Raw genomic sequence first — 72,089 nt, 5'->3', positions numbered from 1 at the left:
TAAAGATTATCATGTGCCGATAAAGAACCAAAACTAACTAGATTTAAACTAAGAAAAAAACTAAATCTTTCATTTCTAAATAAACATGAATAACTAAATTTGTCCAATACATAAATAAAAATTATATTCTATCTAAATGACAGTATAATAGAAGTTTCTTCTAAATACAAATAAAATCCAATCCTTAACAACAAAAAAAACAAATATTTCTCTAAGTACCACATATGATAGTTAGCGCATCACTTCTTCTAGTTTCCTGGAACTTAACAAAAGAAACAAATATTTTCTTTCTTAACCTTTTGTTACTTATTTTGTTTAATTAGAACCACAATATCTTTTACTGTTTTCTTTTTCTTATTCTTCTTAGCCTTTGAAATCACAGCTAACTTAGCACTTTTTGTCTTATAAGACTTTAGCCTTTCCTCTTCCTCAACATAGTGTGAAATTAACTCATCGAGAGTCCATGATTTTTGCTGACCTCAATGTCTCCTTAAAATTATTATATTGTGGAGGAAGAGAGATCAAAACAATTTGCACAAACATTTTTTCTAATATATTCAAACTGAGTTTGTAATACCTCATACTTAATATGAGGTGCAATTCCTACTCGTGTCATTTTTATGCAGTGGGCCCACAAAATATACATATACACATCAAAATTTATCATATAACCTCGTATCTTATGTGATGTATACAATAATTATGTATACAGAACATGAAGTCAAAATTTAGAGTTTAACAAAACAAAATTAGAATTTCTCGAATATGCACAAAATATACAAAACAGGAACCCTTTTTACAGGTTCTATTCATCTGGCAGTGGTTCTGGCTCTTCTTTCTTATCTTAAAAATGTCAACGTGAAATTTAATGAGCTTTACCAACTCAATAAGTATTTTAATTCTCTTAACCCAGATAAGATTTAATACAAAAAATACAATATGAGACAACTACAATAGTGATATTTTAATACAAAATTCATTTATTTCTTTTTCAATTTCACTTGTTTATGATCAGATTTCGTAACTCTCTCGAATATCATATACAATTTTCAAATATATATCCACATACCCTTAAAAAAACACATATATACTCTCGAATGTCAATCATAGCCTCAAATATGACCACATAACCACATACACACGAAGGATCACATATACACTTGAAAGGTCATTTCTAAGGTTTTCATCACGTCATGTCGTTTGTGTCGTCATTGAGGAGAGGAGAAATGGATTCCCTCATCACATGGATAACACACACACATAAATCTCACAATGGCCACAACAGGTACATTTGCTAAGTGACTCACACTCACAAACATCTGTCTACGTTTGAACTAGGTTTCAAACTCTATCTATGTGTAGGTTCACCATGTCTGCTGAACTTCAACCACACACACACACTTCCTTTCTCGATTCAAACTAAATGAAAAAGGAATTTAAGGTTCATACCCTAATCACTCGCATCCTCTCATTTCTTATTTCTCATTTATTTTCCTCTCATTCTATTTTTTTTTTTTTTTTTGAAATCTTATTTGACTGATCATTTTACCACCATAATTAATCCATTTATTTTTATTTGTTTCTTTGTGTTATTTTATTTCTTTTTCAACTTTCCACTTAATTAATAATTTCCTTTCAGGTTTAAATCCATTTCTCATCACTGTCCAAGTATTCCTCAGTCTTTGGGTTTCTTTTCTGGTTTCATCTCTTCATAAATTTTCAATAGCTTAGGTTCACTGGTTATAGGTTCGGATTATATTCTTCATTGAAAATCAGGTCAGTATGTATTTAAATTTTAAAATACACATAAATTAATAAAATACATGCAATTTCAAAATTTTGAATCCAGGTTCAAAATTAAAAATACATACATTCTTACGCAACAGTCTTATTGAATCCACCTAAACGTCCTAATTCCCTGTACGCACACGACACAAATTAATTAATACAATTTTAAACACTAAAAAAAACTAATTTAATCGAATTTATGGGTTTCAATGGCATCCCAATGGAAAATCTCGAAAACATCGATATTCGTACCTGAGAAAGATCTTTTGGCTTCTCCTACGGTAAATAGACTTTCCGTACTTGAGATAGACTTTTCAGCTTTCTAAATGGTGAATCGAAATCTCAAAGGGTGAATCCAATCTCCATTCCCGAGGAAAACCCTTCGGCTTCAACGGATGGGTCAGTTTCCCCACTCTCGAGGAAAGCTCTTCGGTTCTTATACAGGTGGGTGACCCAGCCGAGCTTGCACGGTCAGCTTAACACTAGCCTCACTCCACCGATGCCCAATAGCCACAAAAAACACAAAAAAAAGCTTTACATTTCCGGTGTGGGGCAATTAAGCCTCAGTTTGGCTCCCGGTGATCTTCTAGCCACCCTGCGGCTCCCTAGCTTACTTAAGATTCGGATGATGATTTTTAAAGCTACAAAATGATTAATGAACAAAAATAAAAAAGGATTGAAAGAAATAGGGGAAAAAATGAAAAGGACGAACCTTTTACCTCACTTACCTTGGTCTTCATCGTCGCACGGTGTCTCAGCCCGATTCTCTTCCTTCTTCTTCCTTTTGGCTCAGCTTCCACCACTCTCCCTCCTTTGCCTCTCTCTTCTTCCCTTTTCTTCCCTCGCGGCGACCGTTCTCAGCTCCCCCTTCCCTTTTCTGCTCGGCCCCTCTTTTTTTCTCCTTCCTCTTCTTCTTCTCTAGCCTCCCTATTCCTTTCCTCTCCTTCTTTCTTCCTCTCAGCTTCCCCCATGCAATAATCTCCTGTCCTTCTCTCTCTTCGATTGGCTCCTCTCTCCTTTTCTCTCACTCTTTTTTGGCTACTCTAAAAAATGAAGAGAATCCCTAATTTTTTCCTTTTTATACTCGTCATCCCCAACCATTGGATCTCACAAGGCTTGATCTGGGACATTCATCTTCAATAAAACCTTAGCCGTTGGATCTTTAAGAACGTTCGATCGGGACCATATGTTTTTCTTTATTTTCTTTGCCCCCTTTCACTTCTATTTATTTATACTTTTGTCACTTTTTTCTTACATGTTTTTATTTAGATCCTTGAAATTAAATAAAAATCCTAAAATTTTAAAATCAATTTCATTTAAACTACAATATCAATTTATTTATTTATTTACTTACTCTTTTTATTTTATTTGGGGTTGGATGTTACAATTCTCTCCTCCTTACAAAAATTTGGTCCTCCAAATTTGATGTCTCTAAAGTAGGTGAGGAAATCGAGCTTGTATCGAGTCCTTAGTCTCCCAGGTAGCTTCCACTGGCGAATGATGTCGCCAGAGTACCTTGACCATCGTAATAGTCTTGTTCCTCAATATTCACTCATGTTTATCCAATATATCTATGGGCATCTCCTGATAGGACATATCTTTCTCACTATGAATATTTTCATACTTACATGCGAAGGATCATGATAGTATTTGCATAACATGGATACATGAAATACATCATGGACGTTAGCCAACTCTGGTGGCAAAGCTAATCAGTAAGTAGTAATTCTAATTTTGTCCACTATTTCAAATGGTAAAATGAAATGAGGGCTTAATTTGCCTTTCTTTCCAAATCTCATAAGACCCTTCATTGGTAACACCTTCAAGAACACATGATCCCTTGTCTCAAATTCCGAACCTCTTCTACAGTGGTCTGCATAACTCTTCTGTCCACTTTAGGCGGTTTATAGATTTTTCTTGAATAGGATAATCTTTGATGTAGTTTCTTCAACTAATTCAGGTTCAATTAATTTACTGTCTCCAATATCTTCCCAACATACAGAAGATTTACAGGGTCTGCCATAAAGTGATTCATATGGAACGACACTAATATTGGATTAATAGCTGTAGTTATAGGTAAATTTAATCAATGGTAGATGGTCATCCCAATTCCCTCCCATCTCTAGTGTACAAGTCCTAAGCATATCTTCTAATGTCTGGATGGTTCATTCTATTTGGTCATCCGTTTGTGAATGAAATGTTGTGCTAAAAGATAAGGTGTTGTCTAAGGTCTAGTGAAGACTTATCCAAAACCTATAGGTGAAACGAGCATCTCGATCTGAAACTACTGATATCGGAATTCCATAAGGTCTAACAACTTCCTTAATATATAACCTGGCAAATTTATTTAAGAAGTCTATAGCTTTTATTGGTAGAAAATAGGTTGACTTCGTTAATTAGTCCATTATCACCCAAATAGTATTATGGTTCAATATGGTTCTAGGCAAACCCATTATAAAGTCCATAATGATGTGTTCTCACTTCCATTCTGGGATAGGTAGAGGTCGGAGTAATCCCCCTGGCTTTTCATGTTTGGCTTTAATCCTCTTATTGGTAAGACATTTACTAATAAATTCATAAATGTTTGTCTTCATCTCATTCCACCAATACCGAGATCGCAAATTTCGATATATTTTAGTAAAACCTTGATGTATGGTAATTTTAGAATTATGTGTTTCCTCTAATATGAGTCTCTTCAAGTTAGGGTCATCAGGAACGCACAATCTTCCTCTGAATTGAAGCAACCAATCATTGTAAATTCTGAAGCCAGGTCTTAAACTCTATTCAGCTTCTTTCTTCAAGGTTCCTATAGCAAAGTCAATTTCTTGAGCATTTTTAATTTTCTTAATCAATACTTGCTCTATTCTCAAGCTGGCTATATATATTCCCCATTTGTGAACACTTCATTGTAATGTTTGTAATGTCTCTAGAGTACTCAATGTATCAGCCACCACATTTCATTTCCCTGGGTAATAGGATATCTTGCAATCGTAGTCCTTAAGAAGATCCATACATCTACGCTGGTGCATGTTCAGTATAGATCTCAAACATACCTCCATACAGATAATGATATCAGATTTTAAGGGCATGCACAATTGCAGCTAATTTTAAGTCATGAATTGGGTAATTTCGTTCACGATTCTTCAATTGTCTTGACCCGTAGGCAATGACTCTATGATTTTGTATTAATAAACATCCTAAAGTCTGACCTGACACATTAATATACACTGTATAAACCCCTTATCCATTTGGTAGGGTTAATACTGGAGCTGTCACAAGTTGATTTTTGAATTCTCTGAAGCTATTCTCACAGTCTGGGGTCCATTCAAACTTAGTATCCTTCTTAATAAGACGAATAAGAGAGGTTGCAGTCTTATAGAATTCTTTCACGAATCGGCGGTAATGGGACATTCCAATCCCATGATAGGCTTAACTTTTTCCGGATCCATAGCTACTCCATCCTTAGAAATCACATGACCTAAAAGGGCAATCTGTTCAAGCCAGAATGAACACTTACTCTATTTCACATATAACCTTTTTTTCCTAAGGGTTTATAGAACTCGTCTTAAGTGTTCTACATGTTCTTTTCGACTCTTTGAATAAATCAATATATTATCAATAAATACAATAACAAACTGATCTAACCAGGGCTCAAATATTAGATTCATCATATCCATAAATACTGTCGGGGTATTTGTCAACCCAAAAGGCAAGACCAAGAACTCGTAATGGTCATACTGATTTTAAAGGTGGTATTTGAAATATCTTCGGGTTTAATTTTCACTTGATGGTAACCGAATCGTAAATCAATCTGAAAAAAGGCTTGGGCCCCTTACAATTGATCAAAAAGATCATCAATGCTAGGGAAAGGATATTTGTTCTTGATGGTGACCCAATTGAGTTCTTTGTAATCTATACACATTCGTTTGGTTCCATCCTTCTTCTTGGTAAATGTCACATGAGCACCCCAAGGAAAGACACTAGGGCGAATGAATCATTTCTCTCGGAGTTCTATTAATTATTTTTTTAACTCTTCTATTTCAGCTCTTAGCAGTCTATAAGGAGCTACAGAGATAGATTGAGTGCCTAGTTATAGATCAATAAAGAATTCTATTTCACAGTTTGGGGGTAACCCTGGAAGTTCCTCAAAAAATACATCTAGGTACTCTCAAACCACCAACACATCATAAAAATCAATTTTCTCATCTTTATCACCTATCACGTCAACCTCTACATGTTAGGTTTAATAAGTTGTACAACTTAAATAACTATAATATATTGTAAATAACACCATTCAATTACGAAGTAAAAGTCTCTTCATTAGGAATATTAAATATAACTTTTTTGTTACAATAGTCTAAAGTCGCATAGTAAGCTGCTAGCCAATCCATTCATATAATTATATCAAAATCCCTCACATCTAAAAGTACCAAGTCTATCTTTAGTTCCCTACAAGTTATCTCTAATATACAATATTTATAGATAACATCAGAAGTAATACACCCGCACCTGGTGTGGATATCATCAAAATATGCTCCAACTAAATAGGTATAACACCCAATCATGGTGCAAAAATGTGTGAGACGAATGAGCATGTAGAACCAGAATCTATTAATACCTTAGCCAAGTTTTTTGAGACAGGATACATATCTTGCACGACGTCTGGGTTTGCTTCAGCATATGATATAGTAAGGGTGTACACTCGTCCCCAACTTAGAGCTTCTACCTGTTCCTTTATAAGTGGACAGTTGTGAATCAGATGTTGTTGGCTACCACACTTGAAACAGGATCGTGTAACACAATGACATGACTAATTACCATGACTCTTTTCACAAGTACGGTAGGTCGGTGCCTTACCAGGAATTGATGTTGGTTTAGGAGATATCTCTTTTACCATTCTACACCTCTTATCTTGTGAACCAAACATTGGAGTCGGCCTTTTTAGAGGCACAAGGAGTCTAGAACTGCATGCTCCTGAGGATGATATAGTAAGCTTTCTACTATTTCTGTCTTTTCTAAGACTTTATCATAAATATTCAGTTATAAAATGGTAAGAGAATCCCGAATCTCTAGGCGTAGCCCCAACTAAAATTTTCTTGCCCTCAGTCCTTCATCAGTCAGAATTGCCAGAGTAAAACGAGTCAATTCAGTGAATCTCTGAGCATACTCAACTACTGACAGGTTCCCCTGACTTAACTACATAAATTCTAACTCCTTCTTATGTCAAAGTCGTGGAGGAAAGTATTCGGCGTTGAACACCCCTAGAAAACTTTCCCAAGTGATGGGAACAGGTAAAATAGTCTGTCTGAATTCCCACCAACGATCATCTTCACCTATAAGTAGGTATGTATCCAGGATCACTTTCTGTTAAGAAGTCGCCCCCAAAACTAGGAGTATCTTTTCAACTACTTTCAACCATCCTTCAACTTCAATGAAATTCTTGGTACCAACAAAGGTAGGAGGATTAAGTTTCAAAAACTTATATGAAAATTTTGATCCATAACGATTGGTTTTGGATTATATGGAACCGGTACTCGGAGAAGACCATGTATCCCTTCCTTAGGCTGATTAACAAGCTCCTCTAACATGTAATAAAACCGATCAATGTGTTCCTGTATGGACATATAATTGGGATGTTGCGTCGGTGGAGGTTGTCCACATCTTATTTTACAACCCTACATCCAGAAAAGAATGAATTAGAACATTCTTACTCTTTAACATCCCAAAAGTTGCAAGAAATCACATTTAAACTCTAAAACATCATGCACAAGGGATGATTCTAAGAAAGTGGACTCTGATACCACCTGTAATACCTTACACTTAATATGAAGCGCAATTCCTGCTCATGCCATTTTCAAGCAATAGGCCCACAAAATATACATATACACATCAAAATTTATCATACAACTTAGCATCTTATGTGCTATATACAATAATTATGTATATAGAACATGAGATCAAAATTTAGAGTTTAACAACATAAAACGAAAATTTCTCGAATATGCACAAAATATACAAAACAGGAACCCTTTTTATAGGTTCTACCCGTCTGGCAGCGGTTCTGCCTCTTCTTTCTCATCTTAAAAATATTAGGGTAAAATTTAATAAGTTTCACCAACTCAATAAGTATTTCTGTTCTCGCAACTCAAATAAGATTTAATACAAAACATATAATATGAGACAAATACAATAGTGATGTTTCAATGCAAAATTCATTTATTATTTTCACAATTTCACCTTTTCTAATCAAATTTCTGAATTCTCTCGAATATCATATACAATCCTCAAATTTATATCCACATACTCTCGAAAGGACACATATATACTCTCGAATTTCAATCATAGTCTCAAAACATGACCACATAACCATATACACACGAAAGATCACATATATACTCGGAAAGTCATTTCTAAGGTTCGTGATACCATTTATGTCGTCATCGAGACGAGGCGAAATGGATCCCCCCATCGCATGGATAACACACACACATAAATCTCACAATGGTCATAGCAGATACATTTACTAGGTGACTCACACTCACAAACACTTGTCCACATCAGAACTAGGTTTCAAACTCTATCCATGTGTAGGTTCACCATGTCCACTGAACTTCAGCCACACACAAGCACTCCCTTCCTCGAATCAGACTAAACGAAAAAGGCATTAAAGGTCCATACCTTAATCACTCTCATCCTCTCATTTCTGATTTCTCATTTATTTTACTCTCATTCTATTTTCTCTGAAATCTTATTTAACTAATCGTTTCACCACCATAATTAATCCTTTTTATTTTTATTCTTTTCTTTATGTTATTTTATTTTCTTTTTCAACTTTTCACTTAATTAGTAATTTTCTTTTAGGTTTAAATTCATTTCTCATCACAGTCCATGTATTCCTCAATCTTTAGGTTTGTTTTATGGTTTTATCTCTTCATAAATTTCCAATAACATAGGTTCACTAGTTATAGGTTCGGATTTTGTTCTTTATTGAAAGATTATGTGTTCAAATTTCAAAAATTTGAATCCAGGTTCAGAATTAGACATATTTACACTCCTACTCAATAGTCATCTCGAATCAGCTTGAACGTCCTAATTCCCTGTACGCGCACGACACAAATTAATTAACATAATTTTAAATACTAAACAAAACTAATTTAATCGAATTTACGGATTTCAATGACAACCCGATGAAAAATCTCCAAAACATCGGGATCCGTACCCGAAGAAGACCTTTTGGCTTTCCGTTCAGCAGATCAGATTGCCGCACTCGATGAAGACTTTTCAGCTTCATGAATGTTAAATCGAAATCCTAGAAGGGTGAATCCGATCTCCATTCCCAAGGAAGACCTTTTAGCTTCCATGGGTGGGTCGATTTCCCCACTGTCAAGGAAAGCTCATCGGTTCCCATGTGGGTGGGTGATCAGATCGAGCTCACACAGCCAGCCCGACACCAGCCCTTCTCCACTACCGCTCAACAGCCACCAAAACACAAAAAAAAAGCTTTACCTTTCCAGCGTGGGGCGATTCAGCCTTGATTTGGTTCTTGGTGGTCTTCTTGGCCACCCCGTAGCTCCCTAGCTTACTTGAGATTTGGATGATAATTTTTAAACCTAAAAACTGATTAATGAACAAAAATAAAAAAGGATTGAAAGAAATAGGGGAAGAAAATGAAAAAGACGAACCTTTTACCTCGTTTGCCTTAGTCTCCGCCGTCACACGGTGTCTCAGCCTGATTCTCTTCCTTCTTCTTTATTTCGGCTCAGTTCCACTGCTCTCCTGCCTCCGCCTCTCTCTTTTTCCCTTTCCTTCCCTCGCGGCGGTCATTCTCGGCTCCCCCTTCCCTTTCCTGCTCGACCTTTTTTTTTTCTTCTTCCTCTTCTCCTTCTCTGGCCTCCCTTTTCTTTTCCTCTCCTTCTTTCTTCCTCTCGGCTTCCCAGTGCGACAATCTCCCCTCCTTCTCTCTCCCTGATTGGCTCCTATCTCCTTCTCCCTCTCTCTTTTTCAGCTACTTTCACAAACGAAGAGAAACCCTAATTTTTTCCTTTCTATACCTGTGCTCCCCAACCGTTGGATCTCACAAGACTTGATCTGGGCCATTCATCTTCAATAAAACCTCAGCCGTTGGATCGCTCAAGCGGTTCAATCAAGACTATCCGTTTTTTCTAATTTTTTTGCTCTCTTCCACTTTTATTTATTTATACTTTTACCCTTTTTTTCTTACTGGTTTTCATTTAGGTCACTTAAATCAAATAAAAACTCCAAAATTTTAAAATCCATTTCATTTAAACCCTAATCTCAATTTATTTATTTATTTACTTACTCTTTTTATTTTATTTGGGGTTGGATGTTATAGAGTTCCCCAAACTTAGCTTGAATATCAGATATCTCCTTTATGTACTCTTTTATATTTTCTTATCTGTTATATTTCAAGAAAACAAGAGTCGACAAAAGTGTATAAGAGTTTTTATCTTTTAATATTGGGATGAAATCAATATTCGTGGTAATACTTTTAGTAAAAAATGAAGCTAAATAGAGAACATACAAAAAATAAATTAATTAATACTCAAATAAAATTGTAAATTACAAAATTCAATAATGAATTTTAAATAAATATATATTCTCATCTCAAGATACCGAACACTTCATTAACACTCTATTTTTGGATAACATATTAACTTATAAGTGGTATCCTATAACAATAATTAACTACAGACAATAAAAACAAATCAAATCATAAACTTTCCTTTGTGCCAATTTAAAGTTCATATATTATACTGAATAACTGTTGTGTATTCATTACTATAAAAATTGAATGCAATAATATTAATGTATTTAACCTTTATTTGAACTGATTAATATTCGCATAAATTACATTCATACACCCGTTTATATTATGAAATAAATAAATTATCTATAAGAGATGTCACTTTGATGATATGTTGTGTAAATTAATTTATTTTAATATGTATATGCACATATTAATATTAAAGTTCAAAATTAAAAATAATTTTAAACTAAATTAGGAAGAAAATCAACTACAAAATGTCTTTAAAAAAATTCTATTTGTTTTTGTCAAATGGTTAGTATTGATCGGTCAAAGTCAATGTTGACCGTTGACCGATCAATTGTTGATCGTTGACTGGGTCGGGATCAACGGTCAACATTGGGTCCTGGATCAGGTTAGGTCCAGGACCAGGTTGGTCTAGGCCAGGTTGACTCAACCCAAACCCATATGGGCTTTGGCCCACCCGAATGGGTTTCCCTTTTTTTTCATTTCCTTATTTTCTTCTTGTGGACCAAGCCCACATAACTTAAATTTAAAACATAAAAGAAAACCCAGTATGCCCATAACTTTTTTTAAAAAAATGTCTTTCTCTTTCTTCTTTTTCATGCCCAAAGGGGCATTTAAGCTATTGTAACAGCTGAAAAAAACTTGCCATTACATACGAGATTTAACCTAGTTTCTGTTAATATATTTATCCGAAAATAAAACAAAAATCATGTATTTTTGAATTCGAAAAAAAATAAATTTTGAATCTCAAAGATCCAATACGAGAATTGCTCTGACACTAATTGTTAAAATAAAAATATTTTTCAAATTAGTATATCTATAAATCCAAACATGCAATTTCATACTAGATCAATGAGCAAAGATAAACAGAAGTATACTTGGATGTATCGCAGAAGATTCGATTGTGTTCTGCAATCGGTACTTCCGAGTCAACATGATGCCTCAAAAGCTAGTTTTTTCTGATGACAAAATTTTAAAAAGATAAAATGGTAATCTTATTATTCGGGAACCATAACCACTTTTTATATCGACAAACTTTATAATTCACATTTCGCCCATCATAAAACGAGAATATTACAAAAATAGTATCTGCACATTACAAGACCATACTTAAATCCGATACATTAAGGCTCAATACTGTTTAACTATATTTGATCACTTTTAAACGGGTCCATAAATTAATAGTCTGGTACGAATAACGAAACTCATATTAAGCCTACATGTCAAAAAAAATCCAACAATCCATTTTTCAAGAATCATAGTTGGCTTTATCTCTTATTAAATCTCATCTTGAATTAGTGTTTGTATCCAATTCAACAAATAGAGACTCAAAGGGAAAGTTCTTAATGTCGCTTCTCTCTTTAATTTTTACCTAAATTTTCTTTTATATTTTTTCTTAGATTTCTCCTTAATTTTCTTCCTGATTTTTGCCTAGATTTTCTCCTTCATTTTCTCCTAGATTGTCTCTAGTTTTCTCAAATATAAGGAGTTATGTAATACACGGGTCCACAATTTGGGCCATGATTAATTTTAAAATTTTAAAAAATATATAAATATATAATTTTAAAATTTATAAATTTTTATTTAATGTAAACTTAAGAAAAAATATAGGTTAAGTATGAAATTAAAAATAATTTTGGAAAAAATGAATGAAATTTTGGGTTTAGATAGTATTTTTTTAAAAAAAATCAGAAACTAGAAGTCAAAATACAATTAAAAAAATTGTACCCCGTAGCACCACCCAGTTAGTGGCCCCGACAAACCGGAGCGCACCGTGTGGCAAGGCATGCTAACTCGGTGCCACGCAGGAGGCCACGCTGGCAATCTGCAAGCCTGCGACCGGATGGCCCGAATGCATTCCCACTCGCGTGGACGGTCTGGATCTGTTCCCTCCTCAAGCGTGATCAGACGATCGCGATTAAACACGATCGTACGGTCGAGATCAAATTACGATGAACTGTTCAAATTCATTTCTTCCTTAAACGCGATTGGATGGTCGATATCAAATACGATGGATAGTCCAGATTTAAGAAATACGAGTATAAATATCTTGTATCACACCGTATCCAAACCCTAGCCGCCAGCTCCCCTCCCCTAGAGAAGAAAAATCTATCACCGGAGAAGGAAGCCGACCATCGTCTGCCGTCGTGCTGGAGCCACCTCCGACCGCCAAAAAAAGGTAAAAATTCTCCTATCCACTCAAAATTTGATTTCGAAACCCCCATGGCTAAATTGGAGCAAAAAGAATGACGGATGAGCCAAAAACTGGGGTAAAGCTTGGCGGCGGCGTTGTGGTCAAAACTAAAAATCTCCTCTGATGAGCTCCTTCCCGTTTCTCGTTTCGTGCAAATTTTTAACTATTGTATTTACCATTCTGTTTTCTACAGGTTGACAAAAAAAAAATGCCCACGCGAAGATGAGTCGACGAAGCTGCCACGCCGAAAAATTATGCCGCCGGTAAGTTTTTATTTTTCGACTTTTTTTTGCCACCCAAGGCCCCCTAACATGTTTTCTCGCAGGGATGAGTATAAAACAAGTCGAAACAGACCAAAACTATCTGAAAACGGCCAGTACAAGGCAAATCGCCGCCGACATCGCTGGAGCATGGTGGTGCCGCCATGCCAGAATTCTAAAATTGGCCATAAAAGATTTTTAACACCGATTTTGGATTTTTTGGGGTATTTTTATGTACATGAAGCATGTTTTAATCTCCAGAGAAAATGTTAGGAAATCCGAGGATCGTCAGTAAACGCAACTGAAAGTTTGGTGTTTTGAATACCGATTCGGGTAAAAATCTCTCACCTTATTCCCTGTTATGGAATTGAAGTTTAATTATCAATAGTACGGTATTTTACGTAATTTAAAAAATTTCAAGAATTAATTACAGGTTACTAATGGAGACAGAACTAATTATTTATTATTGTTTATAATATTTAACCGATTGTTTAATTTTATAGCTTTAAATGCATGATAATATATTGAAATTAGTAAAATGATTGAGTTCCTTGATGCATGTATTGTTTGTCTTGCTTGTCTTACATTGATTTACGGTTAAATTGTGAAACTGAAAATTAAATGTAAATAAAAAATTGATTGGTTAAGTGAATGAATGAATGGTAGCCTTACTGGATATCCTGGAAGATGGTGAACGAAACAGGTACATAGGGAATCCTATCGTGAACGTCGCTTCATATTGAACGAGATATCGAGGATTGGTATTTTTGGCATTCATACCGGACGGGATATGGAGACGGCCCATTTCACCTTCATATCAGACGAAGTATTGAGCAATAGTATTTTTGGTGCTCATACCGGACGGGGATGAGGACGGCCGGTTAGTTGACAAGGTTGGATATTGGTTCATGCGTAGTAGGACATCTCTATGGTCCCTCATGGATACCAATAGGTAAATAAAAAGGAAAAGTTGTTATTCTTACTTACTTGAATATGAGATAATGATGTTGTTGAACTAATGTCTCTATAGGTCAGTTTTGAAAATCTCACAACGGTAAGTATGCAATAAATAATTTTACTTATGATAAATGAATTTACTTAAATTAAGAACTCTATTAGTTGTTTTTATGATTTTTACTAACCTTCATTTTCTATATCGGTGAGTAATGTGATATTCTTACTGGGTTAGTGTAGCTCACCCCTTCATTAACTATTTCAGATCAAGAGGATCAAAACCCAGATCCTGATCAACAAGAGGGTTGTGAATAGTTCACCACCCGAACTCCTTCAAAAACTAGTGAAGGTCATCCTAAGATGCTCAGTTATTTACGTTTCGTTTATTTCTTTGATTTTCGTTTGTTCTTTTAGAAGAGACATTCTCGTAATCTTATTGGGTATTTTAAACTATTGTGTAAGGAATGTAAATCCTAAACTCTATTATTTCGCTTCTGCATTTAATTCATGACTTTATTTCTTTTTAAGTTCCGGGCTGTTACAAGTTATTGTCTACCTCAACTTGGTTACATCCTAAGTTACCTACAACTATTGAAGGATAAAGCCACCATTTTAAGAGAGAAGAGTATACGTTATCTTAAATTATGAGTCTATAATTTAATTTTTTTAGTAAAGTCCTAGATAAAATTTTAATAAGAGTTCTTTTAGGATTTAGTTACTTATTCTTATTGTAATTCGAATATATATGACTATGTAATGACCTTATTACTTTGGTTGTAATCAAATTCAAGTTCAAGTTTAATAAAATACAAAACTTTTTGCTTGACAACTTGTGAGGTTTCTCCAATCTTATTGTTGAGTGGGGAATTAATGTTTACTTGTCAAGATAACTTTTAACATTTTTATCAATAGGAATTGACGTTTTCATACTCTCCACATGCTCCCTTAGCATAAATCCTCACCTTATATGAGTTAATGGTATCGGTATATGTGGCCTTTAAACATAACATTATATGCCCTCTTCGTTGTTGCCTTTGCTTCCTCAATTAAACCATACCTTATAAATCCAAATGTCTATCCTTTTGCCTTCACCATTCTCCCTTATATGAAGATTTCTCTTGCATAGCTAAAGTTGGAAAAGTGTTTGTCTAAATCTGCATGTTTGGTGCTTCAATCTAGATTTCTAACATATACCGATACCATTAACTCTCTCCATCTTCTCACATTTTCAAAGATCATTTACTTATTCCTTCTAGCCTTCTCTGATCTTATAGACCTCCTTCCTGATAGATTGTAATATGTACATAACACGCAGCGGAAGATAAAAACAACAATTCAATATGATTTATTTGTGCTTAAAAATTATATTATAGGTCAAAAATCAAATCTAAAATATACCTGGCAGCAGGTTCTCAAATTAAAATTGCTCGAAAACACGAACACGGTATGCGTATCCACACCGAAACTAACATTTGTCATTCAACTCTTTGATTAACGGAACGTACAGATAAATTGAACAATATAAATATGTTAAAATTTTCTAACAAAATATTAACAGAGAATTCACCATCTTTCTTTTTGATGTGCAGCTAATTTTCTAATTCCCTTCTCTTACTTTTCAAAACTCCCACACACACACACATATATATATTATATATATATAGGTGGCATGGGTGAAGGAGTTCCTTTTGGACTCTCTCTGTAGACGTCCAAATTTATTTGGACTCATCCACATTTTTTTTTTCCTTTTAACTCCCAAACTATTTTCTTCCTTCATTCAACTGTCTTGGTCAAGTTCTTAATTTAGTCATTATAATAAATGGCAACATAGAGCTTAAATTTATTAGTGAAGTTGAAAGATTCTGTCTTGACCAATCATTAATTCTACAAGTATTTAATCACACTCAATATCCTTTCAACTATAGTTTTATGACTATAGGTATCCAGAATCAAAGTATACTAAATGATTTATCAATTACTATGATGATCTCATGTCTAAAGAAATTCTTACATCTCATCAAAATAAGAGAATACTCTATTGACAGTTTAAGGTAATATTAACCATTAGAAATTCGCAATTGGGTCGGTTCAATGATCATATCTCTATATGCATCATCTACGTCACATATATATTAGTCTTATTAGATTATTAATGTCTCATTTTGATGATCCAACAACTAAGAACATTCTAAATTAAATCATAAAATATTTTACTCTCATTATTAAAATCTCCATCTTGATGTAAAACCTATAAATTTAATTAAAGACTTTATCACATAAATTAAATGATACGATAATAAAATACTATTGTCATATATTAAAATAAATTGTCAAATAATAGTGTATTCAATATATTACACGAATAATTGAATCGTGGGGTATAACACTTATATCTCCAACACTTATGTGATAGGTTGTCCATTTACCAACTCTAATGTCATCTTTCTTCCTTTTTTTTGCTCTCTAATTTAATGCCTTTTTTTTTTCTAAGGAGAAGTAATAGATTGATATAAAAATTCTACATCAGGATCATTATTTTTCTAGCTGTATTATCAATGATTTTATTCTATGTTCTTCAGTGTAATGTATGTGTCATAATGTGGCTTCAATTCTACCACTTTTCTAGGTTCCAACTATTGGTATTTGACCTTGTATGTTTTTTTTTAAGATACGAATGAAGAAGGAAGAAGAAACAAAGAACAGAGAGATTAATGCCTGACTAGACAAACCCAAACAATATCACAGCGAACAAGTGCAAAAGGATGTGAAGATTACTGGAGCAGCCAACAGAAATGTGGCGGGCCCACTGGTCTAACCAATCAACATGCAAGTTATCCTAAACATGAATATGGAAAACTGAACATCCTAATCGAGGCTGAGGGTGTCTTTAATTTTGTTTCTCCACTTTAAAAGGTGAGGAATAATGGATAGCAAGACTATGAAGGAGTTATTTGACCAGGCTAAGAGTGTCTCTAATGGGTGTGCATATTTTGTAAATCTTTTGTAAGAATTTGTTGTATTCTGGTTTATTTCGTACTTTCTATTAAAAACAATAACTTTAACAGTAATTTTATCCTTTATATCAAGGATAGCCACATCAATTTATTGCATATACGACTGAGGATATTTATAAATCATGGTTAAAATTAATATATTTTTTTATTATGATCCCAGCCTAATCATATTGGTATTTTCATGTTAATAATTCTGAGCAAAATATGATAAAATTACATATAAGAATACCTTACATTAATTATGTTATGATTAAATAAAGTATAATTGGATTAAATCAGTATAAAACTGATTCTATTATATTTAATGTGACTGTCTTTTAAAAAATATTATTTTTAATAGGCTGATATATAAGTTATCGCTGACATCTAACTTAAATAAACGATGATATTTTATAATTTGAGTTCATTGTTTTATTTTTAACTTTCATATCTTGCATATATGTGTCATATATTATATTATATATAATAATTTAACATTATAAAACTGTCGAGAAATTAAAAAGAGAAAAGAAAATTAACAATTGCAATGTAAAACAAATTATAAACTGAAAAGGTTATTAACAAACTCATTAACATATTTAGAACTTTTGTCCTGCAAGTTGTTCCCGATAAGAAAAACAAATACATTGATCTTATATTTGTTTGCATTCTCTCCGGTAATTAACAGCAAAAACCAGCACAAGACACCTTTGAACACAACTACTTAAATTTTCTCACAACAAAATCATCAAAAGAGGAGGATATATATATATATGTATACATAAAATGTAATATTATGATCACAATAGTTAGACCCAATTAATTTAGTTAGGGCAATATGTTTGGCACAAACAATTTTCTTTTTGCCCTTCGCAGTTGCTTGACTCTTTTGATAGGGCTCTCGTTGCTTTTGTACTCGATAAATGTTAGCCAGAGAGGCGAGTATGAGAAAGTCTTCCATTTTCCAATCTTTGTGGCTAGTGTGGTGATGTTACTTTTGGCTCTTCTCGGTCTATTATGCTCCTTTTGCAACACTGATAAACTAGTCATCGTTTTTGTTGTTTTTATGTTTTTATGGACTGTTTGTCTCGTAGTTTGTGCATCACTTTATATTTTTCTTACCAATATAAATGGTAATGGGAAAGCATTTCGCCTCGAGGAAGCAAACTCGCTGCAGAAAGGTTTTTTTGGCCACAATAATTGGCAACGGTTAAAGGCACGTTTTATTAAAGCTGACATTTGCAATGCAACCAAAAATGTTGTTGTAGATCCCATTCGAAATCCCATGGAGGTAAAGTATTCATGAATTCATATACCATTAATTTAATTATATATATATATATATATGATTGATTGATATATAATTAATATTTAATAGTGGAATTGCTGTCAACCTCCATTATACTGTGGATACGAGAGAAAGAATAAAACATTCTGGGAAAAATCAGAAGAAGAGAAAGGCGGTGATTGCATGGTATGGAGTAATAGCAAAAACACACTATGCTTTGACTGCGACGCATGCAAAGCAAGACTTTTGTTCCTTCTTCACAAACACACTGAGCTCTTTATCATCTTAGCCTTCGTTGAAATTCTCTTCAATGTCTCTGTATTTTTCGCTGTATTCTACAATGTAAAAAACAATAAACAAGAAAGATATAGCAGATCGCAAGATCACTTTACTAAATCGTATATACCCCTTTGATTAATTTTTTGAATATAAAAAACCCATTTTATTAATTAATTAACAATATATACATAAATGTTTATGTTTCATATATAAGGTTATAGTTATACAGCTAATACACATATATAAGGAACCAGATCTGCAGAAGACAAAGTCAATAGGACCCAACAGTTCAACCGACCAGCAGAACCCACCCCTAGTCTGGCCAGGAAATCAGCTAAGAAATTCCTTTCTTTGTTAGTGTGCACTATCTTGACCTCTTAAATCTTTTCCAGACCGTTGAGCAGCTCAATGGTGATTAGATCTGGATATGAAGTAGATGTAAATATTTGATTATTAACTACATGCCGTCTTCTTCTTCTTCTCCTTTTTCACCTTACCTACATCTTTTTCTAATTTTCTCTAAAGATACAAGATGATTCTACTAGTGGTGTCAGGAGCCGCTCTTATGTATGTCAAATAAGAGACTAAAACATGAACATTTAACCATTATATGTAGATTTATGACATCAAAAGGTTAATTTTTATTCAACATATGTGTATGAAAACTTTTTGGACTTACAGGAACTATTAATTCCCTCAATACTTGCATATGTGTATGTAACCTTTTAATTATACATCTTTGTTTTTTTTTTTTTTCTCCTTGAAAAGAAAAGGTTTTATCATCTACTTGCATATGTAGAGGACTAATCTTCCATAGTCTACTAACATATACAATATCTAAGGTAGTGTAAAGCTAAAGCTATAGTACCAAGCACAGGCACAAAGGGGGCTACCCCGTTATCCGAGAAAGAGTTTGTTGTTTGGTGTCCCTCCATCAATCGTTATATACCTTAGTTAATTTAAAATTTACAATAATCGTAATTTATATTTTTAAATTTATTCTAACTAAAATATAATTTAAAAAAAATGATGTATCAGAATTTTGTAGGGGAAAATTACATTTTTATCTCTTAGTTAAAAGTTATTTGAATTATAATACATAAATTTATTATATTTAGAGAAGAACAAAGCATACTATTAGTTTTACAAACTACTAAAAAATTTTGTCAAGAACTTTAATCAATTTTGTTTCACCACCTAATATTTTACATTTATTAATATTCAAAATACTCCAGCAGCTAAGTTAATGACTAGTACATTTTTTTTAATAAAAGATAATAAATTTAAGTTAAAATGTCTTTTATAGTATTATAATGGGTATATATATATTATTTAATCGCTAAATGTACATATTTTTTATTTTAAAAAATTGTAAATTCTTGCAACATGGTATATTTAAAATCATGAAGTCACCAAGAGTGTTTTTTTTCTAATAAAAAATGGTTTAGAAATAAAAACAACAATCTTGTATGGTAATTGAAACAAGTACACTTAAAGCAGTGTTAGTACTCTAAGTTGCTTTTCAAGTATGTAAAGTTTTTATATAAAAATAAACTATTTTGTATTGAAATAGAGTGCTAGTTGCGCAAAAAAAGAAGTATCTATTTTTAAATAATATATATATATATCAAATGTGTTACAATTTACATTATTATGTTACAGTTAATGTTAGAAAATATCACTTAAGATTTTATGTTGAGTATATACAGAAAACGAATTGGAAAAAAAAGAATCAAACTTGAGAATTTGTGAGTAGGTATGTCCCTTCTTTAAATAAAAATTATGCAATTATAAGTTATTAAATCTTATGCTTTGAAGAAAATAAAAGAATGATTATATATTTTTACTACGAGTTATTTTCAATTTTTGTTCAAGTATTCGTTTTTCATATTCATAATAAGAAATGAATCTAAATTATCAAATGTATTGGTAAGTGAAAAAAAAAAAAAATTATTTACTCAGAAAAACACAGAGCCTGGGGTTTAAATAAAATTTGTCATAAACTTAAAAAAAGAAAAGAAAAAAAAACGAAATTCCGGCTCGAATTAATTAGCTGCTGGATCATCATTTGAAGTAACAAAAAATAAGAAGAAAACAAAAAAAGCCAGAGGGAAAAAGAAGAAGAAAACAAACACAATAAATTATAGAATTAATGGAACACAAAAGTCTAATTTATAAGCAAATATGAACTTAGTTTCCCCTTAAATTACCCTAAAAAATTATGGAAAAAAAAAAAAACCCAAAAAACAAGAATTTTGTCTCTGTGTCTCTCTAATGTAATGCCTGCTGTTCATGAATGACCAAGCTGCTATTGTAATTATCATTTAGTCTGAACTGAAATGAGTTTTTGGGTCTGGAAAACAAAAAAGTCTGTGTCTAGTAAACTGAATCATCAAGCGTCTACATGAGCACGTTGTTTCTTGAGCTGTAGCTGTGCTTCCGCCAGTCCCCGCCCCACCTCTTCGTCGCCCTGTGTCTGGCTCTGCAACATCTCATAGTCTTGTATTGAAGCCGCCCAATTCCTCAGCTACACAAATACATAGATATATATGTATTAAGTTCATAAATGAAGTGTACATGCAGGCATATATCCAAGTATAATAACGAGAAAGATGAGTGGGTAGTTACCTTGGCATTAAATTGGGCTCTTCTTAACCTAGCCTTAGTGTAGTTGGGACGGAGATTAAGAGCAAGATTACAATCCTCGAGAGCTTTGTCGAATTGTCCAAGTTTGGAGCGAGAAGTAGCTCGGTTGCATAACAAGACTGAGTTGTAAGGATCGTGCTGTAGACCCTCCGAGTATGCAAAGCAGGCTTCTGTAAATCTTGACTCCTTGAACAGATCATTCCCTTGACTTCTTGCCATTGCCACTGCCTTCGCCCTCCTCAACACTGCCTTCACTTCTCTGTTGTTCATGTCAAGTTTTGTTGCTCCTTCAACAGCCGCTAATGCATCATCAAATCTGCACAAGTATTCACCATATAATCATTGGGAGAGATTCACAAATCATGTTTAGGTTTCTTTTTTGTCAGCCATAGTAGCTTACTGAATTTAGGTTGTTATTAGTAGAAAATATATCAGTTAATTTATTATTTTATTTTATTTTGAATAGATAAATTATTAGAAATAATAATTAAGTCACACATACTTTAACTACCGAAATTCTATATTTATTTGAACCATTATGATAAATAAATTTTTTTTTAACTATTTTATTTAAAAATATGTTTTTAATTACTGAAATAAGTATCTCCTAATTTTTAGGAACAACTATATACTATAATACATAAATTTTCATTAATTAATGCTCTCAAAATTAGACGCATATATTTAACTTATTCATTCACCTATCAAGTAAAACAATTTCATAGTTATACCTATGTAACACGAAACTATATATAATGCTACAATGTGTATGTTTTAAGTAAAACAATTTCACATGTATACGTATGTGACGTGAAGCTATATATATTGCTACAATTTGTATGTTTTAGTCAAACAATGTCATATGTATAACTATGTGATATGAAACAATATATACTGCAACAATGTGCATCTTTAAATAAAATAATGTCATACATATATTTATATGACGGGAAGCAATATATATTGCTACAGTGTTTATGTTTAAGTAAAACAAGTTCGTATGTATAGCTATGTGACGTAAAACTATATAGATGTGAATGTTTGAGTAAAACAATTTCATATGTATATAAGTTCATATGTATAGCTATGTAAAGCTATATATATTGCTACAATGTCTATATTTAAGTAAAACAATTTCATATGTATTTCCTGACATGAAGCAATATATATTGCTGCAATGTATATGTTTATTATGTTAATATACTATTCAATTCTCCAGTAGAGAAAAATGCATCAAAGACGGTCCATACGTAAATAATTTTGGGGAAAGACAAAAGAAATTTAAGGAATTACCTGCCGGCAGCCATGTCAACCTGAGCTCGAACCACTAACAAATTGGCATTACCAACAGCGCCAAAGAACTTGGTACAGGAATCCACATCAAACTTAGGACCCTTGCACAGTGCCTCATCTGCATCTTGGTGTTTATGGAGTCTCAAAAAGGCCTCAGCTTGCAATGCATATATCTTTTTTTTCCACAAAACCCATTATCATATAATCACCACCATTAATTAATTAATTATCACTTAATAATAATAATAATAAATTAATTGGTGACCCACCTGCGGTGCTGAATCTGCACCACTAGACAAAGCGCTAGCAGCTTCTTTCACAAGCGTGTTCCAGTCACGTAGCCTCTTGGCTTCTGTGCACTTGTTGAGATGGAACTGGAGAGATTTGGCCTTGGCAATGTCGTCACCATCAGCTTCAGGTCCTGCATGTTTGTAGTGATAGATTGCATTCTCAACTTCCCCTAACCTATATACACAAACACACCCATGGAAAACAACATCATTATATCAACTATATAAAACAAGTATGGATACAAACAAAATACTAAAGAATAATGAAATTTGGTGACCTGAGATATAAGTTCGCAAGACGATGGTGAGCTCTGTGGTAATGAGGTTCTATTCTGATGGCCTCTCTGCACTCAAAAACTGCCTCAAGAATTCGACCAAGAGCTGTCAAGGCAGCGCTTTTGTTGCTGCGATATGAAGCTTTGTTGGGATCAATGGCAATGGCTGCCTCGTACAGCGCCAAGGCCTCAGCGAAATTCCCATTCTTGTAATCTTCATTACCCATCATCTTGAGAGTTTCAGGGTCCATTCTTGTCGATAGAGCTCTGCACAAAGATCCAGCTTGCTCAAGACTCGGTGGTTTCGTCTGTTCTTTGTTAATGGAGACTGGTTTGTAGGTGTTCTTCACCACATTTCCCATCACAGTATTCGGATATTTCCCGTTAGGCACCACTCGCTCTTCTCTAGCAGTCTTCGGTAGAGAATCAAGAACATTTTGGGTGTTCGTGTTTCCACCTCCTCCTCCTCCAGGTTGCCTCAAGTTACCCAAATTCCCAAACAGCATCACGTTACTAGACGAAGCTCGGACAAGCGTGTTGCTTCCTTTTGCTTTCTGGTGATCGGCGATCATGCTCTCCAGCTCGCCGGAGATGCCAATCGTTTCTTTTGGAACCCTCCTTCCTTGCTGGTTTTGTGTCGGAGCCACTGCTTTCGCGGTATCATGAGAAGGTTTTCTCGCATGAGAAGAAGAAGAAGAAGGCAGAGGAGCTGCCGTCGACACGTTGGTTCTGGCCACGGGCTTTTGTGCGGCGGCCACCGTGTCCAAAGGTTCTAGAAAAGAGGTCTCGTCGGAGCCGCCTCGCCGCCTTTTCGAGTTGAGGTTGCTCGGCGACTTGGTGAAATGAATATTGGTGTTGTTGTTGGTGTTGGTGTTGTTGTTGTTGTTGTTGTTGTTGTTGGTGGTGGTGGTGGTGGTGGTGGTGGTGTTGGTGGCGGTGCTGCCGTTGTTGCTGCTGCAATTATCGCCGATCGAACTCGGCTTCTTTGGCCAAAACCCACGTTTACCAAACACTGCGTTTAACAGCCCACATCCCGATCTCTTTTCTCCAGAATTCTCCTCCATTGTTGATCGTCTTTTTCTACAACAACAAGATCAGAGAATCCAGATAATTGCAGGATATGGCCGAAAACCTTAATCGCTACGAAATCTTAACCACATGTCTAGGCTCTGTTTGTTTCTAGAGAAAATTTCAGAAGACAAAAAAAATCTAAAAGCTGAGATTTTATGATGTCTAAGACGAAAAGGAATACGAAAAGAACAGAGAAGGGGGATTTAAACGGCCTAACCCCAGGAGATAACGTGTTTCACCTCCTGGAGAGGCTTCAAACAATAAAACTTTCTTTGTCTTCTCCTCTCTATTTTTGTTAAGGAGACAATGTTGGATAACATGTTTAGAGGAGTAAAAAGGAAAAAAAAAGATTGAGGAAAAAATCTGCAGAAAAGGAATAATTCTTCACTGTAACGTTTGTTTAAACCAAAAAAAAAAATTAAATTAAATTAAATTAAATTATTTTCTTAAAAAATATTAAGGTAATTGGTTTTGAGATTCAAAAGTTTTTTTTTTCAACTTTTTTTGTGTGGTAAGAAAAGGAAACCTATAAAATCGGGTCGTGGGTGAAATGGGGATCTCTAGAATTTTAGAAAGGGAAAATGGTTTTTTTTTTTTTTCCCTTTTGGAATTGACTCTATACATTTTTGGTTTGGGTATTTTGCTGTATCCAGCTGCATCCCAGGCTCGCACACTGTTATATATAGAGATTTATACTAGGATAAGAGGCAGGCACGTTGGTGTGTGCCTGGATCTTCCCATACTTGAATCCTTAGCAGCCTGGATCTTCCCCTATTATCGTGTCATCCCACATATACATATATATATCTATCTATGAACACCCTTCAACAGATAGAAAATTTAAAAAGTCAGCCAGGAAGATGAATATGATAAATCAAAAAGGAAAAGGAAATGGGAATGTTTCCTTGTTCATTATAGATTTCTTCTTATATCGGTTAATGCATCAATTAAACCCTGAGTTATAAATGTTTACCATGATTTATAAGTTCTATGAAAAATTATTTATTTGGAATAAAAAATATTTTATATTTTATTTATGCATGCGGAAACTTCTTAAAAGCAAACACGCTAAAATTTTTTACATTAAAAAAAATTATCGAATTATCTTTGATATACGAATTTATTTAGTATGTGATTTAGCTAAGAATAGAAAAAAGAATTATAAAAATTGTAAATTCGACGTACGAATTTATTTAGTATGTGATTTAGTTGAGAATAGAAAAAAATTGTAAAAGTTTTAGTTTCGGCATACGAATTTATTTGGTGAGTGATTTAGTTGAGAACAAAAAAAAAATTGCAAAAATTCGTGACAATTTATACATGATTAAGGAACAAGATTAAACATGAACATTTTTATGTTAAAATTTTTTTCCTACAAAATTTTTATGATATGTTTTCAAAAAATTAAATACAAAAATAAAAGAATACAAATATTTAAGAATCAAATAAGAATGTACATTTTTATTAGAATATTATATTTACGATTAATATATATACACTACATACTAAATGATATTTTAAATATTTGGGAAAGTAAAAATAATGGAATAACTTTATTTTACACGTTAATATTAGGTAGGTGTTTGATATTTTAGATAATTTATAAATATTTATGAAGAGAAAAGATTAGGGGTGGACTTTTGATTTTTAAAAAACAATAAGTTGCTTGGTCTTTAAGTTTTATTTCATACATCAACTTTCTAAATACAATCATATTGTTAAACCTCAAGGAACCAACCAACTAGAACACGATTTATTTTTATTTTAATTTAATTTATTTGTTATCAAAATTAAATTATTGTTATAATATGTGAGAAAAATATTTTAGTTTCAACATTTTTTTTTTCAGAAATATTATATAATTATGATATTATTGAATAAGTTGATGAAGATAAAGATGAAGATTGACTACAAAAAAATAAACAGAAGATTTTGCAACTTTTGCCGGGAAATTGTTGACTATATGGAGACAAGGTTCACGGTGGCTAATTAATCATTTGATATTAAGAGAAAACTTTAAATTAGTTACTTAATATTTATTTTTTAATTTTTATGTTCTTCAATATTAAAATAAAAGGTCTGGTAGGTTTTTTAATATAATTTCAATTTTTTTTAATAAACAAAGTAACAAGAACCATATTTTTAATTTTAAATTTTTATATACTTATAAAAATAATTTACCATTTAAAAATTTAAAATTGTGAGTGTCACTATTACTTTCGTCAAATTAGTAATTAAATACAATTTTTATTAAAATACATGATTTAGTAACAAAGTCCCATCATTCATCAAGTTGAAATCTTGATATCATCAATCAAGCTAAATTCACAAGTTTAAATTTTATTGAGGTATAAATTTTACGTTTAATAGGTAAACTACGAGTTAGCAACGATTGATCTATAGTAATTGATTTAATAAAACTAAAAATTTAATTTATTAATATATTAGTAGAGTTGTGATTGTTAAATTATATTAAATTTTAATAAATTTATTATATTTCTGAATGAAAATAATATTATGACTGTTAGATTTTTTAAATGAAATAATAATGATATATTAAAATTTTAACATAACTTCTTTGTCTTTGTAAGAAAAAAAAAATGTTAGATTCGCAATCATTCAAACTCACAAATATTTATTATTTATTTTAACTATTTAAATTAATAGTATTCCGTAAATTAAAATTTTAAGATCATCTAATAAAATTTAATTTTAAATTGTAAAAATTAATTTAGTGGCAAATAGTTGTGGAACCAGAGACATGTTTGGTTGCAGGGAGATTTCAGAAGTGTTTTCCTATCTTTTGATAAAGTTAGATTTTGTAAATACGGGCATTAGGGGATTTACTTTTCTATTTGCTTCTTTATTAATTGCTAATATATTAACATAATTTATTATAAAATACTTATAATGATATTAATAAAATATATATATATATAATTGATATGTTATATCTGGATGGGTACGAAAGATCAAATCTGAATTTATTTCAATTTTTTTTTTTCTTTTTCCAACAATTTTAATTTTAATAAAAAAATTATATTTAATATAAATTGAGTTAGAAAAATAAATAAAAATATGTAGTGATTATTAATTAATTTGATATAAAAATGAGCTTGTTTAAGAAGTATATTTGAACTCGTAGTGAAACCAAGAAGTTTCCTTTCTAATGGAATTCTCCTATCTTTATTCTCTGTCAGACCATATTTAGCCAAGTCTCATTTTCTTTCTTCAAATTAAAATTTTGTATACTCCTCTACTAGGCTATATCTAAGAAACTTTGTACCCAAAAAAGAAAAAAAAAAAAAAAAATTGTTTAGCCAGGATTCATTAATCATATATGTAAATTAAATTAATTAATTTTTCTATCCACATCAACTCTCACATTAATTTAATTAATTACAATATTTTTTATAGGTTCATTTAATGTATTTGTATCTCTTTTAATGAAAGGCGGCATCTCTGAATTATGAACATTTAAAAATAAATAAATAAATAAAATTTGTGAATCTCCTCCCCTGATTTGGTTTGGAGAACGTGCATATGACTTACCACACACGTTTTTAAAAAATAATTATAATAAATTCCGTATTCTTGACTTTTATATATATATATATATCAATTTTGATTAATTCTCTTGAATTATATAATTTTCTCCATTACATGCACTTATCAAAGAATCGATTTAATGATGCTTTTTTTAAAACCATAAACTATATACTTGTTTAACAGTAAAATATTAATCCAGAAAATATTACATTACTGCTCCTCCTTTAAAAACATGATATAATATTTTGAAATTTCATTTTTATCCGTTTAAGGTAGAGCACAATGATAGATTAAAAATATATACATTTTGGTTTCTAGATTATAAAGCTAACTTATTTACTAATAAATAAATTTTATTATTCATAAAATATATTGATCCATTTTAATTAATCTCAAAATATAATTAATTGAAAGTGTAAAGATAATCAATTATATACTAAATATATCTGAAATAATTTATTATATTATTTAATTTTTACTTTAACTTTTTGTAAATTCAACAAATATAACATGTTCATAGAAAAATCTAAAACTCATTTAAAACTAATTTTTATAATATGATTGTTACATAATAACAATTTCAAAAAAACTATTTATTTTAATAAATAAAATAACTAAATAATGATTTTTTTTTTATTTAGAAAATAAAGACAGTGTAGAGTACGGTACTTGAATTTATTATTATATTGGTAACATTTTTCAACCAATTTAAAATTAGAAAGAGCACATAAAAATCTGGAAAAGATTATCCAAAAAGAAGTTTAATTATTAATATATTAGCAAAAACACATTATTTTAACAAAATATTTCATAAATTCGTAATTAATTCCAAATAATATAAGAATTTATTTACAAACAAATGTTTATTAAGATTTATTTAATATGAAATAAACTTTATGTTATTCAAACACATTATATTGTACCATCAATACCCAATAAATAAGCATTGATGATAAGAAAGACAAAATGTTCGTTGTGCTAATAATTTACTCTCAAATTGGATACCGTCTCCGGATCCGAATCTCCACAACCAAACAACATCATCTGCGTATTGACTACAAGTAGGAACGTTCACTCACCACAACAATACTTACAGTACTAATACTCATCATTACCACCTTAATTAACTTATTAATCGGCCCGACCCGACAAAAATCCACCCATAATCAAGGCTCTCTCATTAAGAATCGGAGACCGATCCAACGGGTCCGGACTCCACAGGATCGCGGAGCCCCATAACATCGGACGGGCATTCATTACGAATAGCCGTGAGTTCAAACGGCGCCGCATCACGGGCGAGCCACTGCTCGACGGTGAACTGCTTCTGGGCACAGGGAGTGTGGACTCCAGTTGTGGTGACCTCGACGTAGTTGCAGTACCAGCCGTGGTGGGGCCCCGACCCGTCGGAGGTGAGATTCATGGCGCAGACGGGGGCTGTGAGGCAGGGGCCACGGCCGCTGAAAATGTCGAGATTGCCCCTCTCGAAGTAGTTGTAGCCGGGTCCCATCAACCCGCCCCACGCCTCCAGATTCGGGATCCGAACACCGTAGCCGTAGGCGTCGTAGAGTGTGAGGCTGATGATGGAGTCGGTTCCTCCCTTGATGATCGACCCGGTTCGGACGTACACCGTGTACACACAATCTACCTGATCCTGCTACCAATCATTAAAAAAAAAATCAACAGAAAGTCAAAAAGTCGAGGTTTATATTTGAAATAATGAGGGGAGAAACGTACAGAAAAGCCGATCGTGGAGAAGGAGACGATGAGGAGGAGAGAGAAGACGAGAGCGTTCGTGCGATCAGCCATTGTTGTTAAAATCCCGTGAGAGAGATTCGTGGTGGATTTAGTGTGTTACATATATAGGGAAAGAGGTGGGGTGTGATCCAGTGGAGCGCCATGTAGCAGCATCTGATTGGGAGTAAAGAAAAATAAATTAGTTGGGACCACGTGGGGAGAGATGGCCCACGTGTGTGAATGGCTATATATTGTAAGAACTGAAATATTAAAGCCGGCTCACAGATGAAACGTGGATAAGTGAGTGGGAAAAAATTATTAATTAAGTTGAAATAATTTTTAATTTCTTTAACCAAATGATTGAGTTGGAAACTAAAGATGATAACTTTTTTATTAGCTTTTAAAAGTTTAAACATATTTTTGGAGGAAATTATAACTTTGAGGTAGAACCAAAAAGTAATCTCTATTCTTTACAGTATATACTAAAGTGCAATCTACATTTCTAATTACATAAATGTGCATTTTAAACAGTAGCACAAGGGTATTTATGTCTTCATGCTCTTTTGAAGGAGAAACTTTTGAGGTCGAAATTATTTTCCTTTGTCTGGTTGCAAGGTCAAGGTTGAGACTTTTTAGTGAGTGAACCATAAACGAGTTGGGGAACGACGTGTTTCCAATGATGGTGGTCGTTTCTGGTGAGGATAAATTTGTAAATTGAGACGTCAAAATAATTCATGATTCTTTTCTACACAGAAAAAAAAAAAACGAGAGTCTTGAAATACCATTTATAGTGTTGTTTTTGGTTGTTGGATATAAAACCTCCCATTGACTTTGATTTTTACTAATTTCTGGAATTTGTTTGAAGAGAAAGACTACAATTTGGAGTTAAAAGAAATGACAATTTCTTCTAAAAATTTGTCAGTCATAGACACCATTTCTCTCCCGCGCAGTAGTTCGTGAAGCTTGTTAAAATCCTGCTCAAAGCTTCATCATCTCCTCCATATTGAAACCTATGGTATGTTTTCCATACTTATGTTCAATGCTTTCTGCCTTTTCTTTTTCTTTTTTGCTTTTAATGTTTTATCTTATTTCGCATTCAGGGTTTAATCCGGGGAACCGCCAGTCCTGATGAAAGGAATTTTCGAAGCGACCTGCGTTTTTTTCTCGTGTCGACCTGCAAAATCTTTACTCGGTTGATCTCTTCCCTTACATTAGGTAATCATAATCCCTTGTCTTCTGCAGCTCTCTCTCCCATGGTTTAAGAATTTTCTCCACAGTCATGCAGCTGCTGGAGCTTATTCTCATTTGGTTGAACTTGCTATTTCTTTGCAGAGACAGTGATCCTGGCACTCTGCATCCTAGTACTTGTTCGATTGTCTTTTCTATTTCATTCAAGTAATAGCTCATTCCTTGTTGAAATTGTTTTGTTCCCCTTATTATTAATTCATTCCACGCACCGACTGGAAAACATTTTGATACAATTTGCCATTGTTTGAAGGGTTGAATATTCCAACAATGTTAATAGAAGCACTGCAATTAGGATTGCTGGTGATACTTTTCGGGCCAACGCCAGAATTTCGTGCTTGGAATTACCTATTAAACAAAGCTTCTAAACGAAGGTAATTCCATAAGGCGGTACTGCCATTATCATATATCCAATTAGCGTACATTCCTTCTTCAGTTTTGCTGTTTCCAATTCGTTTGCCTACTTTTCCCTCTGTTTTCTTTAGGGGGAGATAAGGCACATTAGTTTGTTTGTTCGATATAGATAAACAGGCCTTTTGAATACATCTCATCTTTCCATTGTTACTAATTCATTGTCGATGCCTTATTTTTGTGCTATAAACACACTAAAGAGAGAAAAACAACGAGATGGAGACCAAATATATCGAGCATTTCAGTCACTTGCATCCATTGATTTTGCATCAGAAGAGGCATCGCAACGATGGTATACTGATTGTAGTTTGTTCTGGGTGCTCGGAAGTCGTTGAATCAGGTCCTTTCTATGCTTGCGTTGAGTGTAATTTTTTTCTTCATTGCAAATGTGCCAAGCTACCCCTCAGGATAAAGCATCCAATTCACCGCAGACACCATCTTGTTCTTTGTCACGGAAATGAGATATTCATATGTAGCCTGTGCAAGGAGCTGTGCCAGAACTTCTTTTATCATTGTGCTAGTTGTCACTTCATAATTGATGTAAGATGTGCTGACTTATATAACATCACTGTGGGTGAAAATCATCAGCACAAGTTTTCTCCCATTTGCAAGAGAATCCCAATTACTTGTGATGCCTGTGGTGAAAGTGGGGATTTTTATCCTTACATGTGTACTTTGTGTCACCTCACAGTCCACGGGAAATGTACTTCATTGCCATCCCAAATCAGAATAACACGGCATGGGAATCACAGCATCACACACACCTATTTCCCAACTGAAACTGAAAATGAATCTAGTTGGCACTGTGGAATTTGCTATGAAAAAGTGAGTGCAGATCATGGGTGCTACTGTTGCACAAAATGCAATTACATTGCCCATGCGAAATGCGCAACAAGAAATGATATCTGGGATGGTCGACTTTCGAACCTTGGTGATGGAAACAATAGCGCATTCATAAATTGGATAACTAGCTGGGAAACAGAACAAGGAGAGAATGTTATTGCCACGAAGATTGAAGTAACTGTCAACCACGAACACCCATTAACTTTATGTGAAAACGTAAAAGATGATATATTTTGTGATGGATGCACGCTTTGCATTTCAACTCCATTTTATAGCTGTGAAAGGTGCAACTCTTTTCTCCACAAGGCCTGTGCTGAATTACCTTGGACGAAGTTACACTCATCCCATCGTCATCTACTCGAGCTCAAAAAGTTCCCCAATGGTGTTGTAATCTGTTGTAGTGTTTGTTCAGTTTGGTTCCATGGATATGCTTACAGCTGTCAATCGTGCAATTTCAACCTTGATCCTCGATGTGCTTTGCTTGCAGATACTTTAAAGCACGGTAGTCATGATGAAGATAAACATGAGCTCCGGGCATTCTTCAATGAGAATGCAGTCCCTTGCAATGGGTGTGGTGGTCTGAGTACAAACTACTTCAAATGTGCAATTTGTGATTATGTCCTGGACTTCAAATGTGCTACATTACCACAAACAGTAAAGAGTGAGTTTGATGAAGATCTCATCCTAGTATATCGAGATGACTTGGATGATCATTACTGCTTTATTTGTGAGGAGGAAAGAGATCCAAAGTACTGGTTCTACTCCTCTAAGAATGGCTGTTCGGAATTTCATGTTGCTTGTGTTCTTGGGAAACTCCCTTATATCAGGCTTGGAACAAAAATCAGTATCACTGCTCACCCTGATCATTATGTCACTTTAGTCCAGAAGAATGAAAAGTACTCTTCATGCAACTCTTGCAGCAAGCTTTGCAAGGACTTGGCCCTTGAATGTGAAGAGTGCGATTTTATTATGCATTGGGAATGCTTTGAAAACAAGGTTCGGTTACTTTCAAGTGTTACATATAGTTTCAGGTTCCGTAGCTTTATGTCTTCTTTCTTTTCTGTTGGTTTGATTTATAGAGGAATGGGACTAGCTTCCACTTTTCTCTATGAGAGAAGTCAGTTTCAGGTCCCGTACCTTACTGTTTTTGTTGGTTTGATTTGTAAAGGGATAAGAGTAGCTTCAACTTGTCTCGACGGGAGTAGAAAATTTGGTAGCATTACTAAGTATCTTAATCACTGATTACAAATTATTTGCAGAGGGAGAGAGAGATGCATCAACATTCAGATCATGATCTGAGGTTTGCAAATCCGGATGACTTACTGATCCCTTTTGATGCATTTTCTTTATTCTGGAAATGATCCGATTTTCCTCTCAACCTGCGTTAATTTATGGAAAAGGTGGGAGTATATCATCAAGCTATGCCACCCACAAATGTGAGAGATTTGCGTTAGTGTTTAATGCAACTCTCTTTGTTAATCATATAGATTTTTGCTTAGCATTACGTATCATTTGGTTAGTCTTTCTCCAAAACCAATTTTGTTTATATTTTAGTTTTAGAAATAATAAAATTGTATATGGTGAATTTATATTCTCTTAAATCATGTATGAAATTTTTGTTTTTTGTTTCTTGATCGAGTTCAAAAAATTCGTTGCAATTAAAAGAAAATGTAGCTGTGCATTTTTTGGTGGTGTCCCATTTATTCTTCTTACGACAACCAAACATTCATAAAAATATCTCTACTTTTTTATTGCAAGAGCTGATGGTATTTTTTGCAATAAAAGCAAATTGAAATTGAAATTGCAGCGGCGCGGAAGGAATCTTTTTTTTTTTTTTTTTTTTTTTCTGTTTTATTCTATTAACATGCTTACACTTAAATAACTCTTTAAAAAAATAGACATGAACAATCCTTAAATAATAAGACCAACTTTTGACCCAAAACAAAATATAAAGTAACATTAGAAGTCACGTGTAAATTTTTATTTGCTGCCTTAGAAGCTCGAACCTGTAAGGTGGAAGTGGTTTTGTAAACAAATTAAAATGTTTAATTTTCCCATAAACCACCGAATTGTGAAAAATTGCAATTGCTGCTTAATTCTCAACAAAAAATGTCAGTGCTGTAATTTTGCTCCATATGTAGATTAGACAAATTTCTTGAGCCGTAAATCTTAGTTTATGCAATAAATTCTGCCTATATAATGGATTTGTAAGGGTCTTCACAGCTGCTGAAGAATACTTCATCCAAGTTCACAACTTATGGGTGCTTTAGAGAATAACCGCTCCCACTCTTCGCTCAAAAACAACAGCTTCCTTCATTCACCATATTTGCATCAATTTGTCGCAATATATTCCCGGTTAGTTCGCATTTAAAAAATAAAATAATACATTTAAGAAACATAGAGAGAGACTCACAAAAGTATTATTACAACACAGAGAGAGACGCGAGAGAAAAAACAAAGATTATGTTCCGTTCATGGTTGCCATTTCAATTGGAATTTACAGGTATTCATTCTTGCACTTCCTGCTTTACGACTGATTTAACTATTCTTTTGTTATTTCTTACGGTCTAATCCCTAATGGTAGCAATCATTTAAATTCAATTCCTAATTACCCAATCGAATCCCTAAATTGAAACCCTAGCTATTTTAAACATATCATAGCTCCTCTTTACAGTCCCTTGTCCTTGAGGGAAAATCCTGGAAAATTTGGGTTTACGTGACCTGCATCTTCCTAAGTAGGACTGTGACCGCCTGACCATTGGATTTGGAGCTTCACCGTAGGCTTGTTAATCTGTGATAAGGAAACTGGCAAGGATGCGTTTTAAGTTATGACGCATAGAATACGAGGTGACGCTTGCTACCCTGCGACAGTTGGAACATGTAAGCAACCTTGCCCACTTTATCGAGGATTAAGAAGGGACACTTTGTAAATGGAGTCAAGCTTTGAATTAGATCAAAGGGCTATGGTTTACTGTCAGTAAAGTTGAATCTTTAAGTAGACGTGGTCCCCCAATTGAAATTCCCTATCTGTGCGACGTTTGTCAATTTGTTGTTTCATCCTTTGTTGTCCCCTTGATAGATGGAATTTGAGAAGCTGTAGAGTAGCTTCCGTTTCTTGTAGAAATGTTTCCAAGCTGTGTGTAATAGAGTTGTCCGATACCTAAGGAACATGTACAGGTGGCAAATACCCGTATAGAGCTTCAAAAGGTGCAGTTTGTATAGAGGTTGAAAATTGGTATTGTACTAATATTATGCTATCAGGGGCCATTGGGACCAGTTGGAAGGCTGTTCATGTTACGTACACCTCAAATATGTTTTCAAGCATCGATTTACAACTTCTGTTTGGTCATCCATTTATGGATGGTGTGCAGTGGGAGTAGCAAGTTCCACTCCTTGAAGCTAGAACAACTCTTGCCAAAAAGTGCTGATGAAAATATTGTCTCGGTCACTGACTATCGTTTCTAGACACCCATGAGGCAAAAAATAGTGTCCATGAAGATCTTGGCCACTGTGTGAACTGAATAAAGGTGTGTGAGGGCTATGAAATTGGAATATTTGGTGAGTCCGTCAACAGCTACCTCGATGGAATTCTTCCCATGTGATTGAGGAAACCCCTCAATAAAGTCCATGGAAACTCCTGACTTGGGACTGCGAAGGATTTGTAATTGCTGTAACCGTAAAGGTTATGGCAGCAATTGTCTCATAACATTGACCAGTATCACATTGCAAATGCAGTTGTGCATGTTCTTTTCCATGCCCCTCCAATAAAAAGAGTAAAGATACTCTTTTAAAGGTAGCTTGAACCCCTGAGTGAGTAACCACTGGCTTCGTGTGAAACTAATTGATGATTTTGTTCAGAAGTGCCATATTAGAGCTGATTACCAGGCAGCCTTTCTTCCATAAAATTCCATCTTGCATAATGAATGAAGACTGGCCGGTTTGTTCTTGGTTCAGCTTGGTCAGGATTCTTTGTACTACCAAATCTTCTTGGCAACTTGGTTGAACCTCTTGAATTAATTTTGGTGTGAATAGGGAAATTTGTTTGCTTTATCTCCATGAAGAGTTTCCAAGAAAGTGCATCTGCCACCTTATTTTCTTTTCCCTTTTCTATGTAATTTCATAGTCAAAGCCCATAAATTTGGATAGCCACCGGAGCTGTGTTATAGTTGTCATTCTCTGGACTAGATATTTAAGGTTATAACGATTTGTTAGGACAAGGAATTTCCTACCCATCAAGTAATGTTGCCACTTGGAAACTGCAAAGACAAGAGCCATGAGTTCTTTTTTTATAAACAAATAATAAAAGTGTTCAACCTGAAAAGCTTAGCTGATAAAAGCTATGGTGTGGCCTTTTGCGTTAACAGTGCTCCCATGCCTTCTTAAGAGACATCTGTTTTGACCACAAACTGTTCATTAAAGTTGGGAAGCGTCAGAATTGGTACTATGGTAATTTTGTCCTTCAATTCTTCAAATGCTCGAACTGCTGCATCTTTCCATTTGAAGTGTCCTTCTTTGAGCATATTACTAAGGGGTTTAATGCTGCCATGATTTCTGATGAATCTTTTGCTACCCATGTAATAGTTTTTATGTTGTCCGTTTATTCCAGTCTCTCTTTCCCTGATTCTAGTACTCCTCACCATCTATTCAATAACATCTTTCTACTCTTTGGAGTGCTTGTAGGGCCTTATGTTTACTGTCTTGTTAGGATCTGTAAGTCAGATTTGATGGTCAGGGTTGCAATGTGGAAGTAGGATGGTTGAAGTATCAAAAACATCTTCAAACTGATCGAGGATCAGCTGTACTTGAGTTAAAAATGTTGTGGTTGACTATGGATTTCATAGGTGAGTCTGCCAGTGGTGAAATTGGTTTTAATGCTCCATAACTGAGCTAGTAGACCTCTTATTAATTTCATCATCTTTACTTCAAAGACCTGTTTGATTGTTGTTTCCTTTTCTCCTTCAAGCCTTTCCCACTGTTCTTCTTTCTTATGCATCATTGTTAGCTGCTTAGAGATACAAACTATATCATCCAGTTTGGTTAATCACTGATTTCTAACACAGCTTTGTCTCCTCCGAGTGGTACAATAAAAGAAGTTGCCTGATACTTCTCTCCTTGCATACTCTACTATAGGTCTTTCTTGTCTTGTCTGCATTGTATAATGTATCCACTGGCTACTTGAATTAACATTGGCTTGGTGGTGACCACATTATGTTAATTCCTTAGCAACTGCAACCTCAAGGAAATTGTTACTGCTGCCTGAATCAATTAACATGTGAATTTCCCTTCTCCCTATCCTTCCTTTAACTCGCATGGAGCTTATTGAATTTTCAGCCTGTAAATCCCCATTATGATATGCATGGAGGTGTATGGTTGCTTATCTTTTCTTTTTTTTTTTTCCCTCTTTTATCCCTTCTGGTTCTGATTGTTCCCTGATTCTTCTTCTTCTCTTCATGTACTGTTTCTACAGTTTTTAATTCTTGCATTTGTGGCCCACATAGTATTTCTCATCACATAAGTAGCCGACTCCTTTTAAGTTTTTTTTCCCCAATGCATGAGGGCTTAACTTCAAAGTTCTGGTATTTGGCGTGGTGGGTAATAATCCAGTTGTGCTTTTTGTGTTGGTTGAAAATTTTGGTTAGTTGTGGGTTGTTTTAAAGGCCTTTGTTTGAGTGGCAGTCGGTTTGGGTTGGGACTGATTTTTTTTTTTATAGGATAATGTTTATATGAGGGACCAGGTACTAAGTATCTTATAGGTGGAACTAGGTTGTCTCCACTTAACATGTTCTTTATATGATAGGTATCTGGTCATGGAGGCTTTAAGGCTTCAGTCCATTGCAACCAGAACTTCTTGCAATTTTCCAACCCTCTGTTCTTGTTGTAAGGTGCTAGGAGCTCTCACAAGCACTTTCAACTCTGTTTTTCTATCCTATGATGAAAAAGCTGATTTATTATCCGTTAATGAGGTCAACTCGGCTCACTAACATATTAAATTGCTTGAAGTATTTTTCTATAGATTCTTCTTGCCTCAACATGGTTAGCTCTAAATGGGGTCGTTGTATGCAGTTTCTCCAAATATGACTTCCAAGCTTTCAATATATTCTTTCCAACTAAGCCATGACCCCTTTATTTTTCCGTTAAGGTCTGATGCCACTCAAGTGCACCATCTTCCAAAAATAAAGAAACCAATTTTACCTTTAAATCTACACTGTTTTTATCAATTTCAAAGTATCTTTCCACCTTGTATCGCCAGCCTTTAAAATGTTCCCCATCAAATCATGAAAAATCCAGCTTTACTCTTAATCTCCTTGTTTAACTCATTCTACTTTTCTTGTTTGTTTTTTGTTGCTATGATCCAATCATCCTTCAGGTTCGGTTGTCCATTGTGTTACTAACATTGCCAATAATTTTTTCATGTCTCCTAATTCTTGTTTCATTCCTCGAAGTTTTTGCTTCAAATTTCCCATATCCTAATCCAACCTCCTGTCCATATCTTGTACTTGCTTCATCACTTCATTTTCTTGGATTCTTGGAATCGAGTACTGTCAAAAATTCCCATGGATCCCAACTAGCTCTAATACAAGTCATATGTTTAAGAAATATAGAGATGAGAACCACGAAAAAACTATCACAACACAAAAGGAGGCACAAGAGAGAAACGAAGATTGGATTTAGTTCATGGTTGACTTTCCAATCAAAATTTACAGGTATTTATTCTTGCACTTCCTGCTTTAGAATTGATTTAACTATTTCTCTGTTATTTGTTACCATTCAATCTTTAAGGACTCGTTTAGATGACTTACAAGGTGGTTCATTAATGTAGTGTTGTATGGTAATGGCAGAGTATGTGTAATACCCAGGCTTGAAGAACGACCTGAGATAAAGTTTTTATTTTTTAATTATTAATTTAATATAATTGATTAATTTATTTTATTTTTATTTACTTGAAATTTTGAGAAAAAATTAATTAAAAACGATATTAAAAACAATTTTAGGAAAAATTGGTAAAAACATGGGTTTAGAAATGTTTTTGAAAGAAAAATTAGAAACAGAGTGTCAAAGTGCAAATAGAAAAAGTTCGGTCACGTAGGACCGCCCAGTTAGTAGTCTCGACGAACCCGAACGCGCTACGTGGTAAGGCGCGCTGACGTCGGTGCTACGCGGGAGGTCACGTTGGTGATCTGTGTGCCTTGCAATTGGACGGTCCAAGAGCGATCACGCGCGTATGGACGGTCCGGATTCATTTTTTTGTGAGGCGCGATCAGACAATCGATATTAATCACGATGAACGGTTCAAATTCGTTTCCTCATTCGGCGCGATCGGATGAACGGGATCGATCGCGATGGACGATCCAAATCAACGCAGGATGGTTAAAAATATTTCGCATCACACGAGAATCTGAACTCTAACTGTCAGTCCCTGCCGGAGAAGAAGAACTAGATGTTAGAGAAGGAGGTCGACTGTAAATCTGCCGCACAGCCACTGCACCAGAGCCACTACGGACCGCCAAAAAAGATAAAAATTCTCCCTATCCGCTTGGAATTTGATTCCGAATACCCTTGTGGCTAAATTGGAGTAAGAGATATGGCGGGTGAGTTGGAAATCGTGGGCAAAACTTGGTGGAGCCGCGACGACTCAAACTTCAAAATCCCTCTGAGTTCCTTCTCGATTTTCATTTCATGTGATCTTTCAATCATTGTGTTCACCGTCTTTTTCGATGCAGGGTAGCCGAAGAAAGAATCTCAACTACGAAGGAGAATCGGTGGAGCCGCTGCACCCAGAGGTCCTCCATGCCGGTAGATTCGATTGTTTTGTGATTTTCTGGCCAATCGAGGCCCTTAACATATTTTTCTACAAGGATACAGCCAAAAATAGTCAGGCCGAAGCGAACCATCGCCGTGGGCGCCGGAACACGACGGTGGCGTCATGCCAGAACCCCAAAATTAGTCGGAATGAGTTTTGGACATCAATTTTTAATTTTTTGGAGTATTTTTATGTATCTGACGAGTGTTTTGAATTCTATTAAAAAAAATTTAAGGAACTCGGTACCCGTTAGGAAGCGTAATAGACAGCTTAATGTCTCGAAACACTGATGTAGGTAAGAATCTCTCATCTTTCTCTCTGTTACGGTAAATTGAGCTTTAATGATGTATAATTTTGTGTTTTTGTGAAAAATTAGAAAATTTTAAAAATAATTACAAGTTACTAATAGAGCTGGAACTGTTTAGTTCACAATTGCACATGTTTTGATTGATATTGGTGCTTCACATTCGTTTGTGTCACATACTTTTAGACAAAACTTAAATATATCACTGGAAAGATTTGATTTTATGTTGTTTGTATCTATTATTGGAAGTAGGACACTACTAGGAAATGTTATATATAAAGGTTATATCATAGATATAGCAGATGGAAAATTGAGTGTGGACTTGATAAAGATTAACACGGGGAACTTTGATGTAATCTTGGGAATGAACTGGTTAGTGGTGTACTACGCCATCGTAGATTGTTTTCATAAAAAAATTGTATTCAATTCTCCTAACGAATAACTATTTACAAGTTAATGAAAATTTTAAATTTTATTTTTTCATGGTAATTTCTTCATTATATAGTGCTTTAACTTTGTTGTCTTCTTTACATTAGACAAATCTAAGAAAGAAGTTTGCATTCAAGAGATTCCAATAGTTCGAGACTTCCTGAATGTATTTCTTGATGAGCTATCCGGACTGCCAGTACACAGGAAAGTTGAATTCACTATAGATCTTCAGTATAGCACTCAACTTATCTCTGTTGTCTCTTACAACATGAATCGTGTCGAGATGGAAGAACTGAGGAAACAGATCAATGAATTGCAAGACGGTGAGTTCATCCGACATAGTGTATATCCTTGGGGTGTTGGATTTGTAAGGAAAGAGAATGGGACATTACGATTGTGTAATTGACTACAGGGGATTGAACCAAGGTATGATCAAGAACAAGTACTTCTTCCTAGAATTGATGATTTTTTTGACCAGTTGCAGGGTGTCGAGGTTTTCTCCAAAATAGATTTGCATTTGGGTTACTATTAGGTAAAGAACAGGATAGAAGACATTCCCAAAATAACTTTTAGAATCAGGTACGGACATTATGAGTTTCTAGTCATGCCCTTTGGACTAATTAATACACCAACAATTTTTATAGATTTAATGAACAGGACTTTTAGACAATTATTGGATCAGTTTATTGATGATATCTTAGTCTATTTAAAGAGTAGAAAGGAACACACTCACCACCTGACTCAGGTTTTGTTGGTTCTCAAGGAGAAGAAACTGTATGTAAAGTTGAGTAAGTGTGGGTTCTGGCTCGAGTAGACTAGCTTTCTAAGATATATCATATCAAAGCATGGAGTATCAATGAACCCTGAAAAAGTTGAGACAGTACTTGAATGTGAGAAATTGACATCAGTTAAAGAGATTCGTAATTTTCTGGAAATGATAGGTTATTTACCGCATGTTTGTAGAAGGATTTTTTAGTCTAAGCGTTCCTTTGACCCGATTAACAAAAAAGAACGTTAAGTTTGAACGGAACATAGAATACGAAAAGAGCTTTACAAAACTTAAGAAGTGATTGACCACTGCACTCGTGTTGGCATTACCGTATGAGACATGTGGATATATAGTGTACAGTAATGCCTTCTACCTAGGGTTGGGTTGTGTTCTGATACAACATGGTAAAGTTATAGCTTATGGTCCAGGCAGTTAAAGAGTTATGAGAAAAATTATCCCATCCACGACTTAAAAGTTGCCACCATTATCCACACCTTGAAGATCTGGCACCACTACCTGTATAGAGAGATTTTTACTGACCATAAGAGCTTGAAACACATATTTACTCAGAATGATCTGAACATGTGTCAGAGGCGTTTGATAGAACTCTTCAAGAATTATGATTGTAATATCTTATATCACCCAGATAAGGGTAATGTAGTAGCTCACGCGCTCAGCAGAAAAAGTGCAGTTATGTTAGCTCATATAATGGTTTCTGAATGCAGGGTAATAAGGGCACAGCAGATACGACTACAGCACTTAAAAGAGAGTTGCATGTTTGGCCACCTTACTATCTAACTCGAATTGATCTAGAGAATAAGAGAAAGCTAATTAACCGATTCCATCATAGCCGCCCTCAAGAAAGATGCAAAACAGGGAGTCCATCCAGAATTTCGAGTCTCTGCTGATGGATTGCTCAAGTTTCAGGACAAAGTGTGTATTTCAGATGACAACGAACTAAAAAGGTACATTATGACAAAGGCTCTCCTAATTCGCAATACATTCCGGAAGTACTAAAATGTATCAAAGTATATGATCTCAATTTTGGTAGAGTGGGATGAAAAGAGAGGTAGACGATTTTGTTTCCAAGTGTCTAGCATGCCAACAGGTTAAGACAAATTATCAACGCCCGAGCGGGTTATTTCAGCCATTACCAATTTTAGACTGGAAGTGGGAACATATCACAATGGATTTCGTAATAGGGTTGCGTAAGGCACACTCAGGATATGATGCTGTTGGGTTAATTGTCGACCGACTCACTAAGTATTCTCACTTTTTGGCTAACAAGATAACCGACTCATTGAATAAGGTAACAAGAATATATGTCCGAGAGATAGTCAAGTTACATGGAGTTTTAATGTCAGTGGCATTCGACAGAGACCTCAGGTTCACTTTTCGATTTTAGTCTAGTTTTCAGCAAGGTATGAGAACGAAACTATCCCTTAACATTGCATTCCACCCTCAAACCGATGGACAGTCAGATAGTACGATTCGCACATTAGAGGATATACTCCAAGGTTGTGTTCTAGATTTTAGAGGTCATTGGGATGATCACCTATCTCTAATAGAGTTTGTCTACAATAACAGTTATCAGACAAGTATCGGTATGGCTCCTTACAAGGTATTGTATAGCCGCCCATGCAAATCATCGATTTGTTGAGAAGATGTGGGTGATAGAAAATTATTCAGTCCAAATTTTGTGGAGGAGACTATAATCAAGATAATTAAGATTAAGAAGAATATCCACACAGCTCAGAGTAAACAGAAAAGTTATGCAGACCTCCGGAGGAGGGATTTGAAATTTGAGAAATGTGATCGAGTATTTCTCAAGTTCACTTCTTTCAAAAGGATCAGTAAGTTTGGCAATAGGAAAAAATTAAATCCCCGATTCATCGGATCATTTGAGATCTTAGAACAGATTGGTATGACTGCGTGCAGACTAGTACTACCTTTAGAGCTATCCAGAGTTCATAATGTGTTTCACGTATCTATACTAAGCAAGTACAACCAGGACCCCTCACACATCCTATCCCATGAGCCTTTTTTACTCGAGTATGATCTATCATATGAAAAGGTACCGGTAGGGATTGTAGACCTAAAGAGTAGTGCAATCGAAAAATTCTATTCATCAAGATCCTATGGCAGAACCATACGCAGGAAGAGGCCACTTGGGAACTTGAATCAAGCTTCAGGGCGCAGTTCCAACCAGCTGCTCGACTGAGTGAGAGAGTGACTAATTTGAGGGATCAAATTTTCTTAAGGGGAGAGAGTTGTAATACTCGGATCCAAGACAAATTTTTTATCTTTTAATTAGCAGTTTAAAATAATTAACTATTTTATTTTATTTTATTTTTATTTAAGTAGAATTTTGAGAAAAAATGAATTAGTGACGATATTGAAAATAATTTTGGAAAAAAAATGTGAAAATTTGGGTTATGTGGATGTTTTTGAAAGAAAAATTAGAAACAGATAGCGATTTGCGTGCCCCACGATTGGACAACCCAGGATCGATCCTGCACGCGTGGACAGTCCATATTTGTTTCTCCCTTAGGCGCGATTGGATGGTTGAGATCAATCGGGATGAACGATCTAGATTCGTTTATTTTTTAGGCACAATTGGACGGACGAGATCGATTGCGATGGGCGGTCCAGATCAACGCAGGATGGTTATAAATATTTCGCATCACACAGGAACTTGAACCCTAACCGCCACTGTAACACCCAAAAATTTCTTTTCATTTTTATTATTATTATATTATTTTATTTTATTTTAATTTAATTTATTCTATATAAATATAATTTAGTGTTAATAGAATTTAATTTAATTTATTTTATTTTAATGAAAATAATAATAATAATAATAATAAAGGGCAAAAATTATTTAGAGATTTAATTGAAAATAATTTTGGGAAAAATTGGTGAAAATTTGGGCTCTGAGGGTATTTTTGATAGAAAAATCAAAAATCGGAGGTCAAAACGTAATTTAAAAAAGTTGTGCTACGCCAGCTGCTCGGTTAGCAGCCCCAACCAACAAGGACGCGCCAGGTGGCTGAGACGCTGACGCGGGAGGCCACGCAGGAGGGAGCCACGTGGGCGATCAAACAGCTGAGATCCGTTCTCGCGCGTAGGGACGACCCAGATCAAAAACGCGCAGAGACGAGCCAGATTGCATCGCGCACGGACGGCTCAGATTGAATCGCGATGAACGGTTCAGATTCATTTGTTATTTAATCGCGATCGGACGATCCAGATTAAAAGCGATGGACGACTTAGATCAAAAGCGGATGGGTATAAATCACCTCATCCGCATCCAAACCCTAACCCTAGCCGCCAGAGCCCCTTACCGGAGAAGACAGCCCAGCCACCGGGGAGCTGACCACCGCCACCCGCCGCCGTATCGGAGCAATTTTCGGTCGTCAAACGAGGTAAAAATTCTACCATTTGCTCAAAATTTGATTCTAAACCCACTTATGGCCAAATCAGAGTGAAAACACTGACCAATTGGCCAGAAAATGCATTCGAAGCTCAGCGGCGCCGGGATGTCTCAGTTTTTGCCTCCAATGAAGCCCTTCTTGATTCCCGTTCGATGTGATTTTTTCACCGATATAATCACCGTTTCCTCTTCTACAGGTTGACCGGAGCAAAACACCCAACCGTGACGTGAGCCGGAGGAGTTGCTGCACCGGAGATCCCCCACCGCCGGTAAGTTTCGATTTTTTGTATTTTTCGGCCTACCGAGGGCTCTAAGTGTGTTTTCTCACAGGAACCGATGCAAGTTTGGCTGAATTTTGCCGAAAACAGCCAACCCGAGGCGGATCGCGACAACGCCGTCGACAGAGCACGGAGAAGCCGCTGTGCCAGAATTTTGAAATTGGCTGAGTAGGCGCTGGGTCTGATTTTTGGGTTATTTGGGACTTGTGTAAGTACCGTAAGCGCGTTTCAGTTCCTGAAAAAAATTCAGGAAACCCAGAGACCGCCCGTAGGTGCAGTGAAAATTTAGTTTTTGGTGTCAAATCAAGTAAGAACCTCTCACTTTATTTCCTGTCATGGAATTAAAGTTTGAATAAATGGTAATACTGTATTTAGTGCAATTAATAGATATGCATAATTAATTAAGGTTGCTAATAGAGCCCAAAATCGGACATTATTCCCTGTCGATTCCTGCTTGATTTATTTTACAGTTTAAATACATTATGATATCTGGTTTATTTATTTTATGGTTTTAAATGCATGAATCATTACTTACTTCACTATTGTTTGATTTTGGGAATCTAAAATATGCTTGCTTTATTGGATGCACGTTACTTGTTTATGTATTTATGTTTGAGTTGGTAACGGAGACTAAAGACAAATAGGAATGGGATGTGATCTGATAAATAGATAAGATAATAGTCTCACTAGATATCTTAGGAGATGGTGGACGGACCGGGTTCATAGGGAACCCTACCGTGAACGTTATCTTATACCGGACAGGGTATGGAGATTTGGTCATTTGACACTCATACCGGACGGGGTATGGGGACGGCCTGCTTCATCCTCATACTGGACGGGGTATTGAGGTTTATTGTTTTGGCGCTCATACCGGACGGGGTATGAGGACGGCCATGGAATTAAGATTGTTTTAAAGGGAATGGTTCACGTGTAGCGGGGACCCCTATGGATCCCCATGGATACTAGCGGGCTGGTGAAAAACGAGAAATGATGATAGTCAATTATGGTTAATGAATATGGGCTTATGATGTGTTTTATGTTACTGATTATGCATGAAATTGTGATCTGTATGATGTTATTGTCTTTATAGGTTGCTTTCACAAGTTCTCCAAGTGTAAGAAAAATGATAAGTTGTTTTATTTTAAATAACTATATTGGTTTAAAATTTGTGCTCCATTAGTTGTTTTCGGTTTGCTACCTACCTTTGCTTCTATGACGGTAATATAATGTGATGTTCTCACTGAACTAGTGTAGTTCATTCCTTATTTAACAATTTCAGATCAGGAGGATCTGGTTCCCGAGCCCGATCCACAAGAAGATGGCGAGTAGATGCTAGATACTTTATAGTTTCCTTTATTTTTTCCATTACTCGTATTTCTTTTAGAGAACTTATTCCGTGATATTGTTTAATACTTTTAAGTTATTGTGTAAGGGATATTAACTTTAATCTTTTATTTCGCTTGCGCACTCATATTATTATATGTATTTTCTTTTAAATTTTCGGGGTCGTTACAGTTGGTATTAGAGCCGCGTTCCTTGGACTCATCCTTTATGCAATGATACATAGAGGAACACCAAGCCAATGAATCATTACTCAACCATTCCTTGTGAAATGCAGGTATAGAGAGATGAGAAGAGGAAGACCCCACCAAACCGAGCAGCCCGAGATGGTTCACTTCGGGAAAATGTTGACAGGATATTTGAGATGCTAGAGAGACTCATTGCTGCCCAGCAGGGTTGAGAGGAGAGAAGGGACCTACCCGATCCTCCCCCACAGCCACAGGTTGAGCCACCACTACAGCGAGAGGATCCCGAGCCACCCCGGTATGAGCCTGCTCTTCCACAGTACCACTCGGTGCCACCGCCGCAATATAATCCAGTGCCCCAGCCACAGTACTGCTCGGTACCACCACAGTATAATCTGGTGCCCCCACCATATCAGCAAGTACCACCACAGGGCCCCCCAGTCTATCCTCAGCCTGGCCCAGTCCCTCTTCTGCGGGACCCAACTCCTTCCATGATTGACCCAAGCTACGTAGAAAGGTACAGAAAACTGAACCCATCTATTTTTGTAGGGGAATCATCTTTTGAAGATGCCCAGTACTGGTTGGCAGAGACGGAGAAGGCCTTCAAGACCCTAGGAGTGACTCCCGAGCAGAGGGTCACCCTTTCTACCTACATGCTGGTGGGAGAAACAGACCGCTGGTGGGAACTCAAGCAGACCACCCTGCCTGCTCCAGTTACTTGGGAGCAGTTCTTAGCAGCCTTTCATGCAGAGTACCTCCTAGAGCACATCCGACATCTGAAGGAGATGGAGTTTGTCTAGTTGGTCCAGGGGAACATGACGGTATCAGAATATGCTCGTAAGTTTCTGGAGTTGGGCCGATACTCCCCTAAGACACTGATGGACGAGGGTAGGAAGGCTAGAAGGTTCCAGTGGGGCCTCCGCCCAGAGATCAAGCAGCATTTATTTGTATTGGAGCTCAGGACTTACTCGGCCATTCTGGCCAAGACATAGTTAGTGGAAAGGAGCCTCCACACCCTCTCTCAGTCAACAGGGAGCCACAGACCCTCAGCTCCACCCCGCAGACCAGCACCTATCGCGCCTGTCCAACAGAACAAGAGGCCCAAACCGGTGATCCAAGCTCCTTTTAAGGCTCTAGTAGCAGGACGTGGTAAGATCTGTCAATATTGCTGCATTGATCACGAGGACCGACCATGCCACCGCCTCAACACCACCTGTCGCATATGTGGTAGTGCCCAACACTATGCGAGAGAGTGTCCAAGGAACCAGAATCAGGGAAGATCTCTCATCTAGGGCAAGGCTTACAACCTCACCCAGCAAGATGATGAAGCCGATCCGGACGTGCTACAGGCTATGTACACTATCTGTAACCATCTTGCTCATATTTTGTTTGACACTGGTGCACCGCATTCATTTATTTCACTTGTTTTTGCACCCAAATTTAATGTATTACCTGATAAACTTGATTCAATGTTATTTGTGTCTACTGCTGGGAGTGTAACACTATTGGAAGAAATTGTCTACATGGCTTGTGCCGTAGAGATAGCAAATAGGAAACTGAAAGTAGACCTAATAGAATTAGATACGGAGGATTTTGAAATAATTTTAGGGATGAATTAGCTAGCAGCATGTCACGCCACCGTAGATTGCTTTAGCAAGAAGGTTGTATTTAATCCTCCTAATGATGAGCCATTTATAAATTTATAAAATCATTTAGTATTTATTACTTGATGGCAAGTTTTCTTATTTGTCTAGTACCTTAACCTTGCTATTTTCTCTAACTAGGCAAACCCAAGAAAAAGAATTGTATTCAAGAGATTCCGGTAGTTCGAGACTTTCCAGATATGTTTCCGGATGAACTACCCGGACTGCTAGTGGATAGGGAAGTCGAATTCACCATATATCTACAGCCAGGCACCCAGCCTATCAGTTGCTCCTTACCGTATGAGCCGCGTTGAGATGGAGGAACTGGGGAAACAGATAACTGAATTGCAAGACAGTGATTTTATCAGATATAATGTGTCCCCTTGGGGTGCCGGAGTCACTTTTGCCAGGAAAGGAGATAGAGCGTTGAGACTATGTATTGATTACATAGGATTGAGCAGGGTCACAATCAAGAACAAGTATTCCATTCTCAAGATTGATGACCTCTTCGATCAATTGTAGGGTGCGCAAGTCTTCTCCAAAATAGACTTGCGATCAGGTTACCATCAGGTGAAAATAAGGACAGAAGACATCTCAAAGACAGCTTTTCGAACTAGGTACGGACATTATGAATTCCTGGTCATGCCATTTAGGCTAACCAACGCCCCAGTCATCTTCATAGATCTGATGAACAGGGGTCTTCAAAAAATTTTTAGATCAATTTGTTATCGTGTTCATCGATGACATCCTCGTTTACTCAAGAAGCAGAGAGGAACATGCTCACTATCTAACCCAGATTTTGCAGGTTCTCAAAAGAAAGAAACTGTAGGCAAAGTTGAGTAAGTGTGGATTCTGGTTTGAGCATACCGCCTTCCTAGGGCACATAATATCGAAGGATGGAGTATCAGTGAATTTTGAAAAGGTTGAACCGGTGCTCGGCTGGGAGAAATTGACATCAGTTAAAAAAATTCGTAGCTTTCTGGGAATGGCGGGCTATTATCACAGGTTCATTGAAGAATTTTCTACTCTAGCGGCTCCCCTAACCCAACTCACAAAGAAGAATGCCAAGTTTGAGTGGAATGAGGACTGTGAAAGAAGTTTTTCAGAACTAAAGAAGTGGCTGACTACTACACCTGTGCTGGCCTTACTGAGTGGATCGGGGGGATATATAGTTTATAGTGATGTCTCCTATCTAGGCCTGGGTTGTGTTATAATGCAGTGTGGGAAGGTCATAGCCTATGAGTCCAAACAATTAAAGAGTCATGAAAAAAATTCTCACCCATGACTTAGAGCTTGCCGCAATCGTACACGCCTTGAAGACTTGGTGCCATTATTTATATGGAGAGACCTTTCAGATCTATACCAATCACAAGAGTTTGAAACATATATTCACTCAAAAAGATCTCAACATGCGTCAGAGAATGTGGATAGAACTTCTTAAGGATTATGATTGTGATATCTTGTACCATCCGGGTAAAGACAACGTGGTAGCCGATGCACTCAGCAGAAAAAGTGCAGGTATCTTAGCCCATTTGATAATCTTAGAATGCAGGCAAATTGGGGCTACACAACATGTTTTATTTCAGGACTTGAGGAAAGTCACATGTTTGGGCCATTTGACTGTCCAGCCTGAGTTAATCCAGAGAATAAGGGAAACTCTGTCAGCTGATCCCACGTTAGTAGCGCTCAAGAACAATGCAGAACAGGGAGTCAGCTCAGAATTCCGAGTCTCCGCCGATGGGTTACTCTGATTTCAGAACAGGGTGTGTGTTCCAAGTGACAGTGAGTTAAAGAGAGACTACATGACAGAGGCTTATAGCTCAAAATTTGTCATGCATTCCGGAGGCACCAAAATGTACCAAAGCATGCGACCCCAATTTTGGTGGAATGGGATGAAAAGGGACAGTTGACTTTATGTCTAAATGCTTGGTATGTCAGCAAGTCAAGGCAGAGCATCAGCGCCCAGGCGGGTTACTTTAGCCTTTGTCGATCCCAGAGTGGAAGTGGGAACATATCACCATGGACTTCGTGACAGGGTTACCTAAGGCATACTCAGGACATGACGCCATCTGGGTAATTGTTGATCGGCTTACCAAGTCTTCCCACTTCTTAGCCATCAAGATGACCGATCCCTTAGACAAGTTGGGAAGAATGTATATCCGAAAAATAGTCAGACTGCATGGAGTCCCAGTGACAGTGGTGTCCGATAGGGATCCCAAATTTACTTCTCGGTTTTGGAGTAGCTTTCAGCAAGTCATGGGAACAAAACTGTCCCTTAATACTGCCTTCCACCATCAGACTGATGGACAATCCGTACGCTTGAGGATATACTTCGAGCTTGTGTCCTTATCTCTAGGGGCCATTGGGACGACCATCTGCCCCTGATAGAGTTTGCCTACAACAATAGCTACCAAACGAGCATTGGCATAGCTCCGTATGAGGCGTTATATGAGCGCCCATGCAGATCGCTGATTTGTTGGGAAGAAGTGGGCGATAGAAAATTGTTCAGACCGGAGCTGGTAGAGGAGACTACATCCAAGATAGTTAAGATCAGAAGGAACATTCAGATGACTCAGAACAGGCAGAAGAGTTATGCGGACACCCGAATGAGAGATTTAGCGTTTGAGAAAGGCGACTGGGTGTTTTTTAAGGTCACTCCTTTCAAGGGAATTAGTAGGTTCGGCAGGAGGGGAAAACTGAACCCCCGATTTATTGGACCATTTGAAGTTTTAGATAGGATTGGTACCGTCGCCTACAGACTAGCACCACCTCCAGAGCTTTCCAAGATCCACAATGTGTTTCATGTGTCCATGCTACGCAAGTACAACTTGGACCCCTCATATGTCTTGGCCCACGAACCACTCCCACTCCAGGAGGACTTATCCTACGAGGAAGTACCAGTCGGCATTACGGATCGAAAAAGTAGATTACTCCGCAACCGGGAAATATCCTTTGTAAAGGTTGTATGGCAGAACCACACACTAAGGGAGGCTACATGGGAGCTAGAATCAGACTTTAGAGTCCAGTACCCCAGTTGTTCAATTGAGAGTAAGAGACAAATTTGAGGGACTAAATTTCTTTTAAGGGGGAGAGAGTTGTAACACCTAAAAATGTCTTTTCATTTTTATTATTATTATATTATATTATTTTATTTTATTTTAATTTATTATATATAAATATAATTTAGTGTTAATAGAATCTAATTTATTTTATTTTATTTTAATGGAAATAATAATAATAAAAATGGGTAAAAATTATTTAGGAATTTTTTTTAAAACAATTTTGGAGAAAATGGGTGAAATTTTGGGTTCTGGGGTATTTTTGAAAGAAAAATCAAAAATTGGAGGTCAAAACGCAATTTAGAAAAGTTGTGCCACGCTAGCTACCCGGTCAGCAGCCCCGGCCAACCAGGATGCGCCAAGTGGCAGAGACGCTGACGCGAGAGGCCTCGCGGGAGGAAGCCACGTAGGCAATCTGCGTGCGCGCGATTGAATGACTGAGATTCGTTCCCGTGCACAGGGATGACCCATATCAAAAACGCGCACGGACGGTCTAGATTGAATCGCGCACGGACAGCCTAGATTGAATCGCGATGAACGACCCAGATTCATTCTCTATTTAATCACGATCGGACGGTTCCGATTAAAAGCGATGGACGGCTCAAATTAAAAGCGGATGGGTATAAATAACCTCATCTACACCTAAACTCTAACCTTAGCTGCTAGAGCCCCTCGCCTGAGAAGACAGCCCAGCCGCCGGGGAGTCGACCATCGTTACCCGCCGTCATACCGGAGCAATTTTCGGCCGTCAAACGAGGAAATTTTTTTACTATTTCCTCATAATTTGATTCTAAACCCACCTATTGCCAAATCAAAGCGAAAGCACCGGCCAATTGACCTGAAAAAGCCGCCAAAGCTCAGCGGCGCCGCTGCGAGGTGTCTCAGTTTTTGCCTCCGATGAGGCCCTTCCCTATTCCCGTTCAATGTGATTTTTTCACTGTTATGATCACCGTTTCCTCCTCTATAGGTTGACCGGAGCAAAACACCCAACCCGACGTGAGCCGGAGGTGCCGCCGCACCGGAGAGCCCCCACCGCCGATAAGTTTCGATTTTATGTGTTTTTTCGACCCATCGAGGGCCATAAGTGTGTATTTTCACAGGAACCAATGCAAGTTTGGCTGAGTAGGCCCTGGGTCTGATTTTTGGATTGTTTGGGACATGTGTAGGTACCATAAGCGCGTTTCAGTTTCTGAAAAAAATTCAGAGAACTTAGGGACTGCCCGTAAGCGCAGTGAAAATCTAGCTTTCGGCATCAAATCAACTAAGGGCCCTTTACTCTATTTCCTATCATGGAATTAAAGTTCGAATAAATGGTAATACTATATTTTGTGCAATTAATAGATATGCATAATTAATTAAGGTTGCTAATGGAGCCTGAAATCATACATTATTCCCTGTCGATTCCTGCTTGATTTATTTTACAGTTTAAATATTATATAGTATCTGGTTTATTTATTCTATAGTTTTAAATGTATGAATCACTATTTACTTCACTACTGTTTGATTTTGGGAATCTAAGATATGCTTGCTTTGTTGGATGCACGTTACTTGTTTATGTATTTATATTTGTGTTGGTAACGGAGACTAAGGACAAATAGGAATGGGATGTGATTTGATAAATGGATAAGATGACAGTCTCACTAGATATCCTGGGAGATGGTCGACGGATCGGGTTTATAGGGAACTTTACCGTGAACGTTGTCTCATACCGGACGGGGTATTGAGACTTGGTCATTTGGTGCTCATACCGGACGGGGTATGGGGACGGCCCGCTTCACCCTTATACCGGACGGGGTATTGAGGTTTATTGTTTTGGCACTCATACCGGACGGGGTATGGGGATGGTCTTGGAATTAAGATTGTTTTAAAGGGAATGGTTCACGTGTAGTGGGGACCCCTATGAATCTCCATGGATACTAGCGGACTGGCGAAAAACAAGAAACGGTGATAGTCAGTTATTGTTAATGAATACGGGTTTATGATGTGTTTTATGTTACTGTTTATGTATGAAATTGTGATTTGTATAATGTTATTGTTTTTATAGGTTATTTTCACAGGTTCTCCAAGGGTAAGAAAAATGGTATTTGTTTTATTTTAAATAACTGCATTGGTTTAAAATTTACTTCTGTGACGGTAATATAGTGTGATGTCTTCATTGAGGTAGTGTAGCTTATTCCTTATTTAAGCATATCAGATCAGGAGGACCTGGTTCCCGAGCCCGATCCACAAGAAAACTTCGAGTAAGAGATATTAACCTTAATTTTTTATTTCGCTTCCGCACTCAGATTATTATATGTATTTCTTTTTGAATTTCCGGGGGTCGTTACAGCCACCCTTCGTCAGAGAAGAACCAAACACCGGAGAAGGGACCGACCGTCGACCGCTGTCGTACCAAAGCCACAACTGATCGCCAAAAAAGTTAAAAATTCTCTCTATCCGCTCAGAATTTGATTCCAAGTACTTCTATGGCCAAATCGAAAAAAGAGTGACGGTAGGTGAGGGGGTAAAGCCCGGCGGAGCTGTTACAGCTAAAATCCCAAAATTTCTCTGATGAGCTCCTTTTTGAATTTCGTTTTACGTAATTTTTTGATCATTGTGTTCACCATCTTTTTCTGTGCAGAGTAGCTGAAGAAAGAACCTCAGTAGCGAAGGAGGACTGGCGAAGCCGTCGCACCTGGAGTTGCCCCCCATCGGCAAGTTCGATTTTTTTGTAATTTTTTGGCCAACCGAGGCGTCTAATGTGTTTATCTGTAGGAATACGACCAAAACTTGTCAAAACCTATTAGGTCGAGGTAAACTGCTGCCGTGGGCAGCGGAGTTGACGCCGAAGCACGGTCGCGCTGCCATGCTGGAACCTCAGAATTTGTTAGAATGAGTTTTGGACATCGAATTTTGATTTTTTGGAGTATTTTTAGGTATGCGACGAATGTTTTGAATTCTACACGAAAAATTTAAGGAACTCGGTACCCGTTAGGAGACGTAGTAGACAGCTCGACGTCTCAAACGTTGATCTTGGTAAGAATTCCCCACTCTTTTCTCCGTTACGGTAAATTGAGGTTTAACGATGTATAATTTTATATTTTTGTGAGAAATTAAAAAATCTTAAAAATTATTATATATTATTAGTGGAGTCGAATTTGATTAGTTCACAATTATTTTGATTTTCTGTACTGTCCTACTTGCTTGATTTTTGTATAGTACATGTTCTTAAATTATAATTCAATACTCTTATCCTGTACTGTCCTATTATTTTTGTATATTTATATTATTTTTTTGTGTATTTCTATTATGCAAATTATTTATATATTAGCTTATATTCCTATATTAATATATTCTTATAATTTTTGTATATTTTTATTCGCTATATTAATTTCAATCATGCTCTTTTTAATATATACCTAATCAATTTTTTTAAAAAAAATGCATAATCCTATAAGAACTTTAAAAATGAAAAGAATTTGTGAAGAGCATAATTGAGAGAACTGAGAGAAGAAGAGAATTTTAAGGAAGAGAAGGAGAAAATTTGCAGGAAGAAGAGGATCTGGCCATCTATTAAATTTTTAGTTAATTTAGGAGAAATATTGAATTAAGAAAAGATTATGAAGGTATAAATAGATACAAAATTTTTTACCACTCAAAAACTATCGAATTGGTGGTTTGTAAAAGTAGGTAAAATGGTAGTTTGAAGAATCATACAAGAACAATAAAAAAATCATACCATATATTTGGAAGTGGATTAAAACAAGAAAAAACTATGTCAGTACCATATCATATATTAATAAACCACAATCCAAATAAATTGTAACAATATCAATTGTTTGAGTTTAATTCCTAATTACCCAATCAAATCAATAAATTTCTACCTTAGCTATTATACTCATATCAAAAGATAAAAAAATTGAGCTGACACTTTATGTAATGCCCCAGAACTCTCGATTTGAAGTATAATTCATGCTCATATCATTTTCATGCAGTGGGCTCACAAATATACAACCCATAGCTCAAAATTTATAATACAAGCTAACATCCCATGTAATATATACAGTGATTATATATACAGAACATAAGATCAAAATTTAGAGTTTAACAAAATAAAACGAAAATTTTTCGAATATACACAAAATATACAAAATAGGAACCCTTTTTATAGGTTATACTTGTCTGTCAACAGTTCTGACTCTTCTTTCTCATCTGAAAAATATCAAGATGAAATTTAATGAGTTTCACCAACTCAATAAGTATTTCTGTCTTCTCAACCTAGATAAGATTTCATGCAAAACATATAATATGAGATAAATGCAACAGTAATATTTCAATGCAAAATTCATTTATTATTTTCACCACTTATATGTTTCTGATCAAAATTTTAAATTCTCTCGAATATCATATACAATTCTTAAATGTATATCTACATACTCTCGAAAGAATATAGATACACTTGAATATTAATCATAATCTCGAAACATAATCACACACACACGAAAGATTACATATACACTCGAAATGTCATTTCTAAGGTTTTATCACGCGATGCCGTTTATGTCGTCATCGAGAAAAGGCGAAATGGATCTCTCCATCGTGTGGATAGCACACACACAAATCTTACAAGAACCACAACAGGTACGTTAACTTGGTGATCCACACTCACAAATACTTATCCACGTCTGGATTAAGTTTCAGACTCTATCCATGTGTAGGTTCACCATGTTCGCTGAACTTCAGCCACACACACACTCCCCTCATTGATTCAGACTAAACGAGGAGGTATTCAGGGTCCCTACGCTATTCACTCCTACCCTCTCAATAATAAATTCTTATCTATTTACCTCTTATTCTGTTTTTTTCTGAATTTTTAATTGATCATTTCACAACCTCAATTATTTCTTTTGCTTTCTGTTTTTACCTTTTTATTTTATTTCATTTTTCTTTTCAATTTTTCACTTAATTAGGATTTTTTTTTTATTTTTTAATTTCGTATTTCATCAATTCAAATAACTCTCAGTCCATTAGATCTGCTTTCTGGTTTTGTCTTCCTCATAGGGTTCCAATTGCTTAGGTTTACTAATGATAATTTGAGTTCTGTTTTTTATCGAAAATTATGTCAATGTCCGTTCAAATTTTAAAATTCATAATTTTAATGAAATAAATATACTTTTCGAAATTCAAACCCGATTGAAATTTAGAAGTACTTACACTCTTATGTGTATTTCTGGATCTGTCTGAATGTTCTAATTTTTCTGTACATACGATATAAATTAATTAATATATTTTGAAATATTAAAAATTAATTTAATAGAATTACAGATTTCAGTCACCACCCAACGGAATGCCCGAAATTATCGGGATCCGCACCCGAAAAACCTTTCGGCTTCTCGTTTGGCGAATCAAATTTTTGTTTTTTGAAAAAGACTTTCCACCTTCCCTGAAAGTGAATCAGAACCCCAAAATGATGGATTGGGTTCCCATGCTCGGGGAAGACCCTTTGGCTTCCTAAATGGATTGGCTTCCCCACACCCGAGGAAGGCCCCTCGGTTCCTGATCAGGTGAGTGGCCCAACTGAGCCTGTGCAGCCAACCTGACACAGGCCTCGTTCCACCACCGTTCAAACCATCACCCAAAACACATAAACAAACGATTTTACCTTCAGTGCGAGTGGTTCAGCCTTGGGTTGGCTCCCACTCATCTTCTCTCGGTCACCCCGCGACTCTCTAACTTTCAAACCTGCACACACACACACATGAATACCCGTTTGGTCAAAAACACACACCGAAAGAGGAAAAAGAATGCACCTGGCTCAGGTCATTGCTCGAAAAATTCGAACAACCTCAGTTTGGATTTCGCCATCAGACAGTGCTCCTCGACTGCAATTTTCTTTCCTTCCCTTCCCTTCTCTTCGAATTTTCGCCTCTGTGACTCTCTCTCTTCTCATCCCCCTTTTCATCCTCTTCCCACTCGGCCACTCTTTTTCTTCCCTTCCTCTCTTTTCTTCTCCCTTCCCCTCTTCCTTTCCAGCCTTTCTCTTCTTTCATTTCGCTTTTCTCTCTCTCGGCTTCCCCGTGTGAAACCCTCTCTTCCTTCTTTCCCCGATCGCCCGTCTCTCCTTCCTCTCGCTTTTTTGACTTCTCTCTCAAATGAAGAAAACCCTAATCTCTTTCCCTTCTAGACCCATTCTCCCAGCCATTGGATCTAACAAGCTCGATCTGAGTCATCCGTTTTCTTTTAAATCTCCTCCATTCGATCTATTTCAGCAGTCTGATCTGGGCAGTCCATTTTTTTTATTTTCTTTGCCCCATTCCACTTCTTCTTATTTATGTTTTTATCTCATTTTTTTTTCATTTGTTTTCATTTAAGTCATTCAATTTAAATAACCTTCAAGATTCTTGAAATTTTTTCATTTAAATATAATTTTTAATTTTTATTCATTTTTCTTATTTTCTTATTTATTTGGAAATGGATGTTACACTTTAGCTATCAAAAGATTAAAAAATTGAGCTGACAAATGGGATTTTAAAGATACAAAAACCTAATTCTCTTTCTCTTTTTTTTATTCACTTGCATATTCATAATCTTATTAGTTTCTTTGAGAATTTACCATCCACTGCCTGTTTTCTCAAGCACAGAAGTCCTGTTAAGCTTATTATGATCCTCTTCAAAGCTCCATACCTCTGAGTACTCAACACTAAGATGTCACCTATTTAACTAAACTAAAATGTTTATCATTTTGTTTTTTTTCTTCCAAGTGACAAATTTGAAATTTAAATGCTTCTGTTGTGATGTCTCCAATTGATTTTAGATGGTGAGCGTGTGCAAATTTGTAACAACTTCGAGAAATTGTTGCATTTGAATTTGATCAATGCAAGCTATACTTTACACATTTTTTCCATAATAATTTGAAGCTAGTAGTTTGAATTTGCTTGGTATTTGTTGCCACTTCAAAATTTTTATTTTAATCAATCTCAAGCTATACATTTATTATGCCAGTGAACAACCAAAATCACATACCAATAAATTTTGGATTTATGTGAAAGAAAAAGAAAAAGAAAATGCACATAATAAAACAAATAAAGGCCTCGAAGTTAGGTTAACTTTATGATATGGGAATTAAAAAAAAGATAAGTTAGATTTAGATAATACAAATTAGAGAATGAGCACAGCCATAAAAGAAGAGAAGAAACATTCACATCAAACTACAATCAAAGATCTTGGTTTAAATGCCTTGAAAACTAGGCACTTATTCCATTTGTTGCTCAAATAGAAGCATTAATTCCAATTCTATTGAATTTGCAAATAAACAAATGAGAGGTTCAATTGGAACAAAAGCTGGAAAATAAAAACTTTTTATTACAGAACTTTGAGGTAATGGTGTCAAAAAGAAAAATGATACTTGTGAAGTATTTAGAGAACTATCCATGCTCATTTCCATAATTCTCCCTTAAAAAAAGAGTTTTACCTTATTTTCGAACTCAAGTTTAATTAGGGCAGCTTACAGATGTTTTTCTTGGAGGGATATGCCTTGTCTTTCCTTCGTTGTTGACATATTTGCTCAGTGGATCTTTCACCCTTCAATAAGTGATCATTCCTTAGCTCTTGCAGCTTTCTCTTGTGGTTTTTGTTTCTTCTATGAGTTTTTAACGAACTTTTTAATGAGTAATTTCCTATTATGATGGAGCAATATATAATTGAACTTGTTATTTGTTTGCAAGAGATGATCTTCATGCAAGTTACTGTTCAATTTACCTTGAGATTTAGTTCAAGTGATTGCGTATTCCCTATTGAAATTGTTTATTTTTGCTTTTTGCTAGCTTAATTGTTACTCATTTCCCACCCACTGGTCCAAACAACGAATATTTTTAAGCTTTTCCTTTGTTAATCCAACTTTTTTATAGCGACATTGCAAATTGAAGTCCTGTTGACCCTTTTTGGGCCAATGCCAAAATGTCATCCTTGCAATCCACTCTTGATCCTCGTTGAATAAGACCAATTTCACAAATCGCTTCCCCAAGGGACCAAGGTCTTCGTGGTTGGAACTCCACGATTTATCAGCCCAAAAACCCCTCTTCTTCATCCTCTTTTGTTATCACTTTCAACTAAACGGAGAGATCATAAGGCCAAATAATATGGATTTCTTGAGGAAATCTAGATGACTAACAGTTTAGAAAAACTTGAATTGGCAAGAAATTTTTGAACAACAAAGGGATTATTGAGAATGTTAAATTGTATTTTTTTTTTCTTTTCTTAATTGAATATCTTTGAAGTCTACATTATTATGTTTAGTATCAGTTAAAGTATTATCTAGTCAAATATACTTATTTGATGTGGTAGAAGAAATACATGTATATATCATGATTCAGTTGTAAAGATCCTCAAATTAAAAACTTTTGTTGTATTAAAGAGTTGTGTTTAGCGGTAGCCCGATGATTAATGATAGAAAGGATATATATTTTGTATTGTAATATTTCATATTAATGTGCATTATTTTTAATCTATGAATATAATTTATAAAAAGAAAAAGGAAAGAGAGAGACAGAATTCAAATGTTTAAATTTCAGTTTTGATACTTAGTAAGTGATTAATCACTTCAGAAGACTTCCATGAAAAGATATAAAAAATTAAACAACTATTTTTCTATATTCTAGTAATAAAGTGAATTTAATCAGTGATCCAACCAGATCAAAACTTGAAAAACGAAGAAATCCAACTAGTATGCATAAACATTCTTGTTGACTATCTTGATGTAGAAATATAATCCTTAAATTAAGATTCCAATTGTGAAATAAAAAAAATCTAAGTTTTTTCAATCCAAAACTACAAATTGAATTGAATTAAAATTTGAAATATAAGTTATTATTCAAAATATACTGTTATGTACATATGTATGTATATGTGAAATGGTAGCTTATAAGTAAATAAAAAATTAGTTAGATCTAAATTTAAGATCTATAATAGATTTCAATTTAGTTGTTGGTAAAATTTGAATTATTTTGTCTCTGAGTTGAATTGAAATATTTAAATTTTAAATCGTAATTTTCTAATAACAATGAACAAATTAAGATGATAAAATAAAACAAATTCAAAAATTCAATACAAAATTCTATTTTCATTTTTCTTCTTTTCCTTGTTAATTACGCAAAAATTTATACAGCAATAAAAACATACATAATTTTGCGTTTACCAAGTCAACTATATCCAAACTTAGAATCCAATTACGGATGATCTAAGATTTCCTAAGTAAGTTCTAAGATCTATTTTTCTGTTTCTTTTTCAGTTTTATTTATTATCTTTTAAGAAAAAAAAAAAAAGAACTATTATGGTTTTTGCAGTTAATAATATAATTAATTCTCGAATATAAAACATGCGTTGGCTTTTCCAAATTGAAACAAACTTTCTCCTCCACCAATCAACCCCGATGCAACGTCTCCTTCCCATGCAAACCCTAAAACTACTCCACATTCACCTCTCCACTTCTTTTGCCATTGTGACGACCCTCATTTTCCCATGGAGGGGCGGGTCTCTCCTTCCACCGCCCCCGCTGACGATGACAAACCCGATGACCCTCCTATCTTCTCACCTATCTTCCGTCAAATGACAGCCCCTGTCCATCCCACCTCCGCCGCTGATAACCCTTCATGGCGTAGACTTTATTCATTCAACCCTACAAACCCTTCTGCTCATTTGCGTACACCCACCAACCCTAATGACCCTTCCGTTAACTGGCGTAAATTATCAGTTCATTCTCCTCTCCCTTCGCCTACACCCGCCAACTCTATCTCAAATGACCCACCTCGTCACTGGCGTAGACCTTCCCTCAATGGCACCAATCTTCCGCTGGCTCCGCCTCCCGACAACCCTCAAGAATTAGAAACCTATGTCGTCCAGGTCCCCAAGGATCAAATCTACCGTGTCCCACCGCCAGAAAACGCCAAGTATGTCGAACAATTCAAGAATACAACCAAGAATGAGAGATCACCTCATTGCCGGCGGTTCTTGTGGGTTTTCATAGTGGTGATTGCTCTCCTTATTATGATCGGAGCCATTGTTGTGACCCTGAAGGTTGTGTATAACCCAAAGGCTCCGACTTTCACCATTGTCAAACTTAGTCTCCAAAAACCCATACCCAAACCATCATATGACACCCAATTATACAAGATATCATTAAAAGTAAATAACCTGAATGAAAAAACTGGGTTAGACTACAATGACGACGAGGGTGGTGGCGTCAAGTTATATTTCAAGAATCACAAGCTTGGGGAAGGGAACTTTCCAGAGATTGCGCAAGATGCCAAGGCTTTAACCACCATAAACTTCGAGCTCGCCGACGGCTTGATGCAAGCGCCCAAGAGCAAAACCGCATTGCTGGTGCTAAATATGAACGTGAGATTGGGTATCCGGGTCGGGTCATGGATATTGTGGTCCAAGAATTTGGGTGTCACCTGCGATATGAAGGTTACCGAATTGGGGGTTAAAACGACTATTCTGTCGCAAAAATGTCATAGCCAATTCAAATGATGATCGCTATATATAGGGAGTTGATGGAGACGATAATGATCAAATGCATGGGGGGTCTGTTCGTGGAATTCATCTAGGAAGAACGTGAAGATATATATAATTGATATGCGATGAATGAAGACATTATAATGTTGTATGATCAACATTCAGGTTTTACGTTTTTAAGAAAAAATTAATTTAATTAGAAAAACAAATTTGAATGTTTTTTTTAATCATGAATATTGTAATGCATTCCTCGTTCTTAAGTTTAACCACGACCTATACTCTTGAGTAAGATTTTTTCGTTAGCAATTAATTAGAGATTGCTCTTAAGAGCTCAATATTTCTTCCCATTGTTTCTAGAATTTGTTCATATTTATTCAATAAGTTGTCACAGAATAGATTATTTGTTCTAAACATTTTAATTAATTTTAGCTATATAGAATTAATCTAATGTCCAAAACATTAAGAAATTCAACGATTTTGAAATTCATGTTCTGATCTCTTCACAACTTCAAAAGGCTGCCAGTCCATATAACAATCGAATAATATTCACTTTTTCCCAGTTCAAGATGCAATTAAACTTTAATTAGAAATACTAAAATTATTTCAGCTAATTTTTTATTTTTCCTTTATTATTTTTATTGAGTAATTCCTAGCCCATATTTCCTACGCCCTAATTTTTGGAGCCCAAATTGATGTCCACCAATTTTTTTAAGAGGAAAAAAAAAAAAGCATTTAATATTTATTGGCTTTTTTTTTTTAACAAACCAAACCAAAACGAACTTAGTTAATTAATTTCATAAATTTATTAGATTTAAATATCTACTTCTTAATTTGGTTTCTGTTTTGTTTGCTTGCTTGCTTGCTATTCGTTAAAATGAACAAACGGTGTAAATTCTCATGAAATACCAAAGAAAATATAGTGTATGAGTTCGTACATAATTAACAATCTTGAAGTAATTAGGTCTTGTTATCTCTATGTTGATTACTCATTTTATATTTTACATTATAATTAGAGAAATTTTTGGTTATTACTGAACGATTTAGGTCTTCATATATTCCTATATAATTATTTTTATATTTTTATATTTATTGTGTGATTGCCCACGCACATACTTATTTCTTAACGAAATAAATATATATATATATATATATATATGAGATAAAGGTAAAAATCATACACCTCTATTATTTACTCAAGTGTTACTATCATATAAAAATTAAGAAGATGTTTTTTCTTTTTTTTTTTTAAAAAAAAAAAAGATAAAGAAAACAGAGTAGGATTAAAGTAGAACATGAAAAACGCACGCACACACACACACATATATATATATATATGTATATAAACAAACAAACAAACAAAAAAGTGATAATGCATGTGTAGGATATTTCAACATAAAGCAAGGGAAGTAGTTTAAAGTTAGTGGTACTTGAAAAGAGTGTTGGATTAAAGGTTGGAAACTTTAAAGAACCATTCACTAATTATTAATACACAATGCCAACTTTTCCCCTCGACCAAAAAAAAAAACAACAAATAATATATATATATATATATATATATATATATGTACGTATATGTTCACTTTACAACTTAGTAATAATGGAAGTTTTTAAAGCACCTTCTCCTTTCTCTTCTTTTTCTTTCCTTTTAACCTGCACATGCTCACTTCTAAACTATATATACATATAAAAATATCTATACACTGGTTAACTGTACTACATTACTTTAAGATGAGAGTCTTAAAATAATGTTTCATTTTGGTTCAAAACTCTGGAATTATATTAAAGTATTCTGCGTCTATCTCTATAATATATGTGTGTGTGTGTATATATATATATACATGAGTGTGAGTGTGTATATATATATATATACATGAGTGTGAGTGTGTATTTGTACATAAAATTAATTATGTTCGATGAATAGTGTTCAACTATAATGGGTATTATATGTGTATCTATATATAAGTAATTAACTCTTACTTTGACTAATATGAAGCTGGTTATACTACTCCTGCAATATCTGTAGTGTGTTTTGGTTTGTTTGTATAGGTATTATTATATGATTACAATTAGTGTAAAGAATTCTATTGGGAGTTCGATAGCCTTTTGCTAATAGCGACCCATTAATTAATATAAAATATAATTATAAGATCTTGGCTGTAACCCAAACACAACACCCCGTCCATTTAACACTATATATATATATATCTCTCAATCTTATTATTGATTTCTATTTGCGTGCATTAGTGTCAAATTATTTTTTTTAATCTTTTAATCAACCTAAAATGATTATCATGATTACTATCACTTTTAAATTAGCTTTCATTTTTAATTTTTATATATATATATATATTTCTTTTGCAAAAAAAATCATAGTTCATTTAAACTCATTCTATTATTCTAAAACGAGGTATTCTATAAATAAAATTATGCATGTCAGATTGATGGATATCAGAAAGTATAACTTAATATGAATACATGGAAATTGTCTGGAAAATATTTCAAATTTTTTTGAAAAAATAAATATTTATTTCATAAAAATGTACCTATATATATGTACGTATATATATGGTACATTGCTGCTTTAGGTCGGCTCCTTTAGTTCATGGATCAATATATTTCATACAGTCTGACAAGATATGAGAAACCTACATGTATGCATCTGTTCCCCATTATTAAGGCATCTAGGTCACATGGATTCCCATGTGACCAAACGAGCTAGGCACATTAGATCAACCATATGTATATGCCCAGTCAATATATAAAAAAAATAAAGAATATTACACTACAACTCATATATAGATCACACGTATAAAGTACATGTATGCTATAAAATTCATGTCGCACGTATAATATATAGTTTTTGTATCTAGACAAATTCAGAGACAGCATCCAATGACTGATGTGGCTCGACCCTCGATGCAGGCTGGGAGCGATTCTCAAGGCCGGCTACACACGTGTCAAAAACCCATTGCGTGTAATGCTATACACACGACACGCATGCCAGAGGACCATCCCTAGCCAACATGAGCTCTGGTACTGCCAATTGAAAAAGGTTCAACGCCATGTTTTGTATAAATATAATATATATATATATACATATAATTAGCCTTTAATTAATCTTTGGTATCTGATACATCATAAAATATTTTCCTACAAGTGTAGAAATGCATGTTTGGGTTGGTGGGAGCATTGGGGATTAGAGTCATTATAACCTAGTGACTACCTCCTATATAAATAGTATTATTTTATATATACAATCATTTTGAAAGGAAATATAATGTCAATAGTTTTTAATGGATGGGCCAACGATACACTAACTTCATCTTTTAAATATTATATATATGCATGTAAATAGAATATTGAGCATTCTGTTTAATTTATTTGTATTAAAAAATTAAAAATTTTGTTGCTTGATTAAATCAGGATGAGTTACGCTGCTGGCTCACAAAATGAAATAAATTTAAATTTATTTTAAAGAATTGATTCGGGAATCATAATGTGTTTATCTTTCTCCTTCACAATATGATCAAATATCAAAAAGTAGTCTTAATAATTGTTTTGCTAGTCTACTCCATTGTGCATGTGCAAATTTAAGACATAATATTATAATCATCTTTGTACAGTAAATCAAATTTTTTAGAAACCTGGTAAAGTTTTAGAAATAAATAGTGATAATAGGAGTACAACCTATATGTGATTTGATGTGTTGCTCTTAATAGGAAGTCAAACTAAACATTCTAAAATATAATTGTCCTAACCAATATCCCAATTCGATGATTACTTAAAAACTAAGAAAAAATTACACCGTAAAAAAAATAAATAAATAAATATATCAATAGACTATAAAGTGCTTTTTCTTTCATGAAGAAAAAAGAAAAAGGAGGAAAGGTAGGTAGTTTTGTTGGATTGGGGGGGTAGGGTTTTGTCATTTGTGCCAATAATTGAAGGGAAACGAAGGCATAGTTTAATAGAGTTAAGGGCACCAATGATGAGAGTTTGGGTTGAATCTAGTGGATTCCATCTTCCCACTACACCCCCTAAGAAAAAAAAAAAAAAAACAAAGGAAAGAAAAAAAGAGAGAAGGAGGGAGTGGGAGGGGGAGGTTGGGACTTGGGAGTGCATATAATTCCAAAATCCCCTTACATTTTCCTTCACATGAAACAAACCTTTTAAAGTGGATTCCAACTCCTCATTTCAACCATTTTTCAATAAATTAATTCCTCTCTTTCTTCCTTACCTAGTGCCTTCGTTTTTCCCCTTTCCATAACCTAACAACAAATTTTCATATATGCCTTTCCTTATCAAGTAATATAATCATAATTATTATCTTAATTTTAAGCTAAGAGTAATTGATTTATTAAGAGATTAAATAGTAAGATAAAGTTACATAGATAATTTTGTGGTGCATGGTCTATATTTTTTATTAAAAAAATAAAATTCTAATCAGTTGGTCTAATTATGTTTTAAATGCTTGTTATTAAATTTTAGTAAGGTTTAAATATTATTTTTAAAGATTATATAATATTTTCATGTATTTTAGAGAATATCTTATTATACTTGATTTTATCTTATTATCATTTTAATTATCATTTTTATCTTCTTAACATTTATTTTTTAAATTTATAATGAGCTTTTGATCATTTGAGAAATTTTGGCTATCTTTAAATATATTTTAAGGCCATACTAACTGCAAGTTATTAGATATAATGACTCAGTTATACTCTTTCATGAGTTAATAGTTTTTTTTCCAGCTTCGTGAAAATATATGTAACGGCCCCGTAAATAAAAGGAAATCTATATATTTATTCTAAGTACGGAAGCAAAATAAAATAGATTATGATTAACATCCCTTATACAATAACTAAAACGAATTAACGTATGAAAGAATAAACCAACTTAAAGGAAATACTATGAATGAATGCTATAAGGAAAATTAATAAATTCTTTGGCTTCTATTCGCCATCTTCCTGCAGAACGGGCTCGGGAACCAAGTCCTCATGATCTGAAATAGTTAGTAAGGAATGAGCTATACTACTCCAGTAAAGACATTACACTATCTCACTGTCACAGAAGTAAAGGTTGGTAGAAAACAAAAAACGACCAATGGAGCATAATTTATAACAAACTCATTTATCAATAATAAAAACCTTTACTGTCCACTTATCTCAGTGAGATTTATGAAAACGACCTATGGAAATAATAACATCATAAATATCATAAATTCATATATAATTTGTATCATAGTACGTGTCATACTTTTGTATTTCAATCATCAGATAACAAATTTCCTCTTTTATCAGTCTACTAGTATTCATGAGGATCCATAGGGGGTCCCCACTACACGTGAACCATTCATATTAATAACTTAATTCTAGGGCCGTCCCCATACCCCGTCCGGTATGGGCGCCAAAATACATAAAGTCTTCATACCCCGTCCGATATGAGAGACCACGTTCCCGGTAGGGTTTTTTATGGACCCGGTCCGTCCACCATCTCCCAGGATATCTAGTCAGGCTGTCGAAATTATCCATTTATCAATTCACATATATTTTTCCATTCTTTTCTTAATCTCAATTATCCAATCAATATAAATACGTAAACCAGCAACGCACACCAAAATAAGGCAACACAACATTGGGTTCACAATAATTCAAACCATAATAGATTAAATAGTTATTCATGTATACAGAACCACAAAATAAACAATCAAATACTATACTGCATTGAGACTGTAAAATACATCAAACAGAAACAGACCGACAAATACATCAGGTTCGGGCCCCATTAGAAATCTTAATTAATTATACATATCTATTAATTCATAAAATATCATTTAATCATTTATTAAACTTTAATGTCGTGATAGGAAGTAGGGTGAGGGATCCCTACTTGTTTCGGAGTCTGAAATCAGGTTCTCACTACGCCTACGGGCAGTCCCTAGATTCCCTGAATTTTTCTCCGAAAACTGAAACACACTTTCGGTACCTACACATGTCCCCAAAAAACTCCAAATCAGACTCAGGACCCTTTCGGCCAATTTTGAAAATTTCGGCACGGCGGCTCCGCCGTGCTTCGGCGACGGTGCCCCCGCCCGTGGCGGTGATCCTCCTCGGGTTGGCCGTTTTCGGTTGTTTTTGGCCGAATTCGACCAAACTTGCATTGGTTCCTGTGATAAAACACCCCTAGGGCCCTCGGTGGGCCAAAAAATTACAAAAAACCGAGGCTTACTGGTGGCGGGGCTCTCGGGTGCGACGGCTCTTTCGGCATGAGTTGTAGTTTGGTGTTTTGCTCCGGTCAAGCTGTAAAGAAAAGGATGATGGTCACGGTGGTATAAAAACTACATCGAACGGGAACCGGTAAGGGCCTCATCGGAGGCAAAAACTGAGGAAACCTATGACGGTGCCGCTTGGCTTCGGCGGTGTTTTCGGCTAATTGGCCGATGGTTTACCTTCGATTTGGCCACAGGGAGGTTCAACATTGTAAAATGAGCCAAATGGAGAAATTTTACCTCATTTGGCAGCCGAAAAATCCTCTGGTGCTGCGGGGAGTGGCGGTGGCCGGTTCCTCCGGTGGCTAGGTCGTCTTCTCCGGTGAGGGTTCTGGCGGCTAGGGTTTGGGGTTGGGTGTGGATGAGATTATTTGTAACCCTTCTCTTTTAATCTGAGCCATCTATCATGATTTAATCTAGACCGTCCGATCACGATTAAAATAGAAATAAATCTGGGCCGTCCGTGCGTGATCAAATCGGGAACGTCCGCACGCATGAAATCTGGGCCGTCCACGCGCGCCTTTGATTCGGGCCGTCCGTACGCGCGAGAACAGATCTGGGCCGTCCAATCGTGCGCACGCAGATCGCCCATGTGTCTCCGTCCCGCGTGGCTTCCCACGTCAACGTCCCTGCCACGCGGTGTGTTCTGGTTGGCTAGGGCTGCTGACGTGGCACTATTTTTTTAAATATCGTTTTAACCCTCGATTTTCGATTTTCTTTTCAAAAACACCCATAGAATCTAAATTTTCACCACTTTTTCGCAATTTCAATTTCAATTAAATCTCAAAAATAATTTTACCCTATTTTATTATTATTTTTATTTTTATTTCTTTTAAATTAAATTAAATTAAATTAAAAGCTTATAAATTAATTATTAAAATAAAATAAAATAAAAATAAAAATAAAAGAAAAATCTTTGGGTGTTACAACTCTCCCCTCCTTAAAGAAATTTGGTCCCCCAAATTTGCCTCTTACTCTTGGTCGAACAAATTGGGATACTGGGCTCTAAAGTCTGATTCTATCTCCCAGGTAGCCTCCCTCGGCAAGTGGTTCTGCCACACTACCTTTACAAATAATATTTTCCGGTTGCTGAGTATTCTGCTCTTTTGGTCCATGATACTGACTGGTACTTTCTCATAAGATAAGTCATCTTAGAGTGGAAGCGGTTTATGAGCCGAGACATGAGAGGAGTTCGGGTTGTACTTACGTAGCATGGATACATGGAACACATTGTGGAACTTGGAGAGCTCTGGAGGCAGTGCTAGTCTGTAGGTGTAACGCCCACTAATTTTATAATTTTTATTATTATTATTATTATTAATTTATTTATTTATTTTATTTAGTTTATTTTATACTTTTTGAATTTTAATTGATTTATTTAATTTAATTTAATTTAATTTAATAAAAATAAAATAATAATAATGATAAAATTGGGTAAAAATATTATTTGGATTTAATTGTAATTGATTTTGGGAAAAATGGGTGAAAATTTAGATTCTAGGGGTATTTTTGAAAAGAAAATCGGAAACTGGGGGTCAAAACGTAATTTAAAAAAATTGCACCCCGTCAGCGCCAGATCAACAGCCACATCAGCGGCCCAGTCAACAGTCCTGGCCAACTAGGACCTGCCACGTTGCAAGACCACGTCGACCCGGGAACGGGCCACGTGGGCGATCCGCGTGCGCGCGATCGGAAGGCCTAGATGCGTCCCTGCGCGCACGAACGGCCCAGATCAAGCGTGCGCACGGACGGCCCAAATGCACACGCACAGACAGCCCAGATTCAATCAAGTACGAACGGCCCAGATTTAATCAAGATGGACGGCTGTGATTAAAAGGCAAAAGGGTATAAATAAAACCCCCACACCTGACCACAAAAACCCTAGCCGCCTGCCCTCGCTGGAGAAGACGAACCAGACGCCGGAGGAGCCGGCTGCAACCACCCGCCGCCGTACCGGGGAGTTTTTCGACCGCCGATCGAGGTAAATTTCATACACCGGCTCGTTTTTCAATGCTGAGTTCCCCTGTGGCCAAATCAGAGCCAAAATCATGGCCAAACGGCCAGAAAACAAGGCCAAAACCCTGCGGCGCCGCCGCGCCCCTCCTCGGTTTTTGCCTCCGATGAGGCCCTTCCCGGCCTCCGTTTGATACAATTTTTATATCACCGTAATCACCATTCTTTTCTCTACAGGTTGATTGGAGCCAAATCACCAAAACACGAACCTCGCCGGAGAGCCGCCGCACCCGAGAGCACTGTCGCTGGTAAGCTTCGGTTTTTCGCAATTTTTTTGCCCCCCGAGGGCCCTAGGGTTGTTTTATCACAGGGATCGATGCAAGTGTGGCCGAATTCTGCCGAGAACGGCCAACCTGAGGCGAATCGCCGCCCCTTGCGGCGGCACCATCGCTGGAGCACGGGGTAGCCGCCGTGCCGGAATTGCGATATCGGCCGAAAGGGGCCCTGGGTCTAATTTGGGATTTTTTGGGACACGTGCAGGTACCAATAGTGCGTTTCAATTTTTCGGAAAAAATTCAGGAAAAATTAGGGACAGCTTGAAGGCGCACTGTAGAGCCGTATTCGGACCCCGAAACAAGTAAGGACTCCTCACCCTATTTTCTATTACGGTATTAAAGTTCAATAAATGATAAAACGGTATTTCATGAATCAACAGATGTGTGAAATTATTTAAGGTCGCTAATAGAGCCCGAGTCTGGTGTGTTTGTCGGTTAGCTATTGTTTGGCCTATTTTACGGTTTTAAGTGCAGTATGAGGTCTGATGTTTTCATTTCATAGTTTCGTTTGCATATATTACTGTTTTATTGATTATGGGTTGAATGACTGAGAACCCGATGTTGTATGTTGTCTTGTTTGGCATAAATTACTAGTTTGCTTGTTTGTGTGTGAATTGATGATGCTGACTGAGGAAAAGGGGAATGAAAGGTTATATAAATTGATAATTGTATAATGTGCTCAGCCTGACTAGATATCTTGGGAGATAGTGGACGGACCAGGTCCGTAGGGAACCCTACCGGGATTGTGGTCTCTCATACCGGACGGGGTATGAAGACACCCATACCGGACGGGGTATGGGGACAGCCCGTTTCACCCTCATACCGGACGGGGTATTGAGGTTTATAGTTTTGGCGCCCATACCGGATGGGGTATGGGGACGGCCCTGGAATCTGATTACAAGTGTTAAGGGTTCACGGGTAGCGAGACCCCTATGGATCCCCATAGATACTAGTAGGCAGGTAAATGAGGAAAAATATGTTGTGTAATGATTGAATTGCAAAAGGCGTGATAAATATTATGTTATACAGCTTATATGATTTCATGATGATGATAATATTATTGCTTTCGTATATTATTTTATGAATTTCACCGAGGTAAGTGGATAGTAAAGGATTTTATTATTGATAAAAGAATCTGTTGTAAATTATGCTCCATTGGTCTTTTTGTGTTTTCTACCCACCTTTACCTCCGTGACGGTGAGATAATGTGATGTCTTTACTGGGCTGGTGTAGCTCATTCCTTATTTAATCATTTCAGATCAGGAAGACATTGTTCTCGAGCCCGTTCCGCAGGAAGACGGCGAAGGGGACGCCTGAAGACTCCGTAGTTATATTTATAGCTTTTATTTTTGAGTTTCTCTTTTAGTTAGTTTGTTCTTTTATACTTTGAGCACGTTTTTGGTTTTAGTGTAAGGGATGTTAATCAAAAATTTTATTACGCTTCCGCATTTGACATTTTTAATACACATATTTCATTTTAAAATTCCGGGGCCGTTACAGTTGGTATCAGAGCCGCATTTCCTCGGACCCATCCCTTACACAATAGTGCCTTAGAGAAATACTCACCGATAGATCGTTACTCAACCATTCCTTCTGAATACAGGTACACGGAAATGAGGAGAGGAAGGCCCCCACTAAACTGAGCAGCCCAAGATAATTCGCTTCGGGAGGATTTAGACAGACTATTTGAGATGGTGGAAGCTCTCGTAGCTACCCAGCAAAGGCGAGAGGAGAGAAAGGAGTTACCCGAACCTCCTCCGCTATCGCAGGTTGAGCCCCCGCTACAGCAGGCTGATCCCGAGCCACCCCGGCAGGAGCCTGCTCCTCCACAGTACCACCCGGCACCACAGCCGCGGTACGACCTGGTACCACAACCACGGTACCACCAGGCACCGC

At 35.7% G+C, this 72,089-nt stretch overlaps 5 protein-coding genes across 20 annotated transcripts; 3 read left to right on the top strand and 2 right to left on the bottom strand.

The window, feature by feature from the left end:
- Positions 1-20,670: 20,670 nt before the first annotated feature.
- Positions 20,671-24,683, bottom strand: TPR14 (tetratricopeptide repeat (TPR)-containing protein). Its single transcript, XM_088206234.1, has 5 exons — positions 23,055-24,683; positions 22,756-22,951; positions 22,487-22,659; positions 21,176-21,509; positions 20,671-21,074 (listed from the first exon to the last, which is right to left on the bottom strand). Exons 1-5 carry the CDS (start codon positions 24,113-24,115, stop codon positions 20,940-20,942), a joined length of 1,899 nt encoding a protein of 632 aa, XP_088062360.1. The 5' UTR covers positions 24,116-24,683; the 3' UTR covers positions 20,671-20,939.
- A 3,832-nt stretch (positions 24,684-28,515) lies between these two features.
- LOC110826083 (PLAT domain-containing protein 3-like) lies at positions 28,516-29,564 on the bottom strand. Of its 2 annotated transcripts, none has more exons than XM_022056674.2 (2): positions 29,406-29,564; positions 28,516-29,325 (listed from the first exon to the last, which is right to left on the bottom strand). In XM_022056674.2, the coding sequence occupies exons 1-2, from the start codon at positions 29,475-29,477 to the stop codon at positions 28,852-28,854; spliced, it is 546 nt and encodes a 181-aa protein (XP_021912366.1). In that variant the 5' UTR covers positions 29,478-29,564; the 3' UTR covers positions 28,516-28,851. The 2 variants fall into 2 exon arrangements, with proteins under 2 accessions (XP_021912366.1, XP_021912367.1); XM_022056675.2 differs by having other exon boundaries at positions 28,516-29,322; positions 29,406-29,563.
- A 620-nt stretch (positions 29,565-30,184) lies between these two features.
- Positions 30,185-33,533, top strand: LOC110826082 (uncharacterized). Of its 2 annotated transcripts, XM_022056673.2 has the most exons (6): positions 30,188-30,420; positions 30,506-30,620; positions 30,738-30,800; positions 30,904-31,024; positions 31,262-32,900; positions 33,164-33,533. In XM_022056673.2, the coding sequence occupies exons 1-6, from the start codon at positions 30,418-30,420 to the stop codon at positions 33,263-33,265; spliced, it is 2,043 nt and encodes a 680-aa protein (XP_021912365.2). In that variant the 5' UTR covers positions 30,188-30,417; the 3' UTR covers positions 33,266-33,533. The 2 variants fall into 2 exon arrangements, with proteins under 2 accessions (XP_021912364.2, XP_021912365.2); XM_022056672.2 differs by lacking the exon at positions 33,164-33,533 and having other exon boundaries at positions 30,185-30,420; positions 31,262-33,157.
- Positions 33,534-33,839: 306 nt separating this feature from the next.
- LOC148253296 (uncharacterized) lies at positions 33,840-54,377 on the top strand. 14 transcript variants are annotated; one of them, XM_088221905.1, is made up of 5 exons: positions 33,884-34,259; positions 34,339-34,407; positions 40,546-40,761; positions 53,341-53,386; positions 53,476-54,377. In XM_088221905.1, the coding sequence occupies exons 2-5, from the start codon at positions 34,368-34,370 to the stop codon at positions 53,567-53,569; spliced, it is 396 nt and encodes a 131-aa protein (XP_088078031.1). In that variant the 5' UTR covers positions 33,884-34,259; positions 34,339-34,367; the 3' UTR covers positions 53,570-54,377. The 14 variants fall into 14 exon arrangements, 3 of the variants coding, with proteins under 3 accessions (XP_088078032.1, XP_088078031.1, XP_088078030.1); XR_015821328.1 differs by having other exon boundaries at positions 33,890-34,407; positions 53,476-53,637; positions 53,767-54,377; XR_015821334.1 differs by lacking the exon at positions 40,546-40,761 and having other exon boundaries at positions 33,865-34,259; positions 53,316-53,386.
- Positions 54,378-60,539: 6,162 nt separating this feature from the next.
- LOC110825570 (NDR1/HIN1-like protein 13) lies at positions 60,540-62,035 on the top strand. The gene has a single exon (XM_022056035.2). The coding sequence runs from the start codon at positions 60,642-60,644 to the stop codon at positions 61,650-61,652; it is 1,011 nt and encodes a 336-aa protein (XP_021911727.2). The 5' UTR covers positions 60,540-60,641; the 3' UTR covers positions 61,653-62,035.
- Positions 62,036-72,089: the final 10,054 nt, after the last annotated feature.

This window comes from Carica papaya, chromosome 6, assembly GCF_054855325.1.
Source record: "Carica papaya isolate Zhongbai chromosome 6, ASM5485532v1, whole genome shotgun sequence".
In the NCBI taxonomy this organism is placed as follows: Eukaryota; Viridiplantae; Streptophyta; class Magnoliopsida; order Brassicales; family Caricaceae; genus Carica; species Carica papaya.
Note: the sequence above shows the minus strand (reverse complement) of the source record. Positions and strands in the feature narration are given on the sequence as shown.

Bases quoted from the DNA above. Each gene is read 5' to 3' on its own strand.
- TPR14 (XM_088206234.1), bottom strand. From the start codon at position 24,115: ATGGAGGAGAATTCTGGAGAAAAGAGATCGGGATGTGGGCTGTTAAAC. The intron at 22,952-23,054 runs GTCACCAAATTT...TTGTGTATATAG, and splicing joins CTTGCGAACTTATATCTCAG to GTTAGGGGAAGTTGAGAATG. The intron at 22,660-22,755 runs GTGGGTCACCAA...TGGAAAAAAAAG, and splicing joins GTGCAGATTCAGCACCGCAG to ATATATGCATTGCAAGCTGA.
- LOC110826083 (XM_022056674.2), bottom strand. From the start codon at position 29,477: ATGGCTGATCGCACGAACGCTCTCGTCTTCTCTCTCCTCCTCATCGTC. The intron at 29,326-29,405 runs GTACGTTTCTCC...AATGATTGGTAG, and splicing joins TCTCCACGATCGGCTTTTCT to CAGGATCAGGTAGATTGTGT.
- LOC110826082 (XM_022056672.2), top strand. The intron at 30,621-30,737 runs GTAATCATAATC...ATTTCTTTGCAG, and splicing joins GATCTCTTCCCTTACATTAG to AGACAGTGATCCTGGCACTC. The intron at 30,801-30,903 runs GTAATAGCTCAT...CATTGTTTGAAG, and splicing joins GTCTTTTCTATTTCATTCAA to GGTTGAATATTCCAACAATG.
- LOC148253296 (XM_088221906.1), top strand. From the start codon at position 34,368: ATGTTCCGTTCATGGTTGCCATTTCAATTGGAATTTACAG. The intron at 34,408-40,545 runs GTATTCATTCTT...TCTTTACATTAG, and splicing joins ATTTCAATTGGAATTTACAG to ACAAATCTAAGAAAGAAGTT. The intron at 40,762-53,340 runs GTGAGTTCATCC...TAAGCATATCAG, and splicing joins GATCAATGAATTGCAAGACG to ATCAGGAGGACCTGGTTCCC.
- LOC110825570 (XM_022056035.2), top strand. From the start codon at position 60,642: ATGGAGGGGCGGGTCTCTCCTTCCACCGCCCCCGCTGACGATGACAAA.